Below are 72089 nucleotides of genomic sequence, written 5' to 3' on the forward strand. Positions count from 1 at the left end.
CCCCCATGACACTTTTTATCACATTAGTTTATTATCCTTTACACAGAAGAGTGAAAAATAGAAAGTAGCTAGTTTTTTTGATGAAAGCTGTGGCTAGACATCGAAGAATTAGCAAATGAGTTTGGTATTATCTGCAGATTTCAGTTAAGGCACTCATCAAATAATGTGTGTGTGTGTGTGTGTACCTGTGCTTTTCACCCAGCATCAATAGTAAAGAGAATGCTGATTTAAATAGTGACAGTGGTTTTTGCGGGGCAAACAAAAACAAGAAAAGTAACAAGAACACAGCCTCATATATTTTTAAAAGATTTTCTTTATTTATTATTTATACACTATTCTGCCCCCATGTGTGCCTGCAGGCCAGAAGAGAGCAACAGGTCTCATAGATGGTTGTGAGCCACCAAGTGGTTGCTGAGAATTGAACTCAGGACCTTTGGAAGAGCAGACAGTGCTCTTAACCTTTGAGACATCTCTCCAACCTCAGCCTCATGTTTTATTGGCTCAATTCTTTCTTTGTGTGTGTGTATGTGTATGTTTATGAATATATATTTCTATCTTCATGCAGTCACATAAACTATTTGCACACAACACAATGACAGTACAATATATTATCGCAGAGTTGCTAAACTCTGCAATGACACATCATTTTGTGTTAGGAGTCATCTGGGCTTCTGTTCTCCTTTTCAAGTTTTTCTTTAGTCCAAGGAACTATGAGCACTCTGCCTCACAGTCACTGATGCTGTCATTGATGATAATGGTGGTTGTATTTGGCTCTCCAAGCACTGCACCTGTAGGCATCTGGAGAAGTAATTCAAACGTCTCTGGACCCTCAAAGGCAGGCTGTTGTAGGTCGTCAAGGATTGTCACCTGGAGTCTCTGCATACTCACTCCAGGGCTAAACTGCATATTTTGCCTGACGCCAATATAGTCTGTTCCAGCTGGGGTGGGGAGAAGAGAAAAGACAGCATGAGACCATGGTTCTTTATGTAAGTAAAGAGAGCTGCCGTTAGCATTGCAGGCTCTTTAGAGTCAGCATTACCAGAATTGTAATTGTAGTGGATTCCCAGAAGGGGAGATAAATCTCTATATTCTAACAAATATGTAGTTCCTCATCACACACCCACGTGCCACTTCTGACTTCCACAGAGACTCCACTCATTACGTGGAAGAAGGCAGCTTCAACTGGAAATAAAAATTTGTCCTTTAAACTCCACCTTGAAGCTGTGTGTGATGGCACACGCCGTTAATCCCAACATCAGGAAGGCAGAGGCAGGCAGATCTCTGTGAGTTTGAGGCCAGCCTGATCTACAAAATGAGTCCAGGACAGCTAGGGCTGTAGAGAGAAGCCCTGTCTCAAAACAAAACAACTACAAAAGAAAGTAACCTAGATTTGATGAGGCTTCATAACTGTGGTTCAGTGTTGAAACATCCCAATTCAGCTTTGCTCAGCTATGGAGTTTCTGCCATCCCTTGGCTTGTTTTATCCACCATTTTGGCAGGCTGGCTCACCTGACCATTTAGATACTTGGTTACTTACTTTAAAAGACATTAACTATGATGACAGCAGCAATAACAATGGAATAAGATAGAAACCTCTAGCAGCATAAATATACACAGAATTTGAGGAACGGATATTTATATTGTCTCAGGGATCTTTCCAGAAAATAATTAATACTCACAAAGAAAATAAGCTAACTTTATAGTGGAAGAACCTAGCACACACCACTTGATCAGATGATGAGAATTAGATCACCAGACAATGCTTTGAGAACACACTACCATCCCTGTGACATAGCCACGAGGAAACCAGGCAAATCCAAGTTGAGACATTCTGTATATTACAAAAACTAGCTCATCATCTTCAAAGACAACACGTTGATGAACATTAAGGAAAAAGGTGTGGGGGTGGGGTGGAGCGGGATGGCTCAGTCAGCCACATGCTTGCCACTGCCGGCCAGGGCAGACAAAAAAAGATGCTTTTCTTTCCTTTTCTATTGCTGTGATAAAGTACCCTGACCAAAGCACCTTAGGCTAGAAAGGCCTGGCAGGCTGGCCCCTGACAGACCTGACCCCATCATCAACATTAACCTCCTTCCTCCAGCTCTCTCACCTTCTGCTGGCTGTTGCTCTGTCCTCCGAGAGCACACGATGACAGAAGATGCTAGAGAAAGGTCAGTACCTCTTCTCCAGATGGCCACCTCCACGGAGCCAGCACTTTCTTCAACATGGTATTCAGAGTCTCCAAAGTGCAGGGCAGGCTCTAGGGAGGCACCAAAGGACAAACTAAGGGAGGATGTGTTGGCCTCCCAGGTGTGCTTACTGTCTTTACTGGCCCCGTGTGGGCCCGGACATTTGTCACCTCTCAGGTCTCTCAGGGCACACAGGGCCTGCTCAGGGAGAAAACAAAATAAAACCAAAACAAAACCAAACCAAACCAAAACAAAAAACACCCAAAACTCAGAAAGCCAAGCCCTTGGATGACATGCTGGGGTTCTGACCCCCTTTTGGTTGGGGTTCTGCTTGTTGTGGTGATTCTCTTTGAGCTGGGTTGAACTATTTTGATGAATGCTTGCTCTTCAAAGCTTTGATGAGACATTGCTGTGAACTGGGGGCCTGGAGTTACAGCTCTGGAAGCCAGGTTGAGTTTTCTCAAGAAATGATGAAGTCTGAAAGTGTGCTTCTGTAAGAGCCTACTGTTGATAGAGAGAGAAAAGCTTAAGTGTTCAATTTTCCAAATAAAGACTCAGGAACCAGATGCAGAGGTGAATGCCTACTAGCTCAGAGAGGCAGAGAAAACACCTAGTTGATCTTCCTACTCAGCCAACATCCCAGAAGGAGAAAGCCTTTCTCCTTCACACTGTCTTAAATGCCCTTTAACTGAATGTCCCTCCTTCTAGAGTTTTCTAATGTCAACTTGTTGCTTGAACATTGACCCATGGTTGACTTTATTTAGTCCTTGTTTACAGAAAGCTCTTGGGTTAAAGGTGTGTGCTAGGGCTGAGCCACATCACAACAAGAAACAAGTTTTTCCAGTACACAATCTCAAAGCTCACAATGGGATCAACTATCCTGCAACAGCCTACCGAGTTTACACTTGTGGAGATGGCCACTGCAGGCTGATAGCAGGGGTAGCCCGCACCCACAGAAGGGTGCTGAAGTCATCCTCCTTTTCTATATCAAGAATTCCCACCCCACCTCCCTGTTCTTAATCTTGGACATGTTTCTGATACCTCCGAGGTTGGCCAGGACAGAAATCGAGAACTGGAAAAAAAAAAAAGGTATTTTTCTTTAAATTTTTAAAAAGTTTAATGAACTTAGTTACATAAGAACATTTTTAAAAGCCGGGCGTGGTGGCGCACGCCTTTAATCCCAGCACTCGGGAGGCAGAGGCAGGTGGATCGCTGTGAGTTCGAGGCCAGCCTGGTCTACAAAGTGAATTCAGGACAGCCAAGGCTACATAGAGGAACCCTGTCTCGAAAAACCAAAAAAAAAAAAAAAAAAAAAAAAAAGAACATTTTTAAGGTTCTGTTTTTAATTTTTTTATTTATTTATTTTTAATTTCTTCACTTTATATCCCAAATTGTAACCCCATCCCCCACTCCCTCATCTCCTTCTGGTACCACCTTCCCTCCCTCTTCCCTCCTCCTCCCTAGTCCTCAGAAAGAGGGAGCCCCCTCACCAACCATCTGACCTCAGCCTGTTAAGTCTCTTCTGGACTGCAGGCATCCTCTTCCTCTGATTCCTGGCCTGACCACCCAGCCAGGGGGAAGTGATCAATAAGTGGGAAACAGAGCCCATGGAGGCCAGTTTTTATTTTATTTTATTATTATTAGGATTTGTTTGTTTGTTTGTTTTGTTTTTGTTTTTGTTTCGAAGCAGAGTCTCTCTTCTGTGTTAGCCTTGGCTGTCCTGGGCTAGCTTTTTAGACCAAGCTGGCCTCTTTTAAATGTAAGCTATACAATGTGCTTTGAGTATAGCTCCGCCTTCCCTGCTACTGTCTCCTTTTGTACCCTGCCCCCTCCATGGTAACCTGATTAACTTGCTTAAACTCTAAAGCCCCTCTGTTGAGAGCTACTTAAGTTCCTAGCGTAACTGTGGCTCCTCTGTTAACACCTGCTTTCACTTCTAGCCTATCAGAAGCCATTTTTCCTCCAGCCTTCCATTTTGATCATAAAATAAGATTACATTCAAGTTCTCAGGCTCTACCTGCCTGGAAGCTTGAATAGCCTTTTACTTACAATTCAATCCTTGTTGAACCTTCTGCTTGAATTAATGACTTATGTTCTACTTAAATAAAATTACAACATCCTGTTACGTTCCTTTCTCCCAGAACCAGGGGGAACTGAAAAGTCCCTAAGCCTATAGCCTAGCCAATTGGCTTAAAATGCTTTGTCTAGCTCCCTGGATGCAATGTACTCAGAACAAAATCGATTCTTCTGTTTAGCTAATCAAAATGATATAATGTTGCCCTCCTCCTTGCTTCCCACCTGGTTATCTGGTTACAATTTTTTGCCTGCTTTAAAAACAGACTGGTGTCACAGGCTCCTGAGTCCACTGTGTCCCTGGCCATGGTCAGTCTTGGGGTGTGGCATCTTAATAAAGCATCAATCTCTCACTGACATTGGGTGCTTGAGTGGGTTGTGTGACAACTCTCGTATTATATCACCGGCAATCTGTTTTGTCCCCATAGACAGTTTCTCCTCTAGTTTCCTGTCTGTACACATAAGACTTTATGGATCTGCAAGGAAGGTCTTTCTTGACAGACATATCATGGTGCTGATCCTCTCTGGCCTTGGATGGACAAAAACCCAATTTGTTTATTGTAAAAACTTTATGGCATCTTTAGAAGCCTGTCACTGCCATAGTTGGGTGTCATTCTTCTGTGGTTTCTTGATATGGATGAAATGTCACCATTTTGATTGCTCACCTATCAGTCCCTCTCAAAGCCTGTAAGAATTTGGTGATGCCATCTACTGAAAGTGTCTTTGCCTCTAGGATGGCACATTTGGACCAGACCAGCTGTGTTAACCCGGTGTGGTAACCCTCCTTTTGCATCAGTAGACTCTGTGAGGACTGTACAATCCTAGCACAACCAAAACACATGCCCCTGGGAAGCCTATGAGGGATTTTATCGATCAGATTATTGGAAGCAGGAAGACCCACCCTAATTGTGGGCTGCACATTCTGGTGGCAGCCCTGAGGAAAAGACATGGGAAGAAGGACACTTGGCTTTGTACCTGCTTGCGCTTGCTCTCACTGGAAAGTTCATCTCCACTGCTGCTGCTCCATTCCTTATCTGATATGAGAACCAGTGTAGGATTCCAATGTAGACTACTAGATACTTTGAGTATCCAATTTGATGATGTTTTGCTCTCTCTCATTTGTTATTTATTCTTTCATTTTGGTTTGTGGTGTATTTAATAAATCTACTCATTCAAAGACAGAAACTATGATATGGCTATGATAGAACCTTCTCTGGACTGTACAAAACATACCCTTCCTTTCCCCAATCCCACTCCAACGCTGAAGAAACATCACAGAAGAGAGAGTTGACAGAATGCAGGAGGGGCTGGAGAATTGGCTTAGTGGTCAATAAACACAGACTGTTCTCCCTGTAGATATGAGTTCTGTTGCCAGAAATCACCTTATTGGCTCATTAACTGTCTATAACTCCAGTTCCAGGGGCTCTGGTGTCCTTACTGGCCTCTGAGGACACCAGGAATTCCTTTGATGGGCAGGCAAGTATGCAGGCAAGACACATATACATTAAAGAATAGATAACGTAAGCCTGGAGGGTGTGGAAGAGAGATGTAAAGAGCTGCCCTCTGAACTTGATATGACCATTGCACCATTGTAGAGGACCCAGGATCTATTCCCAGCACCCATATGGCATTTCACATCTATCTGTAACTCTAGTTTCAGGGTTTTTGATACTTTCACACAGATATATATGCAGATAAATCACCAACAAACATAAAATAAAAATAAATTACTAATAAAAACAAATAAACAAAATAAAATCCAAGATGATGGAGACCTAAGGCAGCAACACTGAGCTTGCTATGTCTTATCATATTGGGATGAGGGAGTTGGTGCTGAGGAGTAGGGAACCCCTTCATTTTTGACCAAATTTCAGTTGGACTTCCCAGAGATCAGGAGCTCTAGGAAGGGGACCAGATGCCTGCAGGTGTAGCTTTATAGTCCCTCATGTCACTTTAAGACTCCTTATGATGTTAGGGCCTTAAATGTTTGGCATGGGACCTTCCAAACCTTACATGACTCCTTGGATGGAGTGTGTATCAGGCACTAAACCAGGAAGAATGGATACTACACTTGATCTTAGCCAAAAGGCCAAGAAGCAATTACATGACTCCTTGGCCTACACTGATTTTTTATTTTCCTTTTTAGAATAAAGTCATACACAAAATCTTCTACTTTGGCCTTGGTGTTGGTTGAGTCTACATACAAGACTCAAAAGATAGCCTGTAAGCCCTACCCACCCAAGGACCAGGTAACTTACTGGACTTCTGGGAGTTGTAAGCTTCCCCTACCCAAGGACCAGGCAACTTTCAGGGATGCTGAGAGCTTGGAAACTACCAAAACCCAAAGGAAAAATACAATGGCCCAACCGATTTGTCCTTAAATAGCCCCTACATCACGTGTCTCATTACTACTCAGCTGGGAATTCCAGGAAGAGATGCAGAGCAAAGCTCACCCTGGTCAGTATTTAATTAAAGCTTGCTTCAAATTTGGCTCAGAATTGTGGAACCGATTTTTTCTCTTCTGAATGTCAGGATTAACACACATGTGGGAAGCTATGTGTATGAAGGTAATAGGGACTGGCATAGTACCTCTGTTGATAGAGTGCTTGCCTATTTCACACACACACACACACACACACACACACACACACACACACACACACACACAGCTCTGGGTTCAATCCCCAGCACTGCACAGACCAGGTATGGTGGTTTACATCCTTAATCCTAGTGGTCAGGAGCTAGAGATAGGATCAGAAGTTGAAGGCCATCCATGGCTATAGAGTGAGTTTGAGGGCAGCCAGGGCTACATGGGAGCTACATGTGGCTCCCATAAAAATTGTCTAATTACCTTACAACTGTGAGACCAAAGGATGAGCTGAGCCATTGCGTAGAGCTGAAAGAGGACTTACCGTCATCTCTGTCATAAAGGATTGTTACCCTGGCGCTGGGGAACTTGCCTCCCAGCTGCCCTCCCACTGGCAGGCTCAGTGCAACGACGAAGGACTCCTCCTCTTCATAAAGAAAGTCATTGATGATCAGGACCTGGCACGTCTTCTCCGTCTCATCTTTTTCAAAGTGGAGCGTACTGGTGTTATCCTCTGGTCTTGAGACATAATCTGACAAAGATAACTCGGTGGAAGGAATTGTGCCGGTGGCAGAACCTGCAGGTGTGTGAAGAAAAACGGAAGGAGAAAAGAAACCGAATTCCTGATGGGGATGTCTTCCTGGTTCATCAAACTATTTGTAAACAAGAGCCTTCCTTCTCACAAGCATTAATATTGCAGGTGGAAGGCTTTCAACACAGATTACTATTTTGACATGGTGTGTATCTACTGGTCTTTAAGCAGGTGCCTGGTCCAAAGGTTATCCCACCCCTCACCCCCAGTAAAAGGGCAGGCCCACTGACGGGTTCCAAAACTGAGTCTAGCCCCAAGCTTAACCTAGACAAGAGAAGAACTTCTGGCTACTGGATTTAAAAAAAAAAAAAGCCAGCATTACTTAAGAAGGTGTGAAGGGAGCCCCCCCATCTGCCAAAAGGAGCCATTTCCCTGACCTCTGACAGAAGGGACACATGGATCTGTTGGCATCACTATGGCTGCATTTCAAAGGCCATGCTGGTCTCCAGGCTCCCTCGGTCCCTCCCCACAAGTACTTGTTATATATTTCACAGTCCACATGGCCTCCGCAGGCTTCCCTCCTCCCCGACACCCTTTCGTTCTCTTTATAACAGCAGGGTTCTCTCCCCACCCCCCCACCCCCCGCCTCCGTGCTCGGCTGTTATTTCTACCCTCTTCTCACTCTCCATCTTTTGCTAGTCTCCTCTTTCCCTCAAATAACGCTGCCTGTGCTCTTTCTGTTTCTATTTCTCTCTATTCTGGACTCTTCCAGTGTCTCAGGATATTTTCTCTCTCTCTCTTCTTTAACCACATCACTGGGTGGTCACGCTGTCAAGTTGTTTCTTTCCTCAGCCTCCTCACAAACAGAAGGACATATTTAGTAAGGTTTGCTTAGATTAGGCATTGCATGAGCTGAAGACAATAGGACAGAGGTTACAACTGGTTTAGCCTTACTCTTACATTAACAAATGAGACAGTAGCGAGGCAGAGGCAGGAGGACCAGGAAATCTATGGTATGGTAAGTGCATAGTGTTTTTCCATTCTTCCTATGCCATAATCTGTCACTCACACTGTGATTAGAATTCCCTGCATGCTGACATCATACACACATGTATGCAGTGTGTGTCAGTTTGCAAACAGTGCAGGATCTATCAGGAGATTTTTAGCTTGTAGTCAATGCACTTTATATGTGCGTGAATTTTTAGATTTTTGTTTTTGTTTTTTTAATTTTAAAGTGTGTGTGTGTGTGTGTGTGTGTGTGTGTGTGTGTGAGAGAGAGAGAGAGAGAGAGAGAGAGAGAGAGAGAGAGAGAGAGAGAGAGAGACATGAGTGCAGTTCCCATGGAGACCAGAAGAGGGCATCTGATCATCTGGAGCTGGAGTTAGAATGGATTGTGAGCTGTCTGAGGGATACTAGGAGCTGAACTTGGGTCTTCTGAAAGAGCAGAATGGGCATGTTCTTAGCTGCCAAGCCTTCTATCTAGACCTATTTTACAGTTTATCCAACAATTCACTTGTGTTAAGGTTTCTCACTGTAGGGGCTGGAGAGGTGGCTCAGTGGTTAAAGGCACTGGCTGCTCTTCCAGAGGACTTGGGTTTAATTCCCAGCAACTACATGGTAGGTTATGGTTGTCTGTAACTCCTGTTCCAGGGGATCTGACACCCTCACACAGACATCCGTGCAGGCAAAACACCAATGCACATGAAATACAAATACAGAAATTATTTTTAAAAAGAAAGAAAATATTTTTAAAAAGATTTACCAGGACAATGAACAACTTGATAAATTTGGATAAGTCCAAATACTATGTAACTAGCAACATAACTGTAACATATACTATGTAACTAGCAACATAACCGTAACATAGAACACTTTTTATCCTCCCACAAATGCAGACTTAGACTTCTTGCAATCCCTCTTCCTCTTGTCTTCCAGACTGAAGAAACCACGGATCTGTTTTGTGTCTCTATATCTTTATTTGACATCATAAGAATTCCATATAAATAGAAAAACATACCATGTAGTCTTGTGTGTCTTGGCTCTTTTATTTACCACAGTGCTTTGAGACATCTCTCTATCATGGCTTTGTTTCCATTTATCGCTGATTTTTGCTCCCTGTCAGGTCCGAAGGAAATTCCAACCCCAAGCTCCAAAAGGCGGCCAAAAATACCCAGAATGAGATCAATCTGGGCTATAGGAGGCTTTCTGGTGGCTAGACAAAAGCCAGCATTCCTCAGGAACCTGTGACACTGGTTCCCATCTGCCAAAAGGAGCCATTTGCCTGATCTCTGGCAGCCTCCCTATCCCTGGCACCTATCAGCGTATCAAAGCACAGGCTGGCTCCCTCAGGGTCACAGGTACCTGTTACACATTTCAGAGTCCATGCTGGCATCCTAGCCCCTCTCACCTGCTCCCCTCTCTAAACTCCATCCAGCTCATGGGTTTCTCCCACACTACTCATTCTCCTGATAACCCGGCTAGTCTCATTATGGCCTCTCTGTGCTCTGAGCCTGCTTCTCTCATTAGGTTCTCTCTGCTCTGTCCCCCACTATATTTCCCCCTCTCACAGAGAAGCCTTGGCCACGTCTAGTCTCCTGGCATTGTTCACGCTACTTCCTGCTTTCTCTGCTCTAGACTTTTCCAGATGCCTCTGGCTGTTTTCTCTCCCATATCTACAATTAAAAAAAAAAAAAAAAGAGAGAGAGAGGGAGAGAGGAAAAAAACCTTCCTCTTAACCATACCATGAAGTGATCATATCATTATTTTATACAACTGCACAGATTTAGAGTAAAAATTGTGACAAATTGTTGTAATAGTTTATGATTTAAGCAGACCACATCAAAGACAGTAAAATGTCTCAATCCAGTTGACAAGGAACTTTGGAAAAGAGTGAACATCTACTATTACACTTCCTTTAGTAAGAAGTAGTGGATATAACTAACGCAAGCCAGTAAGCAGCATTCCTTCGTGGTTCTGTCTCAGCGCCTGCCTCCAGGTTCCTGCCGGTAATTCCTGCCCTCACTTCTCTTAAGGATGGACTATAAACTTTAAGCTGAAATAAACACTTTTCTCCCCAAGCTGTTTTTGCTTAGTGTTTTATCACAGCGACAGGAAGCATATTCAAACTCCAGGCCATGTTTAGAAGACAGTACATCACACTGCTCAATGCCTCCCTCAGCTCTTCCGCTGTCTCTGTCTTCGCCTCTGCTGTGTTCCCTGAGCCTGGTAGCTGTGCTATCGATGCCTTATGTAGGGCTGAGCTTTCAATAGTCAGTTATTCTCAGCACTTCTACAAGTTATGAGACTCGGCAGTAATGGCTGTCCACTCCACCAATGCTTCCTATGTTGAATATTTATTGCTAATATTTCTTAGGATTTTCTTTTCTTTCTTTCTTTCTTTCTTTCTTTCTTTCTTTCTTTCTTTCTTTTTTTTTTAGGACTGGAGAGTCCTCTTGGCTCTCAAACAACCCCAGCAGGTGTTTGATTCTGAATGGCTGTGTTGTCTAAGAACTGCTAAGCCAAAGCCAATCCATTTTCTAATCTTCTAGGTTTGCTTTTGTTTTCTTTGTGTGTGTGTGTGTGTGTGTGTGTGTGTGTGTGTGTGTGTGTGTGTGTGTTTCTTTTCTTTCTTTCTTTTTTTTTTAAACTTTTTGGTTTTGGTTTTTTTTTTTTTTTTTTTTTTTGGTTTTTTTTGGGGACAGGATCTCAGGCTGACCTCAGCCTCATCAGTAGCTGAAGATGACCTTGAACTTCTGATTTCCCTCCTCCAGCTCCTGAGTACTGGGTACTGCAGGCTTGTACTACCATGTCCAGTCCATGCAGTGCTGGGGGTTGGGCCCAGGACTTTGTGCTCACCAAGAATGTATTCTATCCACAGAACTACACCCCCACCCAGGCCTACCTATGGAACTATTTGGGTAGGTATATGGGCTAGTCAAGACCACAGGATATTGCCATTGATATAAATTAAAAGTTTAATTATGTCAGTAGCAATTTAAGCTGGAGAGGAAGGCCTATGATTGGACAAAGACAGGGAAGTGAGTGGGGAAAGGGGGCAGATCGAGACCTTCAAGTCCTTGCAACGTCTGTTCTCAGTGCTTGGCCAGCGAGCCCCTCTGAGGTGCTTTATACTACAGTGCAAGCAAAGCTAGGCACCTTGGCTTTTCTGTGCTGAAAGAAAGTGAGGAAACCTATCAAGAGTCCAAAACAATGTCAGAAACAGAAACAGTATACTCTGCTCCAACAACAACAAAATCCTTCAAAATTCAAAAACAGAAACCTAGGGCTTTTCAGCTTAGAAACTGGTCTCTCCCAGGAGCAGATGCAGGCCTGGCACTGCAGGAGGAGCCGGGCCTGGCCTGGGGCACCTTCCACAAGCAAACATGGAACCGGAGGGAAGACACCTGGGAGCAGCAGGAGGGTCTTAAATTGGCACTGGTCCATGGATTGAATGAAGCCTCCAGAACTTTCACAGCTTTAGACCCAAATTTATGGCAAAAGGTCTTAGATATAAAATGTCATCACTACCAAGATGGTTTTCAAATCAAAGGCCGATTTCAAAATAACTGTGGAAGTGAAATCAAGATTCTGGGAGGAGAAGACAGCTACTCACCCAAGAGCTGGTGAACACAGAACTTAGTTCACCCCTAACAGACCCACAGAAGACGAACTTTGAAAAGATCTGCCTAGTAAGTACTTGAGGTAAAAGAGAAAGTTGGTCTCTGGCTTCCCGCAAACCAAAGCTGCAGCCAAATACATCAACCTCACAGGAACGTGTAGAGACCGGGTGTTCACAACCCTCCCTACCTCTCATCAAGACACTGAGGAACATGGCCAATCAGAGAAGTGGGGCCATGTCCACCCCGTATGTTTTATTGTAGGGTCTGGTTCAACTGGATAAAGCCAATCATTAACTTCCTACGTGCGTACTAAGTTTCAGGCTGACCAAAAACCACAGGATGACTCAATACTACTCCTATCCCTCTGGCTTTGTGGTTTGCTTTCATTGACCATTTATTTCTTCCAAGGAGAGTACCTTCCTAACAACAAAGTGGCCGATAAGTAGGAGACAGATGAGATCTGTTTGATGAACAAAGTAGGGCCGAGAACTATCTAATTAGCAAGTCTCTATACAAAGCATCATTGAACCGAAAACATTTCCCTGTAGAGCTCTCAGGGGGACATTTGTTAATATCTGGCAACATTTCAGAGAGTCACAGCTGGAGAGGGTGGGTGGATGCTACTGGGTGCTAACATCTGGAGGCCAAGGATGTTAGCATCATATTCTACAAACAACAATTCTCCTCTGACCCTGAGGACTGAGACAGTGCATGTATGTACCATTTAGCTTGAGCTGTTCAGAATCAAGCACGAAGACAAAGCACTTGAGACATATTTTGAAGATTTTCCTGTTTTTGTGTTTGGCTGTATCTCCACATATGGACAATCCTATAGCCTGTTCTTTTAGATTTTCTCTTAAGAGACTAGGGAGATGGCTCAGTGGGTAACAACACTTGTTTTGCAAGCAAGGGGACTTGAGTGTGAATCCTCAAGACCCATGTAAAAGGCTAAGCGTGGCTGCACATGCCTGTAACAGCAGAGCTTGGGGGACAGAGTTCACTGGATCCTAAGAGCTCACTGGCCAGTCAGCCTTGCCGAAGTGTTTGCTTCTGCTTCCGCGAGAAACCAGGCAGCAAGTGATAGAGAAAAACACCTGGTGTCCTGCTCTCACTTCTGTACGCACATGCATGGCACACACATTGCACACACCTGTACATTTGTATACATGTAACACAGGGATACACACACACACACACACACACACACACACACACACACACACACACACACACAGAGGTTCTATCCTGAAAATACCAGATACAGTCAGATGTATGTAGAATTTTTAATAATTCTAAGTTTAATTTACTTTTACTCTTAAAATTAAAAAAAAAAAACCTTTGCTGTTACCATCAGTGTGTGTGAGAAATATGCATGTGTGTGGGCACAGCACATGGGGAGGTCAGAGGATGATCTTGGAGTTAGTTCTTTCTTTCTACCATGACATGGGTCCTGGGGGCAAACTCAGGCTGTCAGGGTTGAGTGGCAAGTGATTTTACCCTTTGAGCCTCTTTGCAAGCCCTGAGCTTATTCCTTTTTGGGACTTGAAAAGTGAAAAGAAAATAAGGTGGACAGCAACGCTCCATAAGGAAGTCTCCTCTTCTTCCTCCTCCTCCTCTTCTTCTTCCACTTCTCTTTTGTTTTTTGTTTTATGTAAAAGTAACTTTTTTTCTCCTGGTTCAACTATTTTCTGGGAGGCTCACTACCTCCTTCTGCTAACCTAGGCTTGGTCCTGGAAGCTTCTAGCCAAGTACAATCTAACCTGAGCCTGGAATGTTTTCAGCCTCTGAGACTTACTGCTTAATAAGCTCACCCTTACTTGTTCTTTCTGAACTCTGGGCTGGCTGGTTCAACTCAGCTGTTCTGGCTCAAACTCTTTCCCAGCTGATTTATTTAATATGGCTTCTCTCTTGGCCTGAATTGGGCTGCTTGGTCTGGAGCTAACTCAGAAGTCTGCCCTAATCTTTTAGCTTCTTCTAAGTTCCTGGCTCATTCCATCTTCACCTGAACACTCCTCTCTCTCTCTCTCTCTCTCTCTCTCTCTCTCTCTCTCTCTCTCTCTGCCACCCATCTCTCTATTCCTGTCTTAGTAAAATCTGCCTCTTCTCTCTGTAAAACTGCCTCTTAAGTAGCTTCCTTTTCCTCTCTCTTGTCCCAAGAGTTGGGCGTATCTTATTCTGTCAAATATTCTCTGATTCATCACCTTTTCTGCCCCTCAATTAAACATCACTTTCAAACATGGGTGCTTCTTTCTACAAACTAACTTCTTTGTTTGGGAATAAAGGCCTGTACCACCACGCCTGGACCCAAACTTTTCTTTTCCTGATACTTGCTCTATTCCAGGCTGGCCTTGAACTCTGATCTGTTTGCCTCTGCCTCCTGGATTAAAGACATGTTTGCATTCCAGCAGAATCACACAGACCTGGATGATCTTCGGATGTGCTCTCTTGCCAGAACAGCCATGTTCTGAATTAACATTCCTCTACGGTTTTGTTTTTGTTTGTTTTGGTTTTTTGAGACAGAGTTTCTCTATGTAGCCTTGCTGTCCAGGAACTCATACTATAGACCAGGCTGGCCTTGAACTCAGAGATCTGCCAGCTAGGATTAAAGGTGTGCGCCACTGCCCAGTGAAGTCTTCCTTCTTTGCCAGCTGATTTCAGGAGCATGTACTCAATTCCAAAGGGCCCAGTGTGCCTATGAAAGATCACATAAGCCTTAACTGAGGAAGTGTTTGGTGGCTGGGGGGTGTAACAAATGCACTCCTGAAATGTGAACCCTTAGCTGTACTTCTTCTGGTGTGACGGCTAAATGTTTGCAGTCAACTTGACTACATCTGGGACGAACTATGATACAGAAATGGAAGGCACACTTGTGGTCTGGATCTTGAGGCGGGAAGGCACACCTCCAGCACCTTTTGCTGGAAACCCATATAAGGAGAATGGAAGGATGGTTTTGTTCTTTGCCTGCTTGCCTTTGCCTTGCTAGCATATCCAGTCCTCCACTGGCCTTGGAGCTTACTTCTTCAGGATTCCCGCACATGCAGAAGACCAGCTGAGACACCCAGCCTTAGAGGACGGAGAAATGACTAGATTTCTGGACTTTCCACTCACTGCCAGCCATTGTTGTTGTATTAGTCGAATACATTCCATATATATGTATATGTGGCAAATAGATAGATAGACGAACACTTCTGGTGTCCCTGATATGCTGCGTCCATAATCAGAGGGCCTCCCAGAATTCAGTGCAGTGAGGTCATACCTGGAGCAGTATGGTAGAGCACATGTAATGCTGAGCTGGAAGGGTGTCTCCCAATCCTCCCTCCCCCTGGAAATGAACTGGGAATCGGGGAGTACCGCTCTGTGAGTCAGCTGGCAGAGGTGGTGGTGAAGGTGGGAGTTGCCTCCCTGGGAGTGTGGAGGACCAAACTCAAATTGAGCTTTTCACAAAACTCCCCTGCAGAATGTGACTTCCTATTAGGTCTCCATATTTAAAAAACGTTTTCAGAAAACTCCATGCCTGCTGGTCACATAGCACAGAATGCCTGGTGCGTGAACCTGGACTCTAGACAAAATTTATTTTCCTGCCTGTGGTTAAAACAAGGAAGCAGATAACAGGGTCACTTTTCTCCCTAGCGCATGGCATGCGTACATGGTATGTGTGAAAGCACCCAACCCTTGTGTGTTGAGGGGGGGAGGAATGGTCTGGTGTATTTTAATGCTAATTACTGCTTACTGTCTCTGTGATTTACCTTTTGCTTAATAAAAGCCATCCCACCTGGGCAGGGCAGGAGATAGGTGGGGCTAGGAGAGAGAGAGGAATCCTGGGAAGAAGAAGGACCGCCATCAGGAGAAGGAGAGAGACCTGAAGGGAAGAGAGGAAGGCCGCCATGGGTTAGCTGGAGAAGAAGCACATGCCGCTGGCGTGGATGGAGAATCCGGCCCAGATGAAGAACATGAGCAAGTATATGGGATTATGGTTGGGAGGTGGCTTGATAGACGTTATTGGCAGCAGATGGCATGGGATTGAGGCAGAGATCCCGTGTCTGCCCCACTATGGGAGGCAGTTTAGAGATTGAGATCTGCCCTGCCCCAGGTTAACTAAGGCTGTCTTAAAATATAACAAGTGTCTGTGTCTAGATTGATTGCTAGCTGGGCCTACAGATAATACATGTAATTTTAAAAAGGATACTTGTGTAATTGTGGGAACTGCCAAATGTCTCACATGGAAGGCCACTGTAGCCCTTCATCTCGCTCTGCCCACCACATGGACTTCAATATCTCAGAGCTTGAAATTTCAAGGTAGCCATTTCAGCCTTTTCAAAAGTTTAAAATAAACGTTTATCAATTAACAATGAATAAAATCAGCAGGGGTTGCAGGAGCTGTTGAGTGGTTGGATGGAGGGAAGATACATCTTATTAATAAACCACAAATACTGACTGGGACTCTGGGTAAGTGACACAGGCCATTGGCTCTATATTATGATTGGGGATGACTCTGCAGGCCGCTTTGGCAAAGGGTTTCCATTTGCCTCCCATTGTCGCCCTCTGACGTTCGGTTGTGATCCGACCACTTGGCTGGATTTAGAATCATCACGGAAACAAATCTTGGCACGTCTGGGACAGATTTAGAACAGGTTTCTCTAAGTGGAAAGACCTACAAGGGTGCGTGCTACCATTCCGTGGGCTAAGGTCCTAGATGCCATCAAAAGGAGATGAAGGGAATGCTAGCCGTTCCTTCTCTGCTTCCTGATGGCACATGCAGTGGGACCAGTGGCCTCATGCTCCTGCCTCCGAGCCTTCCACACCACAATGGACTGTATCCTGGAACTGTGAGCCAAGACAAAGCCTTCTGTCCTCACGGGGCTTCCGTCAGGTGCCCTCTCACAACAGCGAGGAAGTAACTAGCGCACCCTTCTTTCCTGGTGGGAGTATTCCCTATCACTTTCAGAAAAAGCTGTGGAGGTTTGGTACTAAAACAAAGCATAAGGGGCCAGGCGTGGTTGTGCACGCCTTTAATCCCAGCACTTGGGAGGCAGAGGCAGGTGAATTGCTGTGAGTTCGAGGCCAGCCTGGTCTACACACTGAGTCCAGGACATCCAAGACTACACAGGGAAACCCTGTCTCAAAAACCAAAAAAACAAACAAACAAACAAAAACAAAGCATAGGAATGTTTTTTGTTTGTTTTGTTTTTGGAGAGAGAGAGAGAGAGAGAGAGAGAGAGAGAGAGAGAGAGAGAGAGTGTGTATGTAGAGGACCAAGTTGGAAAGAACTAAATCTTCATGGTTTGTATATCAACAAACAGGGGGGCGGGGATTTGGAGACAGACTGCATGACTGGACAGTGGCTGAAGCACACATAAAACCCAGACTACAGGGCTGAGGAGATGGCTCAGAGTGCTTGCTGTACAAGTGTGAGGACCTGAGTTCAAATCCCATACAAACTCACATACAAAAACCTCAGAGTATGTTTATAATCTCAGCACTGTGGAGGCCAGAGACAGGAGCATCACCGGGACTTGCTGACCCAGCTCCCTTCAGTAAGTGAATAAGGTGGCAAGTGATAGAACACACAACTTGATATCATTTTCTCGCCTCCACGTGTCCATGGGTACATGAATCATACACACACACACACACACACACAGACACACACACACACACACACACACACACACACACACACGAGAAACCCTCATATGTAAATAAGTACCTCCCCGTAACTCCCAGAACACTGGGGACCAGTGAGCCCAGCTTTCATACTTTTTACCTTCTCTTCTCACTTAGGAAGAACCAGAGAAACCCAAATGTGCTCTCCTAACCAGTCACACAGGGCACCCCATCTCTCACACCGGCTTCAGCTTCCCCACGCCATCAGCCTCGACTTAGGCCACGCCCGACACCTTCCGCTTCTCCCCGCTATGTCGCGTTCCTGTTCTCCCTGCCAAAGGCGCGAGGCAGGCTTCCTTGCTGACGTCAGAACCGAACAAGACCCTTTTCTTATTCCCACCCGGGTGGTTTTCGTTTAGTTCCTCATTCTGTTTGGTGTACAAGTCTAATCCATCCCAGAGCATGCACCTAAGGGGCAGGATGCAGGACAGGGGCATTTTCTCCCTGTATAGATATATATTTGGAGAAACCAGAAAGAACGGGGCCACATGTAGAGGTGTGAGAACTCCAGATCTCAAAGCTGGAGTTACTTATAGTTCTAAGACTGGAGGGAAGAAGAGAGACAGAGTGGCTTAGACTATCCTACAGTGTTGCTCTGAAGCCACGCAGACCAGTGGAGGCAGGAATGCCTTGCTTATATTCCCCGTTAGTTCACAGAAACTGCGTCATCCGAGGGTCTCACTGGGTTCTCACAGTGCAACGTGGAGAGCAGGCTTTCTTGTTCCAGTGTTGAGCACATTCTTCTCCGCTTGACGGTGACTAGCTAGCTGGGGGCACTCAGAGCACTGGAGCAGAGGGAAACCGCAACCCACGGGCCGTGCCTGAGCCTGGTGCTCGATGCCCTGCCCTCTGCCTTCCCTACACCCACCACTCCCAGCATCGCCCCAACCAAACTCTCACAGTGCTATTGCCACATGCAAACGCCCCCATGGAGTCTCAGACCTGGACGCGTGGAACAGATGACCGTGAGCTCCTGGCTGGTGTCTCCAGACCGCCTTACAGGAATCAGAAACTCCCCAATGGCCTCTGCGAGTTTGTATTCCGCCTCAGGAATGTACACTGTTGATTCTAGAAAAGATGGAAGAAGACACTTCAGCAGGTCTTAAACCGGCCCCTGCTACTTTAACACACCTGTGCAGAAGTGTGCAGCCATTGGCCCCTACATTTCCAACATGATTAACTCTATCAGGTATGAGAAAGGTGTGAAATATTTATTATTAAGTGAAAGATAGGAAAATTGGGTTTAGGAAGACCCCCCTCCCCCCTTATTAAACTGTGCATGACATACCGTCTTCAGGATCCACAATTTCAACGGTTGCCGTCTCTGGAAATTCCAGTGCAGCCATGTCGGGATCCGATAGGATGATTTGGAAGGTTTCTGAGGCCTCATACTTCTTGTCGGGTAGAAGTCCCACCTTCCACCTGGCTGTAGACTGGCCGGGATTGAACTGGACCCGTTCAGGAGTCTTTCCTTCAAAATCCTTGTTTTCTTCTGCAGTTTCCTCTTTGGTTCCAATGCCTGAATAAAAGCCATACAACTTGACATAAACCCGAGGGTCTGAAGGAATATTTTCCCCTTCACAGTGGTTTCCATTGTTGGCAAAATAGATAACATAGATGTCGCTTCATTTTAACGTCCTGAAATGATATTTGTGAACATTGTTCCCAGCTAAAAGAGTAAGGAACTGTGAACTGGATCGAGAGGAAAGCAGGAAGGAAGGAAGGAAGGGCAGTGGCGCAGCTCTGTGGTGGAGCAGCTGCTAAGTATGTGTCAGGCCCTGAGTTCCACTGCAAAGATGACAATGCTGTGCCCGAAAGCATGAAGGAGAGACGACAGAAGAACAGCCATTAACGGATTTGTGTCAGCATATCTTAACGCATGACCCTGGACTGGTCAAACGCTGGGAATTAGAAGATGAGTGAGGAAGACTTCCAGCCTGCACAGGGTCAAGCCAGGTGGGGTCCCAGCTCTGAGAGGGGGAAGTGGACACCAGATTCCATCTGTACCAAGAAACTATCTCCAATTGACAACTGACAACAAAGGAAAAATTAGTTTTCTTCAATGGAGTTTCATTAGGTTTTACAAACCACACTTAAGTGTAGGCCCCACGTACAGCAACAGATCCTCAACTCTAAATATGCTCAATGTTTTTTGTTTGTTTGTTTGTTTGGTTGGTTTTGGCTTCATACTGCTTTGTTGGGGTGTTTTTTGTATTACTAGTTTTTCACTTGTAATTATGGTTCCCGATTTTGTATTTTTATGTGTGTGTATTTCTTGTACTTTCTCTCCCCCCACCCCTCTCTGCAACAGGATCTCTCTGCATAGCTCTGGCTGTCCTGGAACTCACTGTGTAGACCAGGCTGGCCTCAAACTCACAGAGGCCTGCTTGCTCCCGCTTCTCCCACGTGTTTCCTCCCTCTCCCTCCCCTCTCCCTCCCCTCTTCCTCCCCTCTTCCTCCCCTCTTCCTCCCCTCTTCCTCCCCTCTTCCTCCCCTCTTCCTCCCCTCTTCCTCCCCTCTTCCTCCCCTCTTCCTCTTCTCTTCCTCCCCTCTCCCTCCCCTCTTCCTCCCCTCTTCCTCCCCCTCCCTCCCCTCTTCCTCCCCTCTCCCTCCCCTCTTCCTTCTCTCTTCCTCCTCTCTTCCTCCCCTCTTCCTTCTCTCTTCCTCCTCTCTCCCTCCCCTCTTCCTCCCCTCTTCCTCCTCTCTTCCTCCCCTCTCCCTCCCCTCTTCCTCCTCTCTTCCTCCCCTCTCCCTCCCCTCTTCCTCCCCTCTTCCTCCCCTCTTCCTCCTCTCTTCCTCCCCTCTTCCTCCTCTCTTCCTCCCCTCTTCCTCCCCTCTTCCTCCTCTTTTCCTCCCTTCTTCTCCTCTCTTCCTCCCCTCTTCCTCCTCTCCCTCCTCCTCCTCCTTCATTTGTTTAAGTAAATCCTGATGTGTTGGTTCATTTGCCTGTTTGTTTCCTAAAGAGAGGAAGAGGGCACGGTAGGGTGGGTGTGGAGGTGGGAAAGAGGAGTTGGGGCCGGAAAACTGTGACCAGAATATATTGCGTAAGTTTGACCAATAAAAAAATAAAATTGTACCAGGTGTGGTGGCGCACGCCTTTAATCCCAGCACTTGGGAGGCAGAGGCAGGTGGATCACTGTGAGTTCGAGGCCAGCCTGGACTACAAAAGTGAGTCCAGGACATCCAAGGCTACACAGAGAAACCCTGTCTCAGAATAAACAAACAAATAAATAAAATTGTATATTCAATTAAAATTTCAGATATATAGTTGTTTAAATGCATAAAATAAAATATAATACTATAATTCTTGTAGATAATACCAGGCATGGTTTTTTTAAAAAATGAGATTAATAGTTGCTTGTATAATTCTGCTGCCACCTTCTCAAATAATTGGAAATGTTATAGAAGATAACTGTGGTGGTTTGAATAGAAATAGACTCAGGTGTTTGAGTGCTTGGCCGATGGGGTGTGACACTATTGGGAGGTGTGGCCTTGTTGGAGGACGTGTGTCTCTGTGTAGGCGGGCTCTGAGGTCTCATCAGTGTGTCACACATTCTTTCTTGTGCTGCCTGAAAATCTGGATGTAGAACTCTCAGCTCCTTCTCCGGCGCCATGTCTGCCTGCAAAATACAATGCTTTCCACCATGATGTTAGTGGACTAAGCCTCTGAACTGTAAGCCAGCCCCAATCAAATGTCTTCCTTTATAAGAGTTACATGGGGCTGGAGAGATGGCTCAGAGGCTAAGAGCGCTCCTGCTCTTCCAAAGGTCCTGAGTTCAATTCCCAGCAACCACATGAGGGTTCACAACCATCTATAATGAGATCTGGTGCTCTCTTCTGGTATACATGCAGCCAAAATACTGTGTATATATGATAAATAAATAAATCTTAAAAAAAAAAAGTTGCCGTGGTCACAGTATCTCTTCACAGCAATAAAACCCTAAGAAAATAATCCTTAGCTTTAAAGCATGAAAATGTTTCTTGGGTAGAAGAGCTGGTTATGTCTTCTACACCAGTGAAGGAAAGACTGAACTCAGGGAGATGGCTCAGCGGGTAAAGAGCCTGCAGAAAAGCACGAAGACTTATGTCCCGGTCCACAGCACCTGTGGGAAAGCAGGTACTGTGTGTGTCTGCTACCCCAGTGCTGGAGGTGAGGAGGCTGATGACGCTGCATCCCCAAAGCTTGCTGCTCAGCCAGTCTAGATGAATTGGGAAGTGCCAGGTTGAGTGAGAGAGACCCCTTCAAAAGATAAAGTGCCCATGGATGGTGGAAGATCCTTGGTGTCATGCTCTGGCTCCACATGCATGTGCACCCATATACACACATGCCTGACCCATACACATGCATATTACACACACACACACACACACACACACACACACACACACACGCACACACACACGCACACACACAGCTGCATTCATATAATTTGGAGTGACTGGTCAATATTAAGGACCATGGCCTTGGCCACATGTGGGAAGTAGAGACTGAGGAGGATGAGCGATCTCTTCAGCTGAGGCTTGGAAGAAGGTGGCGCTTGCTCAGCACATATGGAGGGTATCACTGTTCTGTCACATAGATTAAAGTGCAACCACTACTACCCTCAAGGAGGTTTCTGTGTATGGAGACATATACAGATGAACAGGTGGTTTCAACTCTGTTTGATAAGGCCATGGGATGATGATGATGATGATGATGATGAATAATAATAATAATAATAATAATAATAATAATTTGAGTACCGCTCTGCCTCCCTGCCATGTGCCAGTTAGCAACCCATGTTGAGGTGGATCATGCACACATTAGGAAGCCTGTGTTCTATGGAATACTCATGGAAAAGTCGGGGCAGGAACAGGGAGCTGGACTTGCTGCTTTTGTTTCTTTCTTCTTCTAGAATGGTTAGTCTGTTGCCAGACCTGCTCTGGGGTGGTATGGGGAGCCAAGAGAACTTCCAGGAGCAGCAGAGTAGGCATGTGTGAGGTTCCTTTCAAGCAGCAGCCAGAGGCGGCTATTACAGTCATGTTAGGGTTCCTGCGAGAGTGGAGGCAGCAGTCTGCCTGGGAACACAGTAACACACAGGCCTCTTATGTGAGCCAGTGGATGGCAAGCACTGGAAGGGTGCTGGTTTAGGTGCAAGGGGAGGCCTCCTGAGCACATGAGTGTTCTACACGGATAGAGCTTCAAAGACGAGGTATGGGAAGTCTTCCTAACATATTAATTCAAACTCATAAGGAGACCTTGGGCTACAAATTGCAGAAGCCAAGTCCTTCTGAAAGAAAGGAGGCCATTTCAGCTGAAGTTCTTGGCAGCAATCTCAACCATAGCCACCTCCACCTCTGGAGCCACCTCCTCCTCTGGAGCCACCTCCACCTCTGGAGCCACCTCCACCTCTGGAGCCACCTCCACCTCTGGAGCCATCTCTTCCTCTGCAGCTACCGTTCTTGATTGGCTACTTTTTTCTGCATCATTTTTTGTTCCTGGTTTTGATATGTTGGCTGGATTCTAAGTGGAGTCTCACCTGTCTGGGAGGCTCCCAATGTTCATTTATAAAGTGAACAGCAACAACAACAACAAAGGCTGAGTGTAGTGGCTCCTACTTTTAATCCTAGCATTTGGAGGCAGAGGCAAGCAGATCTCCATGCCTTTGAGGTCAGCCTGGTCTACATAGTCAGTTCTGAGATAGCCAGGGCTACATAGTGAGATCCTGTCTTGAAACTTCCCACCACAAATAAATAAATAAATAAATAAATAAATAAATAAATAAATAAAATGCCCTGTTTGTTTCTTCAAGGGAACATAAATAAAAGGCCAAAATGAAGGTTCTGGTAGCTAACAGTGCTGTGAAAACATGGTGGGTTCTTAGAACAATTATTAATAATTATTAATGAAAATAACTGGATCCTCTATGCAGGCCCTACCAGCGTGTTTACGCCAAAGAGCTGTGTTTGATGGCATTGCCATCAGAACAGGTACTGACTTTCCTTCAGTCTGTTCTTGTGACTACGAAGTCCACACTTCACGTTTCCCACCCTTTCGCTGACAACCAGTCCCAAGCTACTTACTAATGAAGGATGTGCTTCCAAGGTATCCCCTGCGCGTGAGGGTCACTTCGAAGAATGGGGAGTCTTCCTCCACAATGTAGTATTCTTTTTCCAAAGAAATCCAAGCCCAGTGTAGATGGAAAGGTTGATTTGTTAGCTTGTTTCCTCCTGTAATTGATAGAGATAAAGAAGACATGGGCAGAAATGATGAAAAGAATAATTATACACACATATATTATGTTAGGGAAATATATATAGGGATATATATGGATATATAGGAACATATATATATATATATGGGAAAGTTTATTTTCTTTAACATCATAAAGGCTTAGAGGAAGAATACTACAAATTGTTGGGCACAAATTAGATAGTCAATACATGTCAGTTATTTTCATCAGGGTTTTTATCTATTTGTATGAGTGTGTCTGTGTGTGTCTGTGTGTGTGTCTGTCTCTCTGTGTGTGTTTCTGTGTCTGTGTGTCCGTGTGTGCGTGTGTGTGTCTGCGTATGTGTCTGTGTGTGTGTCTGCATATGTGTCTGTGGGTGTGTGTGTGTCTGTGTGTATTTGTGTGTGTGTGTGTCTCTGTGTATGTGTGTGCGTGTGTGTGTCTGTGTTTGGGTATATGCATGTTGGTGGAGGTGCTAGTGGATGCCAGAAAAAGGCATCAAAGCACCTGGAGCCAGAGTTACAGTAGCGTGAGCTTCTCAACTTTTGTCTGAATTTCAAAGCAGCACAGACTTGATTTACACTAGGCTGTCTACTCCTGGATAATATTTCTTTTTACTAATAACTGGAAAATTTGTATTTTAACATTTCTGCTAGCCATAGAAAAGCCTCTGCTTTTATCACAACATCTCAACTCAGAAGCGGCTTCTTGGGCCATTGCATACTCTTTTTCAGCTCACTTACCTCTTTCTTCCCAGTAGCCAAGACAAGCATTGTTATTTATTACGCTATAATGTTAGCTTGAGCAAGATAAGTAAATGATGTGAAAGCTTTGCTGCTGCCTCAGGCCCGAGTTTGTCAGTCTCTGTGGCCCCCACCTCTAAGGCTGCAAGCCCATGGCTGTTGTTGGGTTGCCTGCCAATCCCTCCTTAGAGAAACTAGAACCGTAAGCAGCGTGCACTAAAAAGCCTGTGTGTCCAGACACCTAGGCGACGTTTGCCCTCGAGTGTTAGGAGGAAGAGGTAGATGATGCTGAGCGGCGAGGCTCATCTCTAGGGGTTTTGAGGCTGCTGTCACTAACATCGCTACATAATGCCGACCTCAGAAATAGGAGAAGCAAATATTGAAGAAACACTTTGCCAGGGCTTCAGTGTAAGGATGTGTGCAATGAGGCACTGTGAAGACATAAAAACTAGTCATGAAAAATAAAAAAACCCTTAGCTGGCCAGGTGTGGTGGCGCACACCTTTAATCCCAGCACTTGGGAGACAGAGGCAGGTAGATCTCTGTGAGTTCGAGGCCAGCCTGGTCTACAAAGCGAGTCCAGGACAGCCAAGGCTACACAGAGAAACCCTGTCTCCAAAAACCAACAAAACAAAACAACAATAAAAAAACCCTAAGCTGTAAGAGAGAGGGTAAGAGAGCCATCCGCCTTCCCCTCCCCCCACACCTCCCAACCCCGCCCACATTCCACAGACAGATCTAAAATATGCACCTTTAAAAATGTTAAAGACACCATTACATTTGAATTAAACATGAGCTTTTGTCAATAACAATGCTTGACGCTGGCACTGGCTTGTACATGGTGCTACCTTTGAAAGGCAGAGCCTACAGGGACAGTTTAGTTCACCGAGCCATGCCTTTGAAGGGAGTGCCCCAATGGCTTCCTCCTCTTTCACTTTGGCCCCAAGGGAAGGTCTTTCTCTTCACAGACTCCCATTGTGATACTCTCAGAGTTGGTTTCCAACCCGCGCGGACACACAGTGGACTGCAGCCTCCGTGTTGTGAACAGTAGTAAACTTCTTATTATTTTGATTTTTGTTTTGTTTTGCTTTGGTTTGGTTTTGGTTTTTCGAGACAAGAGTTTCTTTATGTTATCTTGGCTGTCCTGGACTCACTTTGTAGACCAGGCTGGCCTCGAACTCACAGCGATCTGCCTGCCTCTGCATCCCGAGTGCTGGGATTAAAGGCATGCGCCACCACGTCGAGCCTTATTTTGATTATGCTAGGTACGTTGTCACAGTGAAGGAAAGCTGACTAACACAACTGTTAGTGTAATGATGAATATAAAGAACCAACCGCAGAGTTTCTAACCTTCTGAGGTGTGAATGGCAGCTGGGTAGGTTTGAATAACTCCAAGCAGTTTACCATAATATTTTTTGGTGGTGGTGGTGGTGGTGGTGGTGGTGGTGGTGGTGGTGGTGGTGTGTGTGTGTGTGTGTTATGTTTTCCCCTTCACAATATGACATCATAGAAGATCTAAATCTGAGAATGTGAAATCCTTTCCACTCCGTAGGAAAATTACATTAAATCCTTATCAGATACCAGGTGTGAGTCGCTGACTTCAAGGACACAAACCAAAAATGCACATAAATTGACCGTTTGATGTACATTGAGAGAGCTTAGGTTGCGAAGGCTCGCTGTGACAGGCTACACCCTGTCAGCCACTTCTCTGAAACGGAGAGCGCAGGTCACCAGGGCAACGGCCTGCTAGCCCTGAGGGGCTGAAGCTGTGTCTGAAAGTATGGACACTGGCTATGGTATCAAGAGACCGACTACGTCACTAAGGAACTTCATGGCGGTAGCCAAGCCAGATTCTCCCCCAAAACATTCATATAAAAATACACTACAAACCAGCTGGCAGGGTGGTGCACACCTTTAATCCCAGTACTCAGGTGGCAGAGGCAGGCAGATCTCTGAGTTCAAGGTCAGCCTGGTCTACAGTGTGTTTCGGGATGTGAGGGCTAAAATGGAGAAACCCTAACCCGAAAACCAACCACCACCACCACCACCACTACGAACAACAACAAACCTCAACAGCAACAAAAACAAATGAAAAAATTACTGTGAATTAATTAGAGGTTCACTTCTAGAAAGACTGGCTTCTGTACTTCTGAGCAACTGTACCTTTATGCGTTTAGAATTCATTTTGTGGCTAATTTACCCCATTGTTTATTCATCAACTGTCACATAGTGGCAGTCACGAAGAAAACTCTACACAATGGGTCTTGAGGATGCACTCCTTTAAACTATGGCTTGATAAGCACAGTTTGCTTTCCACAAGTGTCTGGAGTAACAGCTTCTGAAGTCTGCCTTGTGGGACAAGCGAGCGACATCACCTCTCCTCCCAGGCAGGATGCTCTTCCTGGTGGCTGTCATTTCTTAGACTGGTTTAATCCACACTTCATGGGTCAGCTCGGTGCTTCAGGGTGCTGGGAGGGAGGGGACCTACTGCAGGCTCCAGCACCTCCGGGTACGTATGACACTCTGCTCCTGAGAGACAGCAGACTTACTCTCATAACTGCACATGAGGGTTTACAGAATAGAAGTAAACAAACAAACAAAAAACCAAAAACTTAAAAACAAACAAACAAAAAACCTGAAAGACTCAAAGGCTTGAGATCTCTGTAACTGTTACTCTAGATTGTACGTACCTACACAGAGAAACCCTGTCTCGAAAAACAAAAAAACAGCCGGGCGGTGGTGGCACTCGCCTTTAATCCCAGCACTTGGGAGGCAGAGGCAGGTGGATTGCTGTGAGTTCGAGGCCAGCCTGGTCTACAAAGTGAGTCTAGGACAGCCAAGGCTACACAGAGAGACCCTGTCTCGAAAAACCAAAAAAAAAAAAAAAAAAAAAAAAAAAAAAAAAAAAAAAAGAAAAGAAAAGAAAAGAAAAACAAAAAACAAAAACAAACAAGACAAAAATACACCAGAAAGTACAAATAAAAACAGAGTTTATTTAAAGGGAGCTGGAGAGATGGCTCAGTGGTTAAGAGCACCCCCTGCTCTTCCAAAGGTCCTGAGTTCAATTCCCACCAACCACATCTCCATTCACAACCATCTGTAATGTGATGGGATTCCATCTTCTGGCCTGCCGGTGTTCATGCAGGCAGAACACTGTATAATAATATAATATAATAATATATAAATGATAATAATAAATAAATCTTAAAAAAGAAATCCTGTGCTTAGGCTGCATGTTGTGACCTTTGAGTTGCTGACTTTTGCCTCACGAGGTCTTGTGCTCTAGTCTAGGCTATCCTTGGACTATTTACCTTTGAAAGAAGTAGGGAAGTCCCAACTTGGTACCATCCAGAGGATCAAGGAAGTTCTTACAGGGAACTATTCAGAGAAATAGGAAGTTCTTACAGGGAGCAATTCAGGCTATTGTACTCTTGCCTGGGGGCTAGGGTGAGTGAGATTAGAATAGATCCTATTGACCTTGCTCTCTATATATTCCTACTAGTCGGCATTAAAGTAAGTCTTGATCAGAAATTTCTAGACTTGACTCAGTATTTCTCACATCTCTGTACCCTACTTCAATCTCCACTCCCTCTTTCAGGTGAACCCTGATTCGATTTGTCCCACAGGCCGGGACACATCAGGGAATAAAAACACAACAGATGCTGCTGTGCACAATACACGTGCCCTTTGCCCCAGTGGAAGCAGCCCAGAAAGATCACAAGTTTTCTTAGATTATTTAGCATGGCTAAGGAGAGGCATCAATTGCTTTGAACAGAAAATAAAAGCACCTGAAAGAGTCTCAAATGATCTTAGAGGATTAAATAAAAAAAAGAATTCAAGAGTATGTTAACGGTTTTCAATATATAGAAGAGCAGAAATGCATGATTTCCTGAACATGTGGGGACATCTTGGTCGGTCGAGGTTGTCAACTCCACTAGATTGGAGAAAAGCTTAGGTGTTTGCTAAAGCATACTTCTGTCTGTCTGTCTGTCTGTCTGTCTGTCTCTCCAAGATTCTGTCCTCTGTGTTGAGACTTATTATAAGGATCAAAGGTAAAGATAGATGCAGATGCTGCTGAGAGCTTCAAATTCCAGGAATTGTATACTTGCAGGGATTTAAACTGGAAGGAAGTTTGGTTACCAGCAGAGATCACAGAACTAGCTCTGTAGAGTGGGTTGGCCTTGAACTCGAAGACATCCACTTGTCTCAGCCCCTAGAGTGCTGGGATTACAGGCATGTGCCACCACCACACTTGGCTAGATATCATCAGTTTCACACAGATGAACTTGGCACATGAATTTGGGGGCAAGATGCTGCCAGAAGTGCTGGGCTCAGAGGGAGGAGCCTGAGCAAGGGGAGGAGCCTGAGCAAGGCCACTGACTAGAGTTGGCCCTGCAGGTGACTTCCTTCATGGCATCTCAGTGTCTCACATCTCAGGGATTACACACCTCTTCTGAATTTATTTTCAGGCTTAATCCACGATATTTTTTTCAGCCCATCTTAGTATGTCACACTGTCATTACTGGCAGAAAAACATTAATTTATGTCCTTTTTAGACAAACTATGTTGCTTAGTGTAAATTCAAGAGGACTTGAGAAATACAATGTGAGCTTTAAGCTCTTTGGTTGTCCAAGCCTGAGTCAGGAGGATGAACTCTCTGGGAGGCACAGGCGCTGTTGGAATTGTGCCGTCTTGGTCCCGGCTGCACAATGTTATCAGGTCTTTCCACTCCCACTATCTCCTGTGAAAACCCAACGTGTAACAAGCGCAGTGTATGTCAGGAGTGGGCGAGCTTGACAATTTGACAAATTACGTCCCCGAGGCTCTGTGACTATGCCTCATTCCGGGTCACAGAGCTGGTAAACGAATTAGAAGCTGTAAAGCCGTTCGCGGTGTTTGTTCTTTTCCACTGTCTCCTGCCCCTCTTACCGCCTCTGCTGAGAAGTGCACAGTTGGCCATAGCCTTGAAAAGTCCTGCCTCTGGGCGACGCTCCCCTGGGTTGTGGCTTATCTGTCGCATACCTCTGTGGCAGCACCATCCTCACAAGGCTGCAGCTGCCTGCGTGTTGATCTCTTTCTTGTTATGGAAGATGACTGAGGATTTCCTTTCATATTGGCGCCCATGGTGACTAACAGCCCGGCCCGGTAAGTACCCTGTGATGGTCCAATGCCTCCTGGGAAAACTGGCTTGCATGTGAATGCAAGTGTAGCTCAAGCACCTCAGGTGACAGAGCCATTCCCAATCAAGCCACCACATGAGACAAGTCACAACTCCCACTCCCACTCAAGGAAAAACAAAGAGAGAAGCAGCACACAGGGCCTTCCCTAAGAGGTTTGCTTGCTGTAGTTTCCAATCTGACTGCACATTACACCTGCCAGGAACGTTCCTTAGCATACAGATGGCTTGCACTCCCCTACAGCATCCAGAGGCCTAGGCCCAGACTTGTGATCTCTTTTATAAAACTTCCAAGGAAAAAATCTAATTATCATAAAACAAACTTGTCACAAAGTTTCAGGTGTGCCTATTGTATAATTCTGGAAGCATATGGCTATCATCTTTTGAACCAAGAACGACAGAGAGTTTAAAAGAACTAAGCTCTTTTCAGTAGGTGGTACACAAAGCAAAGGTTGCCTGAATAAGTGCGACAGCGTCTAGTGGTTGAGCTAATGCTGTTAGATTTCTGGTCTAAATCCCGATCTCACACGGCAGGTTAAAGGATCGCCTTGTCTGCTGACAGCAAGGATGGGGAAGGGATGAAGACTTACTTTAAAGTGATTTGTGCAGTCAGAGGCCTTGGGTTCAGTCCCCAACACCAAACAAAAACCAAGCAAGGAGTGGAGGAGGAGCTCCTACTGGGACAAGAGTTTCAGGTGCACTTAAGACAAAAAGCTCTGTCAGAAAGATTTACCAGGAGAACGTGTGAGCAAGACCAGGAAAGATAAACCAGACGGGCCCAGTTGCTCCCAAAGCTTATCTAGATCGGAATGTTCTGTAGATATGAGGAGTTAAAGGATGTGTCCTCAGCTGGTGCAAATGGTGGGCACTTCAGGAACTGGCCATGTGGAAGAGAAATAAATCACCAAGAGCAGCCAGGCGTGGTGGCGCACGCCTTTAATCCCAGCACTTGGGAGGCAGAGGTGGGCAGATCGCTGTGAGTTCGAGGCCAGCCTGGTCTACAAAGTGAATCCAGGACAGCCAAGGCTGCACAGAGAAACCCTGTCTCAAAAAACAAAACAAACTAACCAAACAAACAATCCATTCTCAAAAGGGTATTTTGTTTTAGCTAAAACTGTTTGGAAAACACGGCATGCTCAGAGCATTTCTGTTCACCATTTCAACCTCCTAAACAAGGTCTCCATGACCTTCAGTTGAGCATGCCCAGAAGCATAGTCGCCATCTTCCCTGTTGAACTATGACCTTTGGCAGGGTACTCTCAAAAACGTAGTGTCAGGTCATCTCCTGAATGAGTGTATGGAAGGTCCTCAAACAAAGCCTATGCTTCCTTTGCTAAAGGAGGCATTGCTCTTTGGGGATCTGCTGTGCTGTCCTTCCCCCTTCACCAGGTAATAACTATTTTTCTACTATTTACCTATTGACCATGATTTTTATTCACTTCCGCTCACTAAGATGTGAGCACATTGCATTTGGGTTGTATTGTCACAGGCCCCACAGCAACATGGTCAAAGAACCATGCATTGAAACTAATGAAAGCAAATGAATTATGACCTTTCTTTTTTTCTTCTCCTTCTTTCTTTCTTTTCTTCTTTTTTTTTCTAAGACAGGGTTTTTCCTGTGTAGTCTTGCCTGTTCTGGACTTCCTTTGTAGACCAGACTGGCCTCGAACTCACAGTGATCCACCTGCCTCTGCCTCCTGAGTGCTGGGATTAAAGGCGTGCGCCACCATGCCTGGCGACCTTTCATTTTTTAATAAGGTTGATATCAAGTATTTTGTTCTAACAGTAGAAAACTAATACACCAATTTTCTAGATGCCCTTATTTTCCATTAATGCAGCTTATACAGTTTACAGAATTATACACATTTCTCTCTCCTCCTCCTCTTCCTCCTCCTCTTCCTCTCTCTCTCTCTCTCTCTCTCTCTCTCTCTCTCTCTCTCTGTCTCTCTCTCTCTCTCTCTCTCTCTCTCTCTCTCTCTCTCTCTCTCTCTCTCTGTCTCTCTGTGTGTATGTACGCTGAATAAAACAATGACATTCATTGAACTGTTGTGTTTCTATTTTCTTTGACAAATAGAATTCTTGACCAAGGAAAGAGTATCTTTTCACACAGTGACTATTTCTTTTCTTTCTTTTTTTAACCCTCCTCCCCCCCCCCCCCCACGACTTTGGGTCTCTTTCTCCTACCTCCCTTCTCCTCTAGATCCACTCCTCTTCCATCTTCCTTCAGAAAAGAGCAGACCCCGCGCCCACCCCACCCCGCTCCCAAACAAGGAACAACACATTACAATCAGACTAGGCACATATCCTCCTATCAAAGCTGCACAAAGCAACCTAGCCAGAGGAAAAGGGCCCCAAAAGCAGGAAAGAGAGTCAGAGACACTCCCCGCTCTTGCTGTTAGGAGTCCACAAGAACACCAAGCTACACAACCGTAACATACATGCACAAGACCTAGGTCAGACCCAAGCAGGCTCCCTGATTGTCACCTCAAACTCTGTGGGCTCCTATGAGCCCACTTAGTTGATTCTGGGGGCTGTGTTCTCACAATGACTCTTCAGCTGGATTTTCAAACTTATGTTTCTTCTGTTCTGCCATGTTACTCTGAATTGAGCTACATTGGGCCTAGAAAGGTGACAAGTAAAACATAGCAGCAAGTACAGTAGGACAGAAATCGTCCAGAAGTAACAGATAGCTGGCCCGGAACTCTCCCCCTCTGTCCTGTACCATTGGTGTATGCAGGTGATTGAGTTGGAGGCAGGTTGTGTCGGGGAAAGTCTGACCTCTGGAGCCATGGGAATCTGTCAGAAGGCCTTGGCCAGTGTCTTCGCTACTCTGTGTGGTATGTTTATAGTTCTAGGAATAAAATATTTTTCCTCCTTTTCACTATTAGTTACATAGGGCAGTACTCAAGAAATCATGTTATTTTAATTTCATATAAAAACACTTCAAATTGATTCGGATAGTGCTTCCTACATCTTGCACTAAAGGACTCGGGTATTTGTGAACGAACCTATGCTAAGAGCACGGGAAGAAAGGACCCAGGTTCTGGAACACAACTGGAGCCTATGAGCTTTGGAGTGTCAGAGACATCTTAAGAATTCTCTGTGAATTTTATACTCTGTTTGATAATGGATTTTTATTACTATAAAAGCAAACTCTGTTAAGAGACTATGCACCAGACTTATTGTTATCTGAGCCCTCTACCTCATGGATCTAAGCCCTGAGCCAATTAATATCAGAGCAAGTATGGGAAAAACTCTGAAGTCTCTTGAAAGAAGAGCTCACAGCTGGGGATGTAGCTCAATGGTAGAGCACTAACTTGGAAATGGGAGGCACTTCTTTCAACCCCCAGGGCAAGCAAACAATTAAAAAAAAAATTACTGACCAGAAAAACAGAATGAAAACTCATGATGGCAACCTTAGGGTGCTAAATTTCTCCAAAGCATGACACTAAAACTTCTCCCTTTCCAATAATTCTAAACCCAAATAGAAGTGATATCCGCACACTTAGAAAATGCTCAAGTCAAGCAGGGCAGTGGTGGTGGTGGTGGTGATGGGGCCTCGGAAGACTCCTCTGGGCTCTGCTGCATCCAGCTGTTACCCTGCCAGAATGGTGGAGTGCGGCTCCCTGTGGCTTGAGGCCACCTTCTGTTATTAGACAAAGGAGGTTCAATCCCAGGAGCTCGCTGTGTGACTGAGATATCTTAGCTAGTCTCTGAGGGAATTTCTCTTTCTCTTTTTGGTAGCACTTAGTTTTTTAGTGGACTTTTTTTTTTAAACTATTCTTACGTGTTAATTGTTTTTGAAATAGGGTCTTCCAGTATAATGTAGTGAGGCCAAGAAGTCCTGATTGTAAATGTCACTCTGCCTTATTGCCCAGTAGCTAGGGCCTATGGGTGCACCCCCCAGACCAATGTTATTTTTATCTTTTAAAGTAAGCACCACAAATGATTCTGTTTCAGAAAATTATTTATTTCTAAGATTTATTTATTTATTTATTTATACACTGCTCTGCCTGCATGTACACCTGCAGGCTAGAAGAGGGCACCAAATCTCATTATAGATGGTTGTGAGTCACCATGTGGTTGCTGGGAATTGAACTCAGGACCTCTGGACAAGCAGGCAGCACTCTTAACCTATGAGCCATCTCTCCAGCCCCTGTTTCAGAGAATTTTTACTTCTAAAAATAATAAATTACACTTTCCCAAACACATTAATGGTCAAATATATATTTAAAAAGGTTTATCATGTGATGTTGGGTCTAATTTAATAATTGAATCTGTATTTTTATGTAACTATTTGAAAATAGTCAAATTGGTTATTTTCCTTCTTAGATTTTTTTTTTTTCAGTTTAAAACACGATTTTATGTAGGTCAGTCTTGACTCAAATTCATTATGTATTTGAGGATGACCTTGAACTTCTGATCCTCTTGCCTCCACATAGCTCCACAGGCATGTGCGACCACAGCTAGTTCATGTGGTGCTGTGGATGGAACCCAAGACCTCTTGCATGCTAGGCAAGCACTCTACCAGTTGAGCTACATCTCCAGTCCACAGGGTTTATTTTTCTAAAACCCTTTTGCACAATGCACAATGAGGCCCAAGGAGGAGCCGGTTCTCCCCTTCCCCATGTTGGTCCCAAGGACTACAGTCATGCTATCAGTCTTTGTTGCAGTGACTCCCCCACCCCAGCTCAGTCTTTGTTGCAGTGACTCCCCCCCCCAGCTCAGTCTTTGTTGCAGTGACTCCCCCCCCAGCTCAGTCTTTGTTGCAGTGACTCCCCCCATCCCAGCTCAGTCTTTGTTGCAGTGACTCCCCCACCCCAGCTCAGTCTTTGTTGCAGTGACTCCCCCCCCAGCTCAGTCTTTGTTGCAGTGACTCCCCCCCCAGCTCAATCTTTGTTGCAGTGACTCCCCCACCCCAGCTCAGTCTTTGTTGCAGTGACTCCCCCCCCAGCTCAATCTTTGTTGCAGTGACTCCCCCCCCCCAGCTCAATCTTTGTTGCAGTGACTCCCCCCACCCCAGCTCAGTCTTTGTTGCAGTGACTCCCCCCCCAGCTCAGTCTTTGTTACAGTGACTCCCCCCCAGCTCAGTCTTTGTTACAGTGACTCCCCCCCAGCTCAGTCTTTGTTGCAGTGAATCCCCCCCCAGCTCAGTCTTTGTTGCAGTGACTCCCCCATCCCAGCTCAGTCTTTGTTGCAGTGACTCCCCCCACCCCAGCTCAGTCTTTGTTGCAGTGACTCCCCCCACCCCAGCTCAGTCTTTGTTACAGTGACTCCCCCCCAGCTCAGTCTTTGTTGCAGTGACTCCCCCCCAGCTCAGTCTTTGTTGCAGTGACTCCCCCCACCCCAGCTCAGTCTTTGTTGCAGTGACTCCCCCCACCCCAGCTCAGTCTTTGTTACAGTGACTCCCCCCCCCCCAGCTCAGTCTTTGTTACAGTGACTCCCCCCCAAGCTCAGTCTTTGTTACAGTGACTCCCCCCCCAGCTCAGTCTTTGTTACAGTGACTCCCCCACCCCAGCTCAGTCTTTGTTGCAGTGACTCCCCCCACCCCAGCTCAGTCTTTGTTACAGTGACTCCCCCCCCAGCTCAGTCTTTGTTGCAGTGACTCCCTCACCCCAGCTCAGTCTTTGTTGCAGTGACTCCCCCCACCCCAGCTCAGTCTTTGTTGCAGTGACTCCCCCCACCCCAGCTCAGTCTTTGTTGCAGTGACTCCCCCCCCAGCTCAGTCTTTGTTGCAGTGACTCCCCCCACCCCAGCTCAGTCTTTGTTACAGTGACTCCCCCCCCAGCTCAGTCTTTTTTGCAGTGACTGCCCCCCCCAGCTCAGTCTTTGTTGCAGTGACTCCCCCATCCCAGCTCAGTCTTTGTTGCAGTGACTCCCCCCCCCCAGCTCAGTCTTTGTTGCAGTGACTCCCCCCCCCCCAGCTCAGTCTTTGTTACAGTGACTCCTCCCACCCCAGCTCAATCTTTGTTGCAGTGACTCCCCCCCCCCCCCCGCCTCCAGCTCACTGCTTGTTTTTTGTTACTTTTCTCATCATGATAATGTCCTAAACCTCTGAAACTGTAAGTCAGCCCCAGTTAAATGCTTTCTTTTGTAAGAATGGCTGTGTCTTCATGGTGTCTCTTCACAGCAATAGGACACCGACTAAAATAGGCCTTGAGTCCAGTTCTTAGAAACAGACAGGAAACATGCTCCCCACATCTTGGAATTAGAGAGTTGGCTCAGAAGTTAAGAGCAGTTGTTGTTCAAAAACCTGGGTTAGAAGCACCCACATTGGGCAGCTCACAACCATCTGTCCATCTAGTTCCAGGGAGTTCTCCTGCCCCTTTGGGTACCTGCATGCCTGTGCTTCACATGTATGCACTAGGCACACACACGTACACATAAGTAAATCTTTAATAATAATAAAAAAAAAGCAGATTGAGCATTTACACGGGAAGAGCCTGACTTTAAGTCCTTTAAGCTGTAGAAGCCATTTGAACGCACAAACTTGTCTTCTTGCCAAGTTTTCACATCATATTGCTGGTTTCACACTACACAAGCATAGTTATAACTGTTTGATACCAAGAGACCCTTCTACTCAATGGGCAGCGAACACACAGTGGACCTCTCTCTACATTTCTATGTCTGTTACTGCACGGAGCTGTAGCAGAGCAAACAGGGAGGGCACAGGTGATTGTGAAGTCAAGAACTGGACAGGCAGGGTAGCCAGCCACCCAGCACCAGCCCAGCCGGCCATGAGGAAGCCTACATCACCAGCTCAGTGATACAGCTTCCTTCTGCACGCGCCCATTTCCAACAAATAGAGGACAAAGTTGGCCAGAGTTGGTGAGAATCCGAGTATTGCACACAGTGGCCAATGAAGCACTCTTCTGTAGCTTAAAAGCTGATCTTATATAATTAAGTCAGTTGATTATAGACGTGAGGACTAAACTGTTAAACGTAATTTTTTTGGTTGGAGGAAATAAAAAATACAAACTTTGATCTCTTCACAAATAATCACAGAGGCGGGATTTATTGCGTGATCACTGTGCCTCAGGCACCCTCCTAAATGCCTGATGTGGTTCATTCCCTTCATAGCTGTGGCTGGCATAGGATGTTCCCACCACCGTCTCAACCTGGGGCCTGTGAATAGATTGTATCGCAAATTGCACGGCAACAGGGGCTTTGCAGATGTGCTTAAGTGTTGGCTGACAACAGGGGTCTTGTTCTGGATTAAGCACAAAGGCCGATGCCAGTGAGAGAGAGGGCGGCAGGAAGCCATTTTTGCCTGTGACAATGGAAGAATGGGCAACCTCTGGAGGAAGTACTTGTCCCCTTATAGATCTCCACCAGGAAATTCAGCCTTGACCAAACCTCGGCTCCAGCCTGTGAGAACCTTCTCTGCTTCTGACCACCAGAACTGTTGGGTGACAGGGTGTGTTGTCAGAGCCACTGCACTCGTGGTGATTCATTACCCAGTTACTGCAGCGTAGCACAGCCTAGTGTTATATTCATTCTGTGACAACCAGCAGAGTGCAGGTCCTCAAAGATGCTTCACATATATTTGTTTTTTTACAGAGTTGAGCTGGAACTTGGAGGCAGATAGTCTAGTTTTAGAGCCTATGAACTGGAAGCTGTAATGGTACCAACCTTGTGGTTTTCATAAAAATGCCTTGTAGATATCTTGTCAGTATCTCCATCCTAAAGACTGCCCAGCTCACCAGAGACATATGCCTAATGCACAGTCAGGTATCACTCCTCTGAGTGGATTGGATGCTAGTATTTCTATATAGTATTTCTATATCATCATCATCATCATCATCATCATCATCATCATCATCATCATCATCATCCATCATGGATGCTGGAGCTGGGCAGGCAGAGTTAGATGTAAAGATAACAAGGCAACTGGAGCACCATCTTGGATATTAGGAGCAGTGTCTCCTGATGGTCAAGATGCTCTTTTTCGGCTAAGTATCTTTGAAGGTGCAGTTAGGTTGTTCTACTATATCGGAAACCCAGCTACGAGCTGCCGCCTTTGTACACTAGTGAAGGGACTACATCTTCAAAAAAGCCCTGACACTATGACATCATTCACACTGTCCTTTTCTTTCCTTTTCTTCTTCCTTCCTTCCTTCCTTCCTTCCTTCCTTCCTTTCTCTCTCTAAACAGGGTTTCTCTGTGTAGCCCTGCCTGTCCTGGACTCACTTTGCAGATCAGGCTGGCCTTGAACTCACAGAGATCTGTCTGCTGATGCCTCCCAAGTGTTGGAACTAAAGGCATGCATCACTAGATATTTTCTTTCTTTCTTTCTTCTTCTTTCTTTCCTCCTCCTCCTCCTCCTCCTTCTTCTTCTTCTTTGAGATAGGGTTTCTCTGTGTAGCCTGGCTGTCCTAGACTTGCTTTGTAGACCAGTCTGGCCTTGAACTCACAGTGATCCACCTGCCTCTGCCTCTTGAGTGCTGGGATTAAAGGCGTGTGCCCCCACGCCCAGCTCCGAGCACACTGTCATTATCAACCCTTGCCTTTCGGTGAGCTTTTCTAAAGGATCATGGGAAGCAATCCTATAAGGGAGATTCTGTCTCTGTGTGCCACGAATGTTCCACGTACCTCAAAAATAGCTATAAAAAGTTCTTAAGGGCTGGAGAGATGGCTCAGATGTTAAGAGCACTGGCTCCTCTTCCAAAGGTTCTGAATTCAAGTCCCAGCAACCACATGATAGCTCACAGCCATTTATAGTGAGATCTGGTGCCCTCTTCTGGTGGGCAGACACACATGTGGGCAGAACATTGTATACATAATAAATAAATAAACCTTTAAAAAAGTTCTTAAAAACTCACAGTGCAGAGCTGGAGGGCTGCTTCTCCCCTTGGGAGCAGCCTACATCAGTCTTTTTTGGAGAACCTGCTTTGCTTTGCTGTTTTAGACAAATCGCTCAAACTGTGTCTCTTAATTGAATTCTTTCCTAAGATGTGAGCCAGGCGACCTATCCCAGACTCCGGTAACCACTCTCTTCTCCTTGAGTGCAATGCTGGAAAGCTTGCCACTAGACACTTCTCCATCCTAAGCCACTGATATGACAGGAAGCAGGACCTTCTATTAGTGTCTTGGGAAAGAAAATTATTAACAATTCAGGTTGTAATTTTTATTCGCTTTACTAGAAATATTATAAATGAGAATTTAAAGAACTTTTTCTTACACATTTATGTGGATGTATGTGTGTCAGTGTATATGTCCAAGGAGGTGAGAGAGGTGTAGGTTCCCTGAAGCTGTAGCTCCAAGCAGTTGTGAGCTGCCTGATATGAGTGCTGGGAATTGAACTCAGGACCTTTGGAAGGGGAGCCCGTGCTCCTAACCTCTGAGCCATCTCTCTTGCCCTTAAGAACTTGTTATAGCTATTTTGAGGTACATGGCACATGATCCTCTGCAAGATCAATACATGCTTTAAACCATGGAACCCTTCCTGCAGCCAAAATGAGATTATTTTAAAGGAGAAAAAAGATTAAGTTGGCTCCTGTGGAGACAGAGACTAAAAAAAAATTTTTTTTTGGAATTACCAGATAAACAGTGTTTAAAGGGAACCTTTTATCAGCGGTTGGAGTCACCAGTGACATTGATTGGAGCTCTAGGCTTGGTACTCAGCAGGCCATGGGGCAATCTACTGAAAATAGAAAGGATTCATACAAATATGCCATTAGCTCATGGCCATGCATAGATGTTTAAGCTCCAACTGTGAACAAATACATCCCTGACATCAGTGTCAGGCACTTGATTGTTTTTGTGCCTTCGACTTATCAGGTGCTCCTTTGCTGGCCTGGGAAAGGCACCTTCATGTGGTCTCAGCTTCCTGGATCTCCAGAACTTGAGTTTTAGCTTTGGAACTGGAGTTTGGATTCTGTCTCACTGGTTTATTATGGCCCCAAATTTGGACAAGTTCTTCAGCCCCAGTATCTTCATCTAAAGACAGTGTTGTGCATTTCCTGTTGATCTTACAGGGAGCGTTACAAGTCCTACCTTATCCAGTGCTGCCTGGCTCATAAGAAACACTCCAAAACATGGTGGTGATTTAAAAAACCAAAACCAAAACCAAAAAAGCCTTCATCAGAATTGTCATAGGATTATCTTGCTTCTGGCGTTGCCTACAAACCACAGTGCCAGAATCAAAGAACATCTTTTCAAAAGTAAAAGGGAAAATACTGACTATCTGACGTCCAGGGTGCGACCTACCTTTCTTTATGAATCTGTTTTAAAAGCATAGGCTCATCTTTTTAACGACTGTGATTCTTGAGAACTCGAGAAAAGACTTGTTCTCAGATTTAGATGAGAAAACTGAAAGAAGGGATCAGTGAGCCCAAAGCACAGTTGCCTCATCAGAGAAGTGAGCATCAACTTTGTGCGACATGCTTGCTTTACTGAATTAGATACGAAGCCACCTTTATCAAGGTTGCCTGGGGCGAGGCCACCCTCCAGCCTCTCATACAGAATGATTTTTGGAGTAAATCGGCTGGTTCTTGACTGATGGATGACATATGGTTTAGGCAGGGGGCGGTTGCTGCTTGCTGGGAGTGAGTTAAGGTCCTCTACTGAGAGAGGTCACTGAGTGGCAAGCAGCATGCGGGCATCCTGTCCCTCTTATCCTGTCAAACCTTGAAATGGGCTTGCTTCTGACCACACGGTTATCCTGCTGTGCCAAGTAAATGGCTTCCGTTTACTGGCACTTCCCGTTTTGGGACTTTGAAGATACAATGGACAGACTCAGGTGCGACAGAAACAGGCAGCTTCTTAATAACTTTTCCTCTCTGTCAGTAAATCCATTTCATTCCCCGTCTAATAAGATGAAAATTCCAATAATTACACTTCCCACCTACTCAAGAAAAATTTAATAAGATTACACTGGGGAGGTGGGGGGGGCAGATGGAGCCGTCTAACATATGCAAAACATATGCCCCACCACTGCCCCCCATCAGCCCCCTGAGAAGATTAAATTCTAGTGTTAGGAAGCCACACGAAACTCACTCTGCAGCTGAAAAATGCTGATCAAACCTAGAGAGAGGCTTTCTGTGGAGTGCCAGGATGATAGACAGCATGACCTGGGTTTTCAGAATCTCCTAAAGTTAGGAGTCAGCTGCCATTAGAGTCACTCTCCTTGCCAGAAAATCAGGTACTGCGTTTCCATGGCATTCACCGAACCACTGCTTTCTCCTCTTAAGAACTGGCTTGCCGCTCAGCCATCCTCTTTTTGTGTTGGATGTCAGCATTTCTTTGAGAAGACTGAGGAATTATTCGTTAGCCAAGAAGCACTGGGCACAGGAGCACAGCGAACGAAACCAAAAAAACCAAATTCATTCCCTGGCACGGTATGGCGTGTCACGTGACTGACGGTGCCGTCAAGTGGAATGGCTGACAGCGTTTGCAGTCGCGTACTGATGCTCGCTCACCTTGCTGCACTCTGGAGCTCTACTAGACTTACCCCTGGCTTCAACAGAGAAGTAGAAGGTGTCCTCTATGGCACTGCTGGCTTTGCGCAGGATGTAGTAGACCCGCCTCTCATCAATGTCAGCTTTAAACAAGAGCAAACACCACACTAAGTCACATCCGCACAGCAGGAAAGGGAGGTGTCGCCGACCTCAGTGTTTCATATAGTGTGGAGATGCAGCACATTTTTTTTCCAGTTTATCTTTACTTTTTTTTTTTTTACTTTTTTCTTTAATTAATTTATTCAGATTACAACTCAATTGCTGTCCCATCACTTGTATCCTCCCGTTCCTCCCTCCTTCCTGCTTTCACCCTACTCCCCTCCCTTAGATCTATGTAGCACATTTTAAAATATAGGTGGAGTGTTTTAACATTTTTATTTACATTTATTTCTTTAATGTGTGTGTGTGTGTGTGTGTGTGTGTGTGCGCGCGCTATGGTGCATAAGTGGCGATCTCAGGACAGCTTGGAGGAGTCTGTTTTCTCTTCCCACCATGTGGGTTCAGAGGATTGAACTCAGGTCATCGGTCTGACTGCAAGCACCATCACCCACCGAGCCACCTTGCTGGCCAACCGACCTGCCTTTTAAAGTTAGAACGACAAGAACGAAAGAACATTTTATAGTGTTGCTATTACCTTACCGTGTGTCCTGGGATACACCATGCGGCCAGGGGGCGCATTCCGGCTATACGTGCTTTACGGCATCCTTGCCACTTTGTGAGGAGTCGGGTCAATATGATCTTAAGTTTTTGTGTGAGCACAGAGCTTGCCATAATGACCAGTAGCTGTTAACTATTAGTCAAAATTAGTGTAAATTACAACAAATGTTACATCCTGAGGACAAAGAATATGAGACTAAAGCTGCTATTTTTGTTTATTGTCTATAACCCTTGTCTTTAAGCAACTTGTTCCTGTTTTTTTTTAAATGTTGGTAATCATAAGTATTTTAAGGAGAATTTGCATCTAGTTGGAATTTATTTAGATATACAGTTCTTCTAGAGCCGTATAAGACCTCACTGGCTTTAGAAGGAGCCTGAGATGTAACTAAGCTGGGTTTTAAGCACTGTGATGATTTGACTGAGAACCCTCGTAGGCTTATAAATTTTGAATGTTTGTTGTGCAGTTGGTGGAACTGTTTGTGAAGGATCAGGCGGTGTGGCCTCCACGGAGGGGGTGTGTCTCTAGGCGAGGGCTCTGAGATTTCTAAAGCTCATGCCATTCGCAGTTGGCTCTCTCTTTGCTTTGTGCTTGCGGATCAGATGTAAGCTCTGATGGTTCCAGCACCATGCCTACCTGCTGGCTGGCATGCTCCCTGACATACAGACTCCCCTTCTAAAACTGTGAGCCTCAATAAACTCTTGTATAAGCTGCCTTGGTCATGATGTCTCTTTACAGCAATAGAAGCGTAGCCAAGACAAACACTCTCCGTGAGTAGTTACTCTACAGTGACAGCCAGGCACATGTGTATCAAGGGTAGAATATTTCGGGCATCTCTTTACATTTCATGGGCAAATCTACCCAAAGAAGCAGTAAAGATCAGCCAAAGGACCTCTGGTGCCACATAACCTGGGAAAGCAGGAGACTTCTCTCTAGTTAAGCACTAGTATTAATCCCAAATTTAAAAGAAAAATGATTGTTTTCTTTAAAATTTAAAAAAATTATTATAATTTATTCAGCTTATATCCTGATTGTTATCCCCTCACTTGTATCTTCCCATTCCCCTCTCCCTCCCTCCTCCACCCTATTTCCCTCCCCTAGCCCTCTGACAGAAGGGGACCTCCTCCCCCACCATATGACTACAACCTATCAGGTCTCATCTGGATAGCCTGCAAGAAAAATGACTTTTAAAGCACAATCCTTTGTACACTTAGGCTAACTTAGTTCTATGCATCATTTTTGATAAATAAATTATAACTTCTCCTATACTGAGATAGGAATTTACACTATAGCCCAGTCTGACCTTTTTATTTGATACAGACTGGCATGGAACTTGCAATACTGCTCTTTCCCCGCCCCGGCCCCTACCTCCAAGTCCTGGGATTATAGGCATGAGCCACTGCTTTCGACTTCAGAAATTACTTTAGAATAGTACATTAAAATGTGTGAAGTAAGTAAATCATTTATATCTCAACTCTAGATGACAAATATTATCTTAAAAATCTAGACTTACTAACACACCATGCCAACGATTCCTAGGTATGTCACTGTTAACTTCAAAACATGTTATCCAAATAAACGTAACCTTATCTTATTTCAAAATCGGAAGTTTCTGTGCTTTGCAGCTTTAAGGTGTAATTACAAGGTTCACTAAACATCTCTGGGGCTCCGTTAAGTGGTTGTTCTAATGAACAGCTGAAAAAGGACTCATTTTTTTTGAGTAATTTTACATTCCACTATTTTTATTTTAAATCAAAACTAGAGTCAGAACCATTTTATAAAGCACAGAGAGCTCTAACCCACAAAAAGAGAAATAGATAGAGAGACAGACAGAGAAAGAGAGAGACAGACAGAGAGACAGAGAGAGAGAGAGAGAGAGAGAGAGAGAGAGAGAGAGAGAGAGAGGCACCAGAGAAGAATGTGACTGACCTTGTGTGAACACCTGGGTGCTCTCACCTCCAAGCCCAGTGTTGACAACGTAGCCATGCTTGGGTCCGCTGGTCACTTTATATGTCAGGAGCCTGTGGGCACCGTCCTGATGGGTTGCTTGTAGATACTTGTTGGTAATGAGGAAACCCAAGTGTCCAGTGTGAAAGAGCTTCAAGGCTGTGGCTCCCCTGTTGACGGCAATCTGTGGGAGCCTGTTGCCAATGGGGCTTATCTGGATGGACACTATCTGAGGCGCCTGTGTCTCCACGGCAGTGTCTGGGAAGACATAGAAGCCAGTGTGAACGCCGTCAGTCACAATGACAGAGAAACTGTCTTCAGTTGTCTCACTGCCATCGTGGCAATAGAGAATCAGGCTCTCAGTCAGGTCCTTCTTGGTGAAAGTTGTCACAGGACGGCTACCATTATACAGAATCCTGCCATGGCTGGGGACCTGGGTGACGGTAAAAAGGATAAAATTATCTGGCGTATCCTCATCTTCTACCGACAACTGGAAAGGAGTGACCGCTATGCTGTCGCCTCTTTGCAGTGCTAGTGTTTGGATGGTCAAGGTAGGTTTCTTATTGTCCCCACGTGTAACGAATATCTTGAAGATTCTGAGCACGGAGCTATGTCCACCAGTTACTCTGAGCTCAAAGTGCTCCATCTTCATCTTGTCCTTTGACGAATGGACATAGGATATCTTGTTGCCAGCCAGTTGAAGCTGAGTAAAAGAAGCCATGGGCTCCCCAGGCTGGTCAGACCTTTCCAAGTGACCCATGCCAGAAGCCCGTGTGATGCCGTAGTGAAGTTGCTTACCAGGGTTGCAGATGTCGCTGGTATTAAGCAGTTCAATGGTGAGGGGCACTCTGCCGCCTTCTGTCAAGGTGACTCTTTTGCTGACTACCTCAGGGGGAGCGCTGTTTGAGTTGCCAATGGTGATATAGAAATAGCAGTCCCTCAGAGGGTTAACCCCATCACTCACATCAAATTTGAGAAGATCAACAGCCTCCTCCTGGCCTGTGTGGGTATAACAGATAAGGCCCCTGTCGATGTCATCCTGAGTGAAATTCATTCCCATTGTGAGGTTGCTCCTCACTTCTCCTCCTGGCTTCCCCAGGCGTTGCAGAAACCCCCACCGAGGCTCAGCATGGAGAACAAAACTGAGACTCCTGTCATCCGAGTCAAGATCTACAGCTTTGAGCACCTGGTTTGTGATGATCTCAGAGTGTCCAGGTTCCATCTGTAGCCCGTCGTTGACGGTCAGCTGAGGAGCCTTGTCGTCCACCAAGATGACAACAACGGGCACCTTTTTGTGAGTGCCGTGCCTGCCGTCGCTCAGCCAGACCTCAAAGCTGTCCTCTGTGCTCTCTGAGTCATCGTGTTCATAAGCGATGGACGAGGCCTCTTGGATCTCCTGCAAGGTGAAGCTGTGGACGGGCTGGCTGCCTGTGGCCAGCTGCTGTACGATTTGTCCATGTTTGGGGAGCATGGTGAGTCGAAAGTGGAGCTTGTCCGGTGGGAGGTCAGCATCTACAGCACTGACCAGTGGGGCGTCTATGACCCTGCTCATCCCCTCTAATACCACAAAGTCACGGGTGAAGAGTTTGGGCTGCTCATCATTGACGGGCAGGATGGTTAGAGGGAGGAGGACATCTGGGGAGAAGCTGATGCCATCAGAGCAATAAAAGGTGAAGTGATCTCTTCTGGGTTCCACTCCCTTGTGGATGCTCTGCACGTAATTGATGACCCCAACTCGGACATCCTTGATGAAGAAGGCACTGATGGGGCTGCCAGCCTGTGACACTTCTGAACCAGGAGCTGCTGCTACATTTTCCAGGTAACCAGAGGATGGCTGCCCAGTCAGAGTGCAAAGAATTTCATCGTTGGGAGTGTCCACATCGTCAATGACGAGATGTTGTGGGGTCAAGAGACTCTTCCCACCTTCGTATACAACAAAGGGCTCTCCCACCAAGACCTTGGGGGCCGTGTTGTCCACTGGCAGCACTGTCACCCTCACTAGCACCCTCTCCAGTATTTTGTCCCTCATGGCCCAGGGATAAGAATCTTTGGAAAGGATGAGGCTGAAAGCATCACGTGCCTTTTTCAAGCCAACTTCCCCTCCAGTGTGGACATAGGTTACTGCCCCACCAATGAGGTCCTCCTGGGTGAATTGTTCTGCAGGCAAACCATTTACCAGGATAACACCCAATTTAGGTCTGTCCTCCACAATGAAAGATGGCATTACGCCCCTTGTGTCCCTTCTGCCATGATCACCCGTGGTGATCGCTGTAGCTGCATTTTCAAGCACATTGATAGAAACAGCCAAGACAGGAATACCTGTGACAGAGACCCTGGGGCTTTCACCAGTCCCAGTGGGCCGCACAGAAACCCGGACAGTGATGGGTATATGGTGTACCCCATCGCTTACCTCCAGGCGGAAGATGTCACTGGTAGTCTGGTCTCTGCTATGCTGATAAGAGATGCTCCCGTTAATAATATCAGCCAACAGGAAAGATTCCCCTGGGACCATATATTTTTTAAAGTACAGCAAGTGTCCATGCTGGGGACCCCAAACTAAAACGAAGTAAAGTTGATCGGCATCAGTGTTAGGGTCTGTGACATCAAGCTCACGGCTGCTGAGAATGAAGCTATCTCCTTCTAAGACAGCAAAGCCTCTGCTGATGACTCTGGGTGGCTGGTTGCTCAAAGGCTGCAGGAATACTGTGAATGTGCCTGGCACACTGTTGCCTGCAGTGTCTTCCACCTTGTATGTGAACTGTACAACCCGAGGTACGATGCCCAGATTCCTCTGTGGCGGTTGATAAGCGATGTTTTGATGATTGATCTGGGCCTGGGTGAAATGAGTAACGAGTCTGTTTGGTGAATCGGTGAGGACAATTTCTCCAGCCTGGACTGGGTGGTTGCTGTCAGTATCTGTTGGTGGTGTCAGTAGGGTGTACCATAGGTTCTGGTCGTCTGAGTTCTGGTCAGTGTACTGGAGGAACTTCTTCTGGAAGCGAGTGAGCTGGTATCCTTGCACTGTCATTTCTAGGGTGGTTCCCGGATACAGCTGAGGACTCAGTTTATCCACAGGCTGCAGGCTGATGGTGAGGAAGTGCTGGTTGGAGACGTTTGGTGGGTCATTATCATCCTGCACATGGAAAGCCAGACTGGCCACTGTAGCTTGAGGGATGCGTGTCCCAGGATGTGAGAAGAAAAGTCTCCCTTCCGTTATGTCTTTCTGCAGCCACTCAGTCACTGTCTTCTCATAAAGCCCCTCCTTTTCCACATAGTGCCAGTCGCCCCGCAGGAAGGACAGAGGGGGTTCAGCCTGCCTCAGCACCATGGTGCCTGGGTGTTGGCTTGAGTTGTAGGAATCAGGGGCCAGATCCCCAATCCTCTCCTCCTCGTCTCCCTCCATGTGTTGGTTTTCCAACACAAAGAGGATAGTTGAGTCCTCGGAATCAATATCCGAGGCACACAAGACAAAGGCGGATATCGGGACCACGTGCCCTTCAGTCACCGAGAGCCCTGTGTTGGCAGTGAGCATGGGTGCCTCATCATCCACAGGCACTATGGTGATGGGGAAGAGGAACTCCACCTGGTGATGCCCGTCCTCCATCCTGAAGATGATGCTGTCACTGTAGGTGTCACTGCCGTCGTGCTTGTATACCACCCGCCCTGCACTGAGGTCTGCTGGTGTGAAATGCTTACACTCGGCAGGTGCCCCACGCACCACCAGCTGCCCATGGCGTAAACCTCTGACCGCAGCAATTCTGATTTCTTCCGAATTATCTTTATCACTGATCTGAAAGCTTTGGGCATCAGACAAAGGCCTTGCCTGGCCTTCAAAAACGACAAGTCCTCCACTGTAGCTAGCCGTTGGAGCCAGGGCATTCATAGACTTCACCATCACCGTGAAGGCAAAAGGGTCAGAAGTGTCACCATCTTCATCTACCACCTGCAGTGCCAGCTGAAAGATGCGGTCCCCTTCTGAGCTCCCTGTGGGGGGTCGATAGGCAATTTTCAGCTCCCGCAGCTCCTTCTGGGTGAAGAAGGAAACAGGAAGGCCCAGGGGGTCATCTGTGCTCACCACATAGCCCTGCGGACCACGGTGTCCAAGTGGGTCCTCAGGGCCATTGAGAATATTGAAGACTAGGTCATCAGCATCCGACTCCCTGTCTTTCGCAGCCAGCGCATCAGGCGTCAGTGCTGTTAGTAGGGACTGATCAACTTCCAACATCATTAAAGCCTCGAAACTGGGCCTGGGTCCTGTGCTCCTGGCTCCCTTCCGGATTCTGACTTGAAGCTGAAAGTACTCCTGGGTCAACACCTCCCCTGATCCAGGACCTTGGGACTCTGGCCCTAGCAGTTCCACTCTCATGGGCACATAATCCCTGCTAGGTGAGGATGTCGTGCCAGTATGTTGGTAGCGCACCCCGGCCTGGACAAAAGCCTCACAGTTGACCACATGGCCCCTGGAGAGAGGGGTCCCAACGGCATCCACCAAGCGCCCATACTTGGGGAGTGGTCCGCAAGGGTGAGGAAGTAAGGTGAGCCTACACCTGCTCCTGGAGGCAAAGTCTAGCACTCTCCTGTCGATGGCGTGACTGTAGGATCGCGGTTTAAGCACCACCAACGGCCTGTTGCATCTCACCAGCTGGAGCTTGGAGAAGACGTTCACTTGCAGCGTGAAGGGCAGCACCAGCGTGGAATTCCCGGCGGCGGCGGCGGCGTAGCTCAGCTGCAGCTGCACCCGGTCTCTTGTGGCGCCGGGTAAGCCGAAGTGAGTGTATTTAACCTGTTGGGCCCGGAAGTCACAGGGAAAGTGGCGCGGGGAGAGCGTGCCTTGGAGTCGAGGCATGTCCAGCACTGTTACCTGGCACTGGTCCCCTGGCTGTACTCGAATCACCAGGTCTCGCAGTGGATCGAGCCAAACGGAGCGGCCCTGGGGTACTTGAAAGCCGGGGTTGGCGATTAGGATGCCAGGGTTCTGGTGACTACCACCATCAAGTGCTCCCCAGGGAGGCAGGTAGAGCTCCCAGTGGGACACGTTCCCACTCAGGGGTAGCTGTTCCCTCAGTGCGCGACAAGTGAGAAGCAGGCAGGTGAGAGCCACTACCAGCTGTGGGGACATCCCACACGGGTTGAGAGAATCCCCAGTCATGGTCCCCGATGATGGAATTCTGGAGTTGATACCCTGTCTGAGGGCTCACTTAGAGCTAGGTGCTGGCAATGGAGGTTGGGATGCTCTGCGGGAAGGCAGGGGAGGCTTGGATCCCGCCAGTGCCAGAGGCTGCACTTGAGCTGCAGCAGGTAATAGCGAGAAAAAGGCTCTCTCTTTTCTTCTGCGTTCCAGGTCTCCACCTGCGCTGGTGGCAGTGGCCACCCTGGTGTGCCCCAGCGCACGGAGACCTAATGAACAGGCAGGCGCTCCCCCTCCCCTCCCAGAGTCTTTATCCCAATTACCTTGATCGGTCACAGCGCCAGCTGCCTGTGTCCGTCCGGCTGGCTTCTCTGGATACCCTCTTCCCTGGGAGCTACAAAAGGACTGTCCCTCAGGGCTGGGAGAGCGAGGGCGACTGCGCCTGGGTGAGTTCTGCGCGTGGGAGACACTGCTGGCGCGCTCCATTCACCCAAGAATAGTGTCTCGCTCCTGTGCAGTACAGAGCCAGTGTCGTCCTTCTGTTACCGCCGACAGGAGTGCTTTTTTTTTCCTCGCCAAAATTGAGTGTCACTTTGAACGTTATAAAAGCTGGTGGGGGCGATTTTACAAAAAGGATTTTCTGTTTGTCTGTCCGTCTGTCTGATGAAGCAGCTTGTTCCAGGTCTGGTAATTCTGCACATGTGTATCAACCATGGCAGTTTCGTGTGTGTGTGTGTGTGTGTGTGTGTGTGTGTGTGTGTTTTGGGAGGTTGCGGGGCGCGTGGGGGGGGGATCATCAGCTTCCAGGCGGACAGACTTGAATAGGTCTAATCTGTTCCCAGTCAACCGGTCTGACATACAGCAATTGGCTGTGCAGGTCAGCTTCTTGTGGCTTTCTTAGACTCGGGTTTCCATATTTGATCAACAGTGGTGTTTCCTCTCTTTCCTGTTACTTTCTTTGTTGAAAAATATATGGTAACCAGAGGTGAGGAGGCGTGAGGAACAGTACCTAAGGAAGCCCCACAAATAAACCTCTGGACCAACCACCCTTTGCACACTTGGAATAGGGCTTTCAAGTGACCGTGATTCCCGTCTGAGTGCAGTGAGTGTAAAGTCCCAGCTTGTCTCAGTTTCTTAGAGATAAGAAGAATCCGGGCTGGAGAGATGGCTCAGTGGTTAAGAGCACTGCCTGCTCTTCCAAAGGACCAGGGTTCAACCCCCAGCAACCACATGGCAGCTCACAACTGTCTGTAACTCCAAGATCTGACACCCTAACACCAACACACATAAATTAAAAAAAAAAAAGAAGAAGAAGAATCCGGCCCAATTCACCTGATTTCTTTTTTCTTGTCAGGGATTTTTTTTTCTTAAATGACTGAAAACAAACGTGTGCAAAACTCTTGACAAAAATGGCTTTGACGGAGTGCTATAAACCCGGGCATTGTCATCCATAAGCGAATGAGTTTGATCTTTCTTCGATGTTGCAGGCGGTTTATTTACTTCAGCGGCAGCTGCCTCTTTGCAGCCACCACCACATCACTGCTTTCAAAACAAGAAGAATACCGTAGGTGCCTGAAAGTGTTAATCTTCTCTCTAAACAACCAAGCTGAGAGGTGATCCTCTAGAGCTCGGTGCTAGCCCACTTCATTAGCACCCAGATTTGCTCCTATAGCAAAGCTGTAAGAGACAGCTCATTCTGAATAATGTATGTTTAGCTTAATTACACAATGTTACCCAGCACATCCAGAAAATGTTCTTTTAAACATGCATGAAAAAAAATTTAAACGTAGCTATAATTCCATTATGCATGAATGGGGGGGCATTATATTCAAGAAAGCTGCCAACTGCCTTGTGTAAAAGGCGAGCGTTATAGTCAAACTTTTCAAATGGTTCTTGTTTGGAGACGGTGTCTCAGTGTAGAGCTTAGTCTGGCCTCCAACTTGTGAGCCTCCAGCCTCAGTCTGAGAGTGATGGAATCGTAGGCATGCGTCGCCTTGTCTGCCATAAGGGAACTTCGTTTTTTAGTCTATGCGTATTACATTTTTTTGCCAGCTGAGCATTCACATATGAGTATTTGGTTCCTGTCTAAGCATCACTGCCTCTGACGCAACTATCTTTTGCACACACTATCTCCAGGACGCAAAAGTGGAGGTGCCGGGCTGAGATAAAAGATGCTAAATTTCTATTCAGTTATTGGTTTCGCTCTCTGACCCTTGCTGCTCAGCATATACCATATTATTTTATATATGAAGGGCCCTCCACATCTTTCATATCTTTTTTTTTTTGAGTTTTTGAGACAGGGTTTCTCTGTGTAGTCTTGGCTGTCCTGGACTCACTCTGTAGACCAGGCTGGCCTCGAACTCACAGCAATCCGCCTGCCTCTGCCTCCCGAGTGCCGGGATTAAAGGTGTGCGCCACCACCGCCCGGCTAGGCCCTCTACATCTTACTGTCTTATTTCTTTCACCTGGAACTTGCTGTATCCTTAGGACACGCTAGTCTGGCCTTAGACGCATAGACCAAAATCTTGCTGTGGTCATCAGCAGCCTTTATGGTCGATGTGGCCACATCTCTCTAGTTTCTCTATTCCCTTCTAGAAATGTGGCTCTGTTAGCCATGTTAATAAATTTCATATTCATGCATATACCTGCTAATTGAGGTGGGTATTCTGTGCTAATCTTAAAGCATTATATACCATCAGGGAGAGATTCTCACAGTCACTACAGATGCCCAAGAACAGAGGGAAGAAAGCAACTGTGACATAGTAATTAACAGATCATGAAGTTCAGGTGTTCATTAGCAGAAGTCAGTACAGAAGGCGTAACTTCCTTCCTCTCCCAGAATGCACCAGCTCATCAGACACGACTGTCAGTTGTGTTTATGCCTCTCAGACGCGTTTTCTAGCCAAATCTTTGTATCATTAAATCTTTGTTTCCTCAGAGCCATTTTAAAAAAATCCAGGTTGTATCTCTATATTTCATCACCTCGAATTTATCCTTTGAACCTGAGCTGCATTTCAAATCTATCATTAAGCAGGAGAGAAACAAAACAAAATTACAAAGCATATGCACTGCTCGTATTTTTAATAAGGCCTGCGTCATGTGACTCCGGCATAAACCTCGCAAGCTGGCTATGTCTTGTCTCTAATTTATGTGTAATAATGAATCCCACTTCATCCAGTGGCTGCAAGAATTAAATGGGCTACCGCTCCTAAAAGGATGCCTGGAACACTGCCTGGCACACAGTGAGCACTCAATAAGTGTGAGTTATTATTATAATTACAGATAGGAAATGGAGATTTATAGTCATTAAACAGAAAAGTGTTACCTTGTAAATTAATTCCACTGTCACCAACATGGGTCTCACAGGACAAGCCTCCTTATGTACCCTTGCCAGTCTAACAGGACTTCTTGTCAGGTACCAGATACTGGCTGGGCTCTGAAGTATGTAGAATGAATGACATTCAATGGGACAAGGGGACATACTCTGCCCAAATATCCTGCGTGTGTTTGGCAGAGAGACAAGGTGTTTTCAGAAAGGTCACACGCAGCTTCTGGGAGGATGCCTGAAAATAGGTAAGGAGGGGTCTGTCCTTCCAGGGAGAAAGCTCTCCAATAGCGTTTCCTACTTCCACAGCCTGTCTCAGTCAAGACTAATGCAATGGGACGTTTGTCAAAAGTATTTCTTCTCTACCAGTGGAGGAACTGAAAGGTTTTAGTCACTGTATATCCGAGAACATCTGAATCTGACTGTGAGCCAATGATTATCAAAACACTTAGGTTCTTCGTGCCTGGAGGGTTTAATCTAATTGACCTGGAACCAGTAAGAGACTCTAAGACGCTGGAGGACCTGGAGAAGGGAGGCTACAAGTAAACACAAACAGAACTGTGACAAAACAAAGCATTCGGGTGACAAACACTGGCTACAGAGGTCATTTGTCACCTATCAGAACTGCGGCTTCAGTGGAGTTACCTATGTGGCACAGCCTGTTATGAAGTCCCGCTTCACCGACTGTCCCATGGCCAGAACCAGCATCTGAAAAGATCTGGGCGGGGTTCTCTGTGCCTTGAGGGATGTGTGTCTTTGTACATGGCGGGGTGTTCTTCTACCCATGCAAAATCCATTCACCCCCCCCCCCCCTTTTACTGTCTCCAGAAGTCTTAACCATCATAGACTCAGTTCTAAGGACAACTGCCCATCCAAACAGCGGTCAGACAACGAGGCCAAGACTCAAGATATGGTTTATCACGGGACCATATTCCTCTCCAGCTGTAAGCCTGAGATGACAGGCAATGAGTTTTCTGTTTCTAAAATATAGTGATGAAAGAAAAATTAGAATAGTTATTTTTATTCCAAGAGGGTGAGATAAAATTGAGTTTTCTTTCTTTTAAAACAATTTCATTTTGTCAACTTGATACACTCCAGTGTCATCTGGAGAGAGGAGATCTCAAGTGAAGATTTTCCTCCATCAGACTGTCTGTAGGTAAGTCTGCATTTTCTTGATCATTGACTGAGGTGAGAGGCCCCTCCCACCGAGATGGTGCTGCCCTTGGCAGGTACATGGTCCTGGACTGTGTGAGAAAGCAAACGGAGCAAGCCACTATGAGTAAGCCAGTAAGCAGCATTCATTTCCCTTTTTATTTATTTATTTATTTATTTATTATGTATACTGTGTCTAGCTTGCATGTACACCTGCACACCAGAAGAGGGCACCAGATCTCATTATAGATGGTTGTGAGCCACCATGTGGTTGCTGGGAATTGAACTCAGGACCTTTGGAAGAGCAGCCAGTGCTTTTAACCTCTGAGCCATCTCTCCACCCGCCCTGATTTCATTTCTGATTCAAGCTTCCACCTAGAGTCTCTGCTCTGTCTGAGTAGGAACCTTGGCTTCTGCCAGGGACTGACTGTGCCAGCTAAATAAATCCTTTCTTCCTCCTCCAGCTGAGTTGGTCACTGTGCTACCCCAGAGTAGAAACCTAACTAGGCAACAATAGGGAAAAGGAGTGGGTCCCAATGAAATGTGCCAGAGACAGACTACTGGACTGTGAGCTTGGGACAATCTTTGGATGGATACTCAACTCACTATTTTCTTCTGGGATCTCCCGAGGGCATCTCTGCACTCATGCCCTTGGTGTGCATGTGACAATGTTCTGGAGCAGTTATATGAATGGATGGCGTGTGCCTTTCTAGTGCCAACGTGGTGTTTGGGCGATCGCGTGGGAAATCAACTACAGAAGTTTCTTCATATGACAATAATTTATCAATTTGTTAATAGGTCCATTCCAGGAGCAATGGCAAGGAAGATTATCAATGAGATGGCATGTGGTCATACTTTTTATTTTTTTATTTTTATCATGATTCATTTACCTTGAGCCAAATTATTAAGCAGCTTCAAGTCCTTAGTTACAGCTATCCATATTTAATTTGATTAGGACTGAAAATGAGACGGATTTTTCCCATATAAGCAGACCCTGGAATGATGGTGGGAAGAATGTCATATATTGTCACCTGGGTAAAGAAACTTTCAAGAAGTCTTAATGATGTTTGAAATACTTCCAAGGCAGTGCGTGAGATAGTGAATTTTATGTGTCAACTTGACTGCGTCATGGAGTTCCCAGATTAAACGTTATTTCTGGATGGGAGGGGACTAGCATGTGTAGGAGTTGATGGGGTAGAGCAGATTCCCTTCCCCAGTGCGTCTGGGTGGCAGCTCCCCCGCTGAAGGCCTGAAGAGAACAAAAACGTGGAGACAGAGGAAGCCACCCCTTCCTGTCCTGCTGGCTGGCTTGAGCTCAGGCAGCCGTTCTTTGCCGTTCTTGGCATTCCTAGGCCACTGCTCTGTTTCACACTCTGACTGAACACCCTCAGCTTTCCTGGGCCTCCAACTTGCACATGGCAGTGTGAGACTTCAGCTCCCATGATGCACTAGCCAATGCTTTATGATAAACAATCTGTAGCCTGCCGGCACCATTTCTCTGGAGAACTGTGATTGCTATAAATGTTGAATTAATTACTTTGCTTTAAGGGCATTCTACATACATTCATTGCACTTAGATAAGGTTTATTAGGCATTTTTGTTTAATAAGAAAACTGAGGGCTAGGGAGATGGCTCAGAGGTTAAGAGCACTGGCTGCTCTTCCAGAGGTCCTGAGTTCAATTCCCAGCAACCACATGGTGGCTCACAGCCATCTATAATGTGATCTGATGCCCTCTTCTGCTCTTTAGTGTACATTCAGGCAGAGCATTATATAATAAATAAATAAATAAATCTTAAAAAAAAAGAAAATGTCTTTAAAAAAAAAAGAAAACTTAATTATTTGTTTTAAAAACTGACGTGTAATCGTCACTTTAAAGGCATAGTTTAAAGAGGCTGATGAATAGTAGGATGGTTGAATGCATGAACTGTGTAGGTGGATACATATGGGACTGCTCTTCTTCTCGGCCAGGAAAGGTTATATTGGTTTTGTCGAGGGTGGTTTCCTTAGAGCAGCAGACAGGGCCTGCGGGAGGTTCAGCGCATGCGCACACGCCTCCGTCCCAAGCTCCCTAACCACAGGCCGGAAAGTTGAGATTACTGTTAAAACTCAGCTTAGCAAAGAAACTCATTTTCAAGTTGAAACTAAATGGCATTGGGAATTTGGAGGGCCAGGAAGATTAACAGGTGCTGTAGGTGTGTTCGGATAATTGGAAGCAGCCCTAAATTCAGTTCTTTACAAGGATACATAGGCAAGCCACACTGGCAGGAGAAAATGAAGGGAAGGATGTCTCCGAGCTTATTAGGTGAGCGTGAAGTGCATGCTTTGCACCTAAGGCGCGGTTCTCACACATGGGGGTCTGAATGTTGTCTCACCTCATACCTTTTGTCTTCTAAAATATTATTTTTGGAAGATGTTGCATATCTGAGACACTGGGGGACTATTTAGCTCACCAGGGTTTATATCATCATAGGCCGGGAAAAAAAAAAAGGACCTTCATACGCATTTTATTTCATTGTTAATGAAAGTCGTAATGAAAATATGTGAAAAACATATAAAGCTGTGTGTATCCCAAGGTCGGGATGGTAAAAGAGGCACTTGGCCCCTGTCCCTGGTGAGCTGTGATGCTCGGGGATGCTGTGGTGTGGGATCGGCTCTGCACACCGTAGCCTGATCTTTAAGCGTTAGGATGCAGGTTCCTGTCTGGGCCAGTGCCCACTCAGTGACTCAGTGCTCTGTTGTAGGGAACCGTGGGAAGAAGTGGGAGGCTAGTTTAGCGGAAGCCAAGAGGGAGGAAGGAGAAAAGATGCACAGATGGAATGGAAGCAATAGAAGGAGGAGAACACTCACAGGAAGGGAGGGGAAGACGGGACCAGAGCAGAGCATTGGAGTGAGGAGTTCACCGAAGCGACAAGCGACTTCCTGGACCTGGACCAATGGCCCGTCTGACCTTGTTGCTTCCTTGGCCATTGCTTCCGGTTTTTTATTTCTGTATGTTACCTTGGGCCGAATACTTAGTAGGTGCTTAAGGGTGGTTTTTGCTTGTTTTAAAGTAAACCATCCTAAGTGTATCTTTGGCTGTCGTGCTTTACACAGTTTCAGGCTGGTGTTGTGTAAGGGATACTGGACTCTCGTGGTCTTCTCTACCCAGTTAGTTCCCAGGTAATCGAGCCAGAGGCTGTTTAGCTTTATATAAGCTTTAAGGCACCAGAGCTGGGCAGGTATCAAGGCTCTAAGCTGTTTTGCTATTTCCCAGCTGCACACCCCAGGATACTTGCTGTCATTGTTCCTGCCTGGGCTGCTCCTGCTCTGTCAGGTCAGCCCTCACGGTGGCTCATTTCTGCCATGTGCTCATGGTCCACGCTGCCCTGTGGTGACTTCCTTCTCTCCAGCTTCCTGGTCCCCATCTGTCCCCAAGCCTGGGACCCTAAGCTCCGCCTACTTATCTTCTGCCCAGTTACAGGCGGCTAGCTATTTTTACTAACCAACCAATTTGAGGAGCAAGGTTTACGCAACATTACTTGGTGTACACTCAGATCTTGGGGGTCAGTATACATATCACCAAACCGCCACATACAGGCTTGGTTTTTTGTTTGTTTGTTTGATTTGGGGTTTTTTGAGACAGGGGTTCTGTGTTTAACTTTGGCTGTCCTGGACTCGCTTTGTAGACAAGGCTGGCCTCGAACTCACAGAGATCTACCTGCCTCTGCCTCCCAAGTGCTGGGATTAAAGGTGTGTGCCACCACTCCCGGCTACAGGCTTGGTTTTAGCTTCTATATATTTTCTGGAGGAGTATGGTTTGCATTTTGAAGATTTTAACTATTTAGAAATTCTTTCTTGAATAAGCAGGCTACCAAGATGAGACTTGGTAGCCTATGACCATATAGAGGGGGAAGAGGTCCCCCTCAGTCATAGACCTAAGGAAGGGGAATAGGGTGAAAGCGGGAGGGAGGGAGGAACGGGAAGGTACAAGTGATGGGATAACAATTGAGTTGTAATCTGAACAAATTAATAAAATAAAAAAGTTATAAAAAATAAATTCTTTCTTTCCATACATTTTATTTATTTGGGGTGTGTGTGCGTATGCACGTGCATACGTGTCTGCACACGTACACATACACACCAGTACCATAGTGCTCTTCTGGAGGTTGGAGGACAGCTTGCTGGAGTCAATTCTCTCCTTCCGCTATTGCAGGAGGTGGTGCAGCATGAGGGAGGACCTGGGAATTGAACTGAGGTCTTCAGGCTTGGAGGCAGGTGCCCTTACCCACGGAGCCATCTTACTGCATCTCCTTATGTTATCCAGAGTAATCTAGATGGCTTGTGTGTCAATTGCAAATTGTCAGTTTTAGTAATCCAAAACAGCTGCTGTGAGAGCGGAGTGAGTCATTTAGTTGTTGTCATTGTTTGTTATTGCCACCAAAGGAACTGGTTTTTTAATAATCTAACCTGTTTATTATTCATTTAAACTGCCTGTAAAAACAAGGTATGAATAGTCACTTTAAGCATTTGTGTGAATCCTTGCGTTTCCTCAGTGTGTGCATTATTTTCAATTATTTTTTCTTGATTTATTTGTTATCAAGACATTTACAGAGTTAGTCCCATTACTTTTGCATGTGAGGTTTAGAATATCAGATGCTGTAAATTAAGATGTGGTTGGTAATTGCATAGTAATTTGAATTTGCGAGCAGAGTTTGTAAATTGGTCTTTATGAGAAAGAGTTGGATAGCATCCTCAGGCTTGGCGGAGCTAGAGAGTGTCCTATCACATAAAAAGTCCCACGGGAGCTGTGATACACACTGGCGAGCAATTGCAGGAATGAGTCTGACAAAGTAATCTGGCTTGGGAATACAAATATTTTTGTTGTCTTAGAAGTTTGGCCACCACCCCCTCTGAACTGTGACACAGCCGGAGACATGACGGGAATATTTCATGTCTGGCATGATTCGATCGCCTTGCAATGAGAAACTTATACCATCGCCAGGATTTTCATCCATGCCTGTGGGTGTTTAGCAGGGCCTAGCTGTACTCCCACCTACAGGGGCTCTGAGGTCCTACAGCTTAAGCAAAGCCCAGACACACACACACACACATACCATACACACACACACACACACACACACACACACACACACACACACACGTATCTCCATGGTGGCCCATATTGTCAAAAATCAGCAGGCACAAGGGATTGAATTCTGTTCTTTGACACTGAAGTCTGTCAATGTCACAGCTTATGTTTCCAGCATAAGTTGTTTTTGTGCAATTTTGGGAAGGTGTTTTTCCTGTTATTTTTGTTTAATTGAAATTTTCTTGAAATAGTAAGGAAAGCTATGAAATAAAAAAATTCTCATTTACCACTGTATTTCTGCCTGAGTTGGATTTCCTGTGTCTGGGACATCAAAGTAGAATAAAGACGGAAACTGGCTTCTGAGCAGGTGTACCATGCTGCAACTTAAATGCTGAGCGAAGTTCCTGTAGCTGCCCGTGGTAAAGTTTGCTGTCTCTGCTGATGACCCTGGGGCTCAGATGTGACGTGGCAGGAAAAGATCTGACTTGGGGCTGTGAGGATCTGGACTCTGTGTTCATCACGATGCCCTGGGATAGCATCAGACTGTGCCCACAGATGGCAAATCTCCTGCCTCAGTGTTGAGTGCCGGGATTAGTGGCGTGTGCCATCAGGATCAGCTGAACCCAGTTTAAGAGGCTTGAGTTTGCAGAACCACACAGCAAAATAACCACATGTGAACATGCTACAAGGAATTTTACTGTAACCAAAAACAAGTCTCCCCACTGGATTTCCAAATGTGTGTTGCTACTAGAAAGATACAGAACATTCATGCTGTAGCAGTGAACTTAACATTCTAAGAGACACAGTTATAACCTTGACCAAAGTTCCTTTATTTTATTTATATTGAATCTGCAGAAGAGTTTGTGAGGTGATCGACATACCAGTTCTCTACCCCTGGGCCTTTCCATTTGACCATTTTGTCCAGCTTTCCTGGTAGTCATATGTGATTATGTGACTTGGCTCATTGAGTGGCGATGACCCATGATTCACTCAGGGGAAGAAGTCACAGGGGCTCTTCCTGTGTGACGCCCCATACTCTTCTTCACTTCCAGGTGGGTGGGTGGATATGGGCCCACGAGGGCCTTGGAAAGAAACCTGGCACTGAAGAATAGAGCACGTGTCAGAAAGAAATCCATATCCGTGACATCGCACAGAGGAACCTCACTGGCCAGAGACATCCAGGCCGGACAGTTCTAGCTTTAGTCATCTTGATAGAAAACTGAAAGCTGAGCCTCACCACAGTCAAGGCCTCTTTTGGATGTGATACCTCACTTTCTTGCTTCTACACGCCTGGTAGTCAGATGGCAGTCCTTTCCTGAGTGCCCTAGCCTGGTTATCCTTCCTGTCCACTCCCTGGGGGGGGGGCAGAGTTCAACGCCCACTGCCATTAGTAAAAGATGACCCAAAAAGTCACACAGCCGCTCACACTTAGACTCAGCTGGTGACAAAGTCGTGGGCTGAAGACGAGAGATGGAAATCAACCAAGAGGTGGTGCTGGAACATTCTAAGCAAAATAAACAGCAGGGCAGGATCACAGCAGGGAGTCAGGTACAGAGTAGGCGAGATGCGAGGGAGGTGTGGAGCAAGGTCACTTTAAAGGACAGCTTTTATAAGACCAAGGATTCCAATTGGCTGGCTCTCTTTTGAATGTAGCTTGCCAACAGGTTGATAGACTGAGCTCTACAGTTTCAGTCACTTCTCCCCCAGGGCTGCTGAAGTACTTTTTTTTTTTTCCCTCTTACTTCTCTCTGTCTAAGGAGTGTGATCACATACCCTCAACTAGGTCCCTCAAAGCAAGCCTTCCTGTGCTCCACAGGAAGGCAAACAGAACACTATACACCTGTAGGTGTATTGTGATATTTTCCCATTGCTTTCAGCTATCACCTCTTCTTGCACAAAGCCTGGCATGGGCTTTTGAAGCCTCAGAGCTCACCCTGACTGACACTTCCACCAGCAAGGCATACCTCCTAATCCTGGCTAAACAGTTCACCAACTTGGAGCCAGGCATTTAAATATATGGGCCTAGTTAGGGAGAGCCCTCTTCAGTCTCTATGGCCCCTGCTATGAGTCTCTGCTAAAGTCTCCATTATATGCTTCCGGGAGTCTATCCTGACTTAGGTCTGCAGCTTGTCCCAGAGATGCTCCTGCCTATACTTTCTCTTTTCTCTACTTCTGTCCTCCCATCTCCACTTTCCCCAGAGACAGGAGCTCCACAGGAAGATCAACAGAGGCAACCAACCAGGGCCCAGAGGGGCTTGCTGAGACTAAAGCACCAACCAAGGACCATGCATGGACTGGACCTAGGCTACTACAAAAATGTAGCCAGTGGACAACTTGGGCTTCATGTGGGTCCTCTAGTAAGGGCCTGACATGGACTTTGATGCCAGCTTTTTGATCACTTCCTCCTAGGAGGACTGCCTTGCCAGGCCACAGGAGAAGAGGATACACACACACACACACACACACACACACACACACACACACACACACGGCTATGAGGGCCATTCTCATTCAAAGCACCATGGGCCTTCTAATTGTTTATGTTTGTGTTTAGATAGATGCTGCTTCCAACCTTAATCAGAGAAGTCTCTCTGCACCAAAGGCACATGACTGCTCAAGGCTCTAAAAATAAGTGACAGTTGAATTCTTAGCCATAAACAAAGCATTTATACTACTGCCTCCAAGACATGGAACATTGCAGAAGAGGGTTGAAAAGAATGTAAGAGCCTAAAAGTAGGTAAGAGGAAGGGCTACGAAATGCCACAATCCAGACATGATACAGCCAGCTAAACCATGAGCGCAACACAACCATGCTTGCCTACACTGAGCCTCCACAAGAATGGGCCTGACAAAAGGCAACCATAGATGGGGGATGGCTTCAGAGGCCGGCCCACAGCTATTGAACTAGTGGTGACTGATAGATTCTAAGGAAATGGAGAGTCGCGGCCATCAGTTGTGTAGCTACCAGTGACCCTCTAGGCTCCAAACTCATGGACACACGGAAGGCCCTGGTTAAACCCTTTGGGTCTTCAGTTCAAACAAAGATAAACAAACCCACATAAATATGGAAAGGGAGGCATGCTGGGAAGAGAAGGGCATTGAGAGGGGTGGAGCAGAGACCAGGGGTAGGGTGCTGAGTGAGCATAACCAGAATGCTTTGCCTACATGCATGAAAATGCCAAAGAACATACCCAATACTTACAGGGATAGAAGTGATGTTGATTGGAGTTGGCAAAAATACTCTATGTTCTTAGTGTGTTACAAATTTCCCTTTACTTTTATGTTAAAGTTGGGCAGAGCAGCAGACCCAAGAAGAGACCATCTGTTTATTAGTTTAATAGCCTTAAAAATGATATACTTTGGGAAAATATTTTTATATCCAGTAATGACACATGTGGGCTATGGAAAGTGTAATTGAAGAAAAGCTTGGCTACCTTCTAAGATCAATTGACCTAGTATATATACATATATAGATATATGTATATATATATATATACACACACACATATGTATATATATGTGTGTATATGTATACATATTATATATAAATATATATTTTGTAATTCTAATACATACATACAATTACACCTGGGTTGTTTGTAATTTCCTCCAAAGCTATATGAGGACAATTTTACTGAGTCATTCCCAAATGGGGACAGTTTTTCCTTCTAGGAGACATTTCTGGCTTTGAGCTGGAAGGCGTGGGGCCGTGGACGGCTGGGACTTTGTGGCGAATCAATAATCTGCAGAGCACAGCATGACTTCCTGTGGCAAAGACTACTCTAGGTTCAAATGTCATCAGTGCTGGGGGGGTTGGGGGGGGAAGGAACTCTGGATTAGAAAAGAGAGGAAGCAGAAAAAAGAACCTTCTCTCTGCATTTCTGAATACGCCCCACCCCTTCGTGTTCTCTTTTGATTCTGCCATTCCTGCCATTCTCAAACAACTCACAGAACAGAAGAAGGAGTGAAGAGGACAGTTCTGCTCTCCTTCATGCTGAATGGTATTTCGGAGAGGAACTCGTCATGGCCTCTCTTCCTGATTTCTGACAACTAGGAGGGAACCGTGGGAACAGAGTCCGTGTGATAGCCAGGGCACGTGCTGCCTGCTGTAGCCAGAGCTGTCTGTAAGCTGTTGTTGCAGAGGCACTGGCTCAAGGGCTGGTATCATCTAAAAAGAAGAGACTGGGGAGATGGCTTAGAGGTTAAGACAACGCACTGCTGTTCAGGAGCACCCTCGGGTCGGTTCCTGGCTTCCCCATCAGGTAGCTCACAATCACCTGGAACTCCCAGCTCCAGGAAGTCCAACACCTCCCATCCTTATGGGCACCTATATTCACGTGCGTATACCTGCACTCAGACACACACCCATACACATAGTTGAAAATAGTGAACATAAATTAAAATAATAAAAATCAAGTCTCTTATGATATTTGCTTAGAAGAAACAAATATCTTCCCTTGATGAGATTTCCCCTCACCCCAAGAATAGATCTAGAAAGAAGCCACCCTCTAAGTGAACTGTGAGAATCAGCATGTAATTGTGCACCCCAAAGTCAGTGGAATTTATGGGTCACAGGTGTGCAGTCGCATTAACCTGAGAATAGATGGTGGGGGCTTGTCTTTAGGGTTTTCTGTTGTTATTTACACTTAGAGTTGGGACAAATATTGAAAAGACCACCTCTCCCAGGATGGTGATGGTAGAGTCTATCACATGACAATGTGACTAATGATGATTTGGAGAGGTGTCTGCAAACAGTCAAGGCTATCTCAACAGGTTCCCGACTTGCTCCCACCCTTTATTCACCTCTTATCTTCCCAGAAAGGCCTTTACTATCCCCCCTACCCGGCCCACATGAAAAAGCAATTTTTGGAGGGTCTGAGGGATGTCTCAGTGGTTGAGAGCACTTCCTACTCTCACAGAGGACCTGAATTCAGTTCCCAGTGCTGATGTCAGGTGGCTTACAACTGTCTGTAACTCCATCTCCAGGGGGATCTGATGGCCTTTTCTGGCCTCCACAGGCACTGTTCTCATGTTCACAAACATGTACATAACACACACACACTAATAGACATGAATGAAAACAACCAACCAACCAACCAACCAATCAACAAACCAACCAACCATCAGGAAGTAGCTAAAGAGAACTACGCCCTGTTTCTCTTCTAACCTTCTTTCTTTCTTATTTGGTGTTGGGCGATGGAAAGGATTGGGGTGGATAAAAGATGGAGTAGAGAAAAAGAGATATAAGAAATCCCAGTAAAATAAAGTAGATAAAAAGTAAGCCTACACATTTCACCTCTGACCACTCAGCTATGTAGACCGCAACCCTGCTCTTTGGAGGAGGTGAGTGTAATCTCAGTGTGTGAGCCAAGCAATTATTTTTCTGTATAAAGGGCAACAGAATACAAAAGTTGTCATCAAAATGGTTCTTCTCTCCAGGAAAATATCCCAGTCTCCAGGAAATAAGCTCCAGCAAGGATGGATCAAGGTGGGTTGGCTCACTTTGCATATCACCAAATCAGTATTTATTTATGGACCACAGAGTTTAGTAGTAATTTCGAGGACATCCAATCATCAACTCCAGTTCTCTATCAGAAGCAAAATATGTAGAACTATGTTTTAAAAGAATAAATAGAACATATACAAGGTCCCCCCCACCCACCCAACAGGGTCTCTCGTGTATCGCTCTGTAGACCAGGCAGGCCTTGAACTCACAGTGATCCACCTGCCTCTGCCTCCCAAGTGCTGGGATTAAAGGTGTGCGCCACCATACCCGGCTCATATACAAGTTTTTAATGGGGACTTTTTAACCTCTGTCATTGATGAATCCTCATAAAGAGGCAGCCACAACCTAGAGGGATGAGGGCAGTGAGTGAGTTGAACACTGTACCCTTGAGAGCTCATGTAAAGGATTCTAGTTCTGATGGAGTGCAGGAGGAAAGGTTCAGAGCATCACTAGACACAGCCCAGGGAGGGGAAGATGCTCCCTTCAGAAAGAAAGAGCAGCCTGTGTAAAGGGACACACATTTCATCAGCTGGGCAGCTCAGTCAGGCTGTTTACTGATTGAATAGTAAAAGCACTCTTGGTCATTTGAGAGAAGGCTCAGGATGTATCTCAGGATGACTCTGCCACCTGTGGGGTTTGTAGGTGTGTACCACCATGCCCAGCTAAGTATTAAAGGAGTAACACCATTTTCTGTCACTCAAATTGTGTGTGTGTGTGTGTGTGTGTGTGTGTGTGGTCTGTGTCCATGAACCCATCAGAAGAATCTGTCCATATATCTGAAGTCAGTTAATAAAACCACAGTTCTGTTGGGTCCCAAACACAGCTGCTGTTGAAGCTACAAGGAAAGCTCACTGTCTATACTTCCCTGGGATGCTGTTCCCCCACAAAACACACAAGTTGGGGACAATCTACCCCAGGGTAGAGGTGCCGTGCATCAATATGGCAAGTTTGTGGATGACAACCTAGCCATATTACCATACGGTAGCAATGTGGTGAAAATGGTAACAGCGAAATAAATACAAATAGAAAATTCAAGCAGATCCAAAGAAAGTATCATGAAAAGAGAGCACCCATGTTGGTTGGGTAAGGCTTCACGTTTAACGAGCAGCTTTAGGGGCAGCCTGTGGACAGAGTGACTCGCATGTGATGCCTGTTACACTCAGAGAGTGAAATACTGTGGCCACATCAGGGAGGCAGGGTTCCTCCGAAATGGGAAACTCAAGGGGGAGTTTCTTCTTTCAGAACCATGATGGCACAGTGAGTAGAGTCGTAGCCGCCCACCTCACAGTGAGCAGAGTCATAGCCGCCCACCTCACAGTGAGCAGAGTCCGCCCACCTCACAGTGAGCAGAGTCGTAGCCGCCCACCTCACAGTGAGCAGAGTCGTAGACACCCACCTCATAGTGAGTAGAGTCGTAGACGCCCAACTCAGCAGTACTCAGTAACGGAATCCACAGCAACAAGGAGTCTGTGAGAGTTTAAGCCCCTGCTCCACGAAGTCCGCTGATGTCGCTTACCTCTAGGCGGAAGTGAGAGTGTGCTTGCGCAAGGATGGGTCATGTTTTTAAATGACCTTCAGTGAGTGTTATTGACTCTTTGCCAAGGCTTCAATGTCCTTCATAGCAACAAAGCAGTGGTTTCTGCTTTCTGATAGGCTGTGCAGCTGCTTAAAAGCCGTGGATTCACTAAGAAACGTAGAGAAATTAAAACACGCCTATGCACCCACTGCTAAGGATTGACAATTGTAATTGCTTTGGATTTAAGACAGTAGTCATCTTAGGAAGAGGGAACCTCAGCTGAAAAATTGCACCCCACAGATTAGCTTGTTGCTATATCCTCGGGGTCCCTTCTCGGTTGCTAATTGACATGGGAGGGGAAGAGCACTGTGACAGTATCATCCATAGGCAAGAAGAATGCGAGTCTGGGCGCCAGTCTGGAAGTGATGTTCCTCATGGTTCAGGCTCCTGCCTTGAGCTCAGACTGTGGTTTTGCTGCTGCTGCAGAACTGTAAAGTGTAAGATGAAATAAAGCCTGACCTCCCCAAGCCGGTCATATTGCTGCACAGGCAGAGACAGCAGCTGAGAATGAATCTTTTCCTTTGTTTTTCCATTTGACAGTAGCCTGACCAATGCTGCAATGTTTAGGAAGTGCCCATTTCAGCCGGTTAAAAGCTTGTATTTTTTTGGCTTTTCAAAAGGCACTATTATTGACTTTATCACACCATTCTCTAGTGTCTGTAGAAATATTGATGTGGTTTTTTTTTTTCTAACCAGCTTCAGTACTGTGATGTCATTTTCGAGAAGAGTTTTCAGTAAATTCTGGATGAGTTGTGCTTGGTAATGTTTTAAGATTTTCAACTCAAAAGGTTAAGTGTGTTGTTTATTTTTATTATGTCATCTCTTGCTGAGACACCATGCACTTCAGAAACAGGACCTGGAGACCCTTGAACTTGAGTTGACCTGAGCTGCCCCTCCCTGAGGAATAGTTTTCATGGTACCCAAAGACACAGCCCAAGCTTCCAAAGGAAGAAAGCAGCCAAAAGTCCTACGCAGCTATGACCCCACGGTTTATACCGTGTCGATGACCATCATGACACAATAACCCCAAGGGCTCAGTAGTGGCACACATACTTGACAGTAACCAGCAGTGCTCTAATTGGACCAGCTCAACAAGAGGGAAGCCATGCCTGGCGCTGTAAACCTTGACGGCTGCCCCGAGATAGTGAAGTCATGGATCTTGGGGGCGGAGCTACCGCTACCACTTTCCTAAACCAGCACAGTCTCTGGCTGCACTCTAAACATTTGTCCTTCCACCCACAGACAAGGGTAGCCTCACCTCTCATCACGGAAACTTCTCTTTGCAACAGACAGAGACCACTACAGAAAACCACCACCAGTCAAAATACTGAGCTGTTGAGCGCGGTCCCAATGGATACGTCTATGAAACACACTCCCCCACCTAAGGCTCAGGGAACATTTTTGGAAGGGGGTGGGGCACTGAAAAATTGTAACAGTCAGAGGATCAGGGGTTTTCCCATGAGATTGTGTTTCTTAGAAATATCAGAGGCTACACTTATTAAAGTCTTGTCAGCATAACTGCACAAATGTGAACAGAAGAAGGCTGTCACCAATGGACATGCCACACTGGACATGGAAAAGCCCATGAGGGTTCAACCCTACACAAAGAGCTATAGGCAGCTAAGGAAAGCTGGGCGTGGGAGAGGTGGTCGTCTTCAGAGTAGAACACACCATATGGCTGTCCAGTGTCAACTGGTCAGCCCTGTAATCATACATAAACTGATATTACAGACACTGAGCATCTTATGTTCGGGAATATATATGTATGTACAAATACATATATGCATGCAATAACAATTAGTGATAAAAGAGCCCATGAATTTGAAGCAGAGTTTCGAGGGGTATATGGGAGGGTTGGAAGGGAGGAAAAGGAAGGGAGAATGTAATTACATTAGTCTAAAAAAGAAAAAAGAAAACTATTTCAACAGGTGGGTATGATGTTTATTTTCTATGATGTGATTTTCTGTTACCCTGGTATTATATAAGAATTATCTAAAAGGTCTGTAATGATTAAAAAAAAAATAAGATGCTAGGCAACAGACATGATACGGAGACGTTTATTATATGAGCATAGGAGAGCATGGAGGTGGGAGAGACACCTCGGAGAGAGAGGGAGACAGCGAGACAGAGACAGCAAGAGAGGAGGAGAGAAACAAGAGAGGTAAGAGGGAGGGACGAGGTGGTGCGGCTGCCCTTTTATATACTGGGCAGCGGCATGCCTAGTGGCAGGCAGGAAATGACGTCATAGGCTGCTAAGCCGACTGGGGCAATAGGCTAACATCTTTTCATGATTTGAAACCATTGACGAATCTTGATATCTTTAAATGCCTGGTGAAATTCCATTGTGAAATTGTTGGATTGTGGTTTTTGGCAGTTCTCTCTATTAAAAAGTTTTACATGTTTTTATTATGGCATATGTGTGTGGAGATCAGAGGACAACTTTCAGAACTCTGAAATACCCTGAGCTCGCCTTCCACAATGTGGGGCCCAAGGATGGAATTCAGGTCGTCAGATCTGGTTGCAAGTGTCTTTACCCCTGGGCCATTTCACCAACCGCAGTTTACTCTGTTTTATTTTATTTTTTAAAGTCAGTTTAGGTTTTTTTATTTTTCTGGCTTAGTTTCGCTTATTTACGTATTCCCAAAAAATTAACTAAAACATGTTGGTTTTCACGTGCATTTTCTTAGAAATAGTGACATTCCTCAAGGTTTTGCAAGATTCTTTATACATGTCTTTTTTGATGTCTTTGTCTTTTTACTTTTGTGTTTTGCACATCCAGTTTCTTCCTCAGGTTACCCAACAGTTCATTTTATAAAAACATCAGAAGAGACTGTTCTTGAATGTATTTATTAGGCCTATTCAATGTTTTTGTTGTCTCATTTGCACATTTTCCCATGGCTTTTTCCAATTCTTGTCTTTTTATTAAGTTCGTTTTCTGTTTCTAAACTTTTGAGTTTAAAGCCTAGTTCATTTATTTTTACTACTTCTTTATTAACTCGACTATTTAAGTTTAAGGGCTTCCTTTCTCAGTAAGGCTTTACTTGGCAAACGGAATAATAGCTACCACTTGTCATGTGCCTAGGAACCTTCTTCAACAACAGTAAAAAGTAATTAGATTTATTATCAATACCATTTGTCAACAAAGAACTTGAGGCGCTTATGGAAATAACACAAAAAAAGAGCAAAAGGAGCCGTCTTTCCCATGGGTCTCTGCGAACACAGGAAGTGAGAGTGTGCTGAGAGGGTGTCAGCTCCTTCCTCACCAAGGCTGGCGCTGCAGTTGGGCTGTTAGGTAGGGAGGTTGGTTTAAGACAACGTTTTGTTGTGTAGCCTTGGCTTGCCTTGTGACTTACTATGTAGATCCGACTGGTCTTGACTTTGATTACCCCCTGTCTCTGCCTCCTGAGTGCTGAGATTACAGGGGTGCATCCCAATGCCCAGGCTCACATTTTGTTTACACTCACATATCCTCACACTGTCATTCTTCCACTGATTTGTAAAGGGAATTGGTCCTTGTTAAGTTACAAGAGTTATTAATGTCCAGGAATAAGTCTACCAGGAAAGTTTGGAGACAGAAATAACCAAGGATCTGTATGCCTCACCTTTGATCAGCCACAGCATCAGAGCTGGGAGGGAGAGTCAGGCAGGCAGCCTTGGGGGTGAGCAGGTACCCCATTGAGCCCCACATCGTGTCCTCAGAAGCCAGTTTCCCCCCCTCCCCCCCACATCACCAGATACCCATGCAAGGCTGCTGGGCTTCCTGTTCTAGATTCTTCACTTAGCTTCTAAAAAGAAAAAAAAAATTCAATCCTCTGCGGGTGGACAAGAGAGGCCATTGTGGTGGCTGCAGTATTAGTGACAGAAGAGTGTGTACTTCTGTAGGCTTATGCCTTTATGACTAAGATATACTTCTTAAAACCACCAGAGTGACATCTTAGCCAGGAATGGCCAGCCTTTTGGCTTGTCTGGGCCATGCTGGACTATAAATTGTCTTGGGCCCATGGGTTGGAAGAGCATACGTGTATTTATTTTGCATTGTTTTTGAGTAACAATCATGCTATAACGTTGCCATTTACAATGCTAGTGCTTAAGAAATGTGCAATTGAGTTACAGTAGCAACTTGGAAAATGATGTTGTATTTTAAAGAGGCTTATAATCTTGTGTTTGGCTGTATTTGTGGATATCCTGGGCTTTACGTGGCTAGCAGGGTGGTTTGGGCTATCTTGTGCTGGATGATCTACACATCCCTTTGTAGTGCAGGGTATTTGAGTTCGCTGGAGTGGTCATGAATGGATTTATAGTTAAGGAAGAGACTATTTAGATTAGCCCGGGAAGCCATATGCAGAGTAACAGAAAGGAGAGAGATGGGGGCGGTTTGGGGGGCCAGGGGAGCGGGGAGGGGAGGGGGCAAAGAGACAGCGAGACAGGGAGAGACAAGAGAGAGGGAGAGAGACAGAGCCTTTTTAAAAAATTGGCTTTCAGTGGCTTGTCCCCTCTTTCTGTGAGACCTGGTAGCTCCCCCAGCTCTGAGTTCTGGGAGACAGTCCTGCCCTTTTCCCTTTTCTTCAACTCAGTTCCGAGAGGATCTGAGCACGAGTCCTTGGTGGCTCCTTTCCTGAAATGTGTGCTTCCTGATCTCCTGCTGTCACTTCATCACCTGTCCACATGCAGTTAGGATGCTTTACAAGACAAACACGGTGCACACTGTGATGTTCTTGTGTAACGATGCGGCAGGGCGGGTGTGACAAACACGGTGCACAGTGTGATGTGATGTTCTAGTGTAACGATGGGGCAGGGCAGGTGTGACAAACACGGTGCACACTGTGATGTTCTAGTGTAACGATGGGGCAGGGCGGGTGTGACAAACATGGTGCACACTGTGATGTTCTAGTGTAACGATGCGGCAGGGCGGGTGTGACAAACACGGTGCACAGTGTGATGTTCTTGTGTAACGATGAGGCAGGGCGGGTGTGACAAACACGGGTGCACACTGTGATGTTCTAGTGTAACGATGGGGCAGGGCAGGTGTGACAAACACGGGTGCACACTGTGATGTTCTAGTGTAACGATGGGGCAGGGCGGGTGTGACAAACACGGGTGCACACTGTGATGTTCTATTATAACGATGTGGCAGGGCAGGTGTGACAAACACGGGTGCACACTGTGATGTTCTAGTGTAACGATGCGGCAGGGCGGGTGTGACAAACACGGTGCACAGTGTGATGTTCTTGTGTAACGATGCGGCAGGGCAGGTGTGACAAACACGGTGCACAGTGTGATGTTCTAGTGTAACAATGCGGCAGGGCGGGTGTGACAAACACGGTGCACAGTGTGATGTTCTTGTGTAACGATGTGGCAGGGCGGGTGTGACAAACACGGGTGCACACTGTGATGATCTAGTGTAACGATGTGGCAGGGCGGGTGTGACAAACACGGTGCACAGTGTGATGTTCTAGTGTAACGATGCGGCAGGGCGGGTGTGACAAACACGGGTGCACACTGTGATGTTCTAGTGTAACGATGCCGCAGGGCGGGTGTGACAAACACGGTGCACAGTGTGATGTTCTAGTGTAACGATGCGGCAGGGCGGGTGTGACAAACACGGTGCACAGTGTGATGTTCTTGTGTAACGATGGGGCAGGGCGGGTGTGACAAACACGGTGCACAGTGTGATGTTCTTGTGTAACGATGGGGCAGGGCGGGTGTGACAAACACGGGTGCACACTGTGATGTTCTAGTGTAACGATGCGGCAGGGCGGGTGTGACAAACACGGTGCACAGTGTGATGTGATGTTCTAGTGTAACGATGGGGCAGGGCAGGTGTGACAAACACGGTGCACACTGTGATGTTCTAGTGTAACGATGGGGCAGGGCGGGTGTGACAAACATGGTGCACACTGTGATGTTCTAGTGTAACGATGCGGCAGGGCGGGTGTGACAAACACGGTGCACAGTGTGATGTTCTTGTGTAACGATGAGGCAGGGCGGGTGTGACAAACACGGGTGCACACTGTGATGTTCTAGTGTAACGATGGGGCAGGGCAGGTGTGACAAACACGGGTGCACACTGTGATGTTCTAGTGTAACGATGGGGCAGGGCGGGTGTGACAAACACGGGTGCACACTGTGATGTTCTATTATAACGATGTGGCAGGGCAGGTGTGACAAACACGGGTGCACACTGTGATGTTCTAGTGTAACGATGCGGCAGGGCGGGTGTGACAAACACGGTGCACAGTGTGATGTTCTTGTGTAACGATGCGGCAGGGCAGGTGTGACAAACACGGTGCACAGTGTGATGTTCTAGTGTAACAATGCGGCAGGGTGGGTGTGACAAACACGGTGCACAGTGTGATGTTCTTGTGTAACGATGTGGCAGGGCGGGTGTGACAAACACGGGTGCACACTGTGATGATCTAGTGTAACGATGTGGCAGGGCGGGTGTGACAAACACGGTGCACAGTGTGATGTTCTAGTGT

At 46.0% G+C, this 72089-nt stretch overlaps 1 protein-coding gene across 1 annotated transcript; it reads right to left on the reverse strand.

Annotated features, from left to right (window-relative positions):
• Positions 1-320: 320 nt before the first annotated feature.
• FREM3 (FRAS1 related extracellular matrix 3) lies at positions 321-49480 on the reverse strand. Its single transcript, XM_084757913.1, has 8 exons — positions 43837-49480; positions 41246-41335; positions 23728-23874; positions 18953-19183; positions 18607-18732; positions 7175-7426; positions 2111-2260; positions 321-938 (listed from the first exon to the last, which is right to left on the reverse strand). The coding sequence occupies exons 1-8, from the start codon at positions 49001-49003 to the stop codon at positions 709-711; spliced, it is 6393 nt and encodes a 2130-aa protein (XP_084614039.1). The 5' UTR covers positions 49004-49480; the 3' UTR covers positions 321-708.
• Between the last annotated feature and the right edge of the window lie 22609 nt (positions 49481-72089).

This window comes from Acomys minous (assembly GCF_964271855.1).
Source record: "Acomys minous genome assembly, chromosome: 14".
Classification (NCBI taxonomy): Eukaryota; Metazoa; Chordata; class Mammalia; order Rodentia; family Muridae; genus Acomys; species Acomys minous.

Coding starts and splice junctions, on each gene's coding strand:
- FREM3 (XM_084757913.1), bottom strand. CDS start 49,003: ATGACTGGGGATTCTCTCAACCCGTGTGGGATGTCCCCACAGCTGGTA. Junction 7,427..18,606: donor CATCTGTTCCACGCGTCCAG/GTCTGAGACTCC, acceptor ACACACCTGCAG/GTTCTGCCACCGGCACAATT. Junction 2,261..7,174: donor CCTTTATGACAGAGATGACG/GTAAGTCCTCTT, acceptor GTGCCTCCCTAG/AGCCTGCCCTGCACTTTGGA.